Source organism: Ranitomeya imitator, chromosome 2 (genome assembly GCF_032444005.1).
Source record: "Ranitomeya imitator isolate aRanImi1 chromosome 2, aRanImi1.pri, whole genome shotgun sequence".
NCBI lineage: Eukaryota > Metazoa > Chordata > Amphibia > Anura > Dendrobatidae > Ranitomeya > Ranitomeya imitator.
Window position 1 is genome coordinate 282177783 of NC_091283.1, and position 72089 is coordinate 282249871.

The 72089-nt window shown below is 46.7% G+C and overlaps 1 protein-coding gene across 1 annotated transcript; it reads left to right on the forward strand.

Annotated features, from left to right (window-relative positions):
- Positions 1 to 11067: 11067 nt before the first annotated feature.
- LOC138663151 (oocyte zinc finger protein XlCOF6-like) lies at positions 11068 to 55896 on the forward strand. The gene is made up of 7 exons (XM_069749296.1): positions 11068 to 11287; positions 39666 to 39815; positions 39945 to 40124; positions 40936 to 41059; positions 41142 to 41239; positions 47491 to 47581; positions 54182 to 55896. Exons 2-7 carry the CDS (start codon positions 39738 to 39740, stop codon positions 55699 to 55701), a joined length of 2091 nt encoding a protein of 696 aa, XP_069605397.1. The 5' UTR covers positions 11068 to 11287; positions 39666 to 39737; the 3' UTR covers positions 55702 to 55896.
- The last annotated feature ends 16193 nt before the right edge of the window (positions 55897 to 72089 follow it).

Genomic DNA, 72089 nt, shown 5'->3' on the forward strand with positions numbered 1-72089 from the left:
CTTGCGCGAGCGTAAATCTGTGCACCATCTGGCGGTATTGTCTGAGAGTAAACCTGAGCCTATGCAGTGCGACAGGACTATGACTAAAGTAGAACGGCAAGAACACAGACGTCTGAACAGACTGTGTTTCTATTGTGGTGATTCTACTCATGCTATTTCTAATTGTCCTAAACGCACTAGGCGGTTCGATAGCTCTGCCGTTATTGGTACTGTACAGTCCAAATTCCTTTTGTCCATTACCTTAATGTGCTCTTTGTCATCGTATTCTGTCATGGCGTTTGTGGATTCAGGCGCTGCCCTGAATCTGATGGATTTGGATTATGCTAAACGTTGTGGATTTTTCTTGGAGCCTTTGCGGTGTCCTATTCCGTTGAGAGGAATTGATGCTACACCTTTGGCCAAGAATAAGCCTCAGTACTGGGCCCAGCTGACCATGTGCATGGCTCCTGCACATCAGGAAGTTATTCGCTTTCTGGTACTGCATAATTTGCATGATGTGGTCGTGTTGGGGTTGCCATGGCTACAAACCCATAATCCAGTATTGGATTGGAACTCTATGTCGGTAACCAGCTGGGGTTGTCAGGGAGTACATGGTGATGTTCCATTTTTGTCTATTTCGTCATCCATTCCTTCTGACATCCCAGAGTTCTTGTCTGACTTTCAGGATGTATTTGAAGAGTCCAAGTCTGATGCCCTACCTCCGCATAGGAATTGTGATTGTGCTATCGATTTGATTCCTGGTAGTAAATTCCCTAAGGGTCGTTTATTTAATTTGTCCGTACCTGAACACACCGTTATGCGCAGTTATGTGAAGGAGTCCCTGGAGAAGGGACATATTCGCCCATCGTCGTCACCATTGGGAGCAAGGTTCTTTTTTGTAGCCAAGAAGGATGGTTCGCTAAGACCGTGTATTGATTACCGCCTTCTTAATAAGATCACTGTTAAGTTTCAGTATCCCTTGCCATTGATTTCTGACTTGTTTGCTCGGATTAAGGGGGCTAGTTGGTTTACTAAGATTGATCTTCGTGGTGCGTATAATCTGGTGAGAATCAGGCAGGGAGATGAATGGAAAACGGCATTTAATACGCCCGAGGGTCATTTTGAGTATCTGGTGATGCCGTTCGGACTTGCCAATGCTCCATCTGTTTTTCAGTCTTTTATGCATGACATTTTCCGTGAGTATCTGGATAAATTCTTGATTGTTTACTTGGATGACATTTTGATCTTCTCAGATGATTGGGAGTCTCATGTGAAGCAAGTCAGAATGGTTTTCCAGGTACTGCGTGCTAATTCCTTGTTCGTGAAGGGATCAAAGTGTCTCTTCGGTGTGCAGAAAGTTTCATTTTTGGGGTTCATCTTTTCCCCTTCTACTATCGAGATGGATCCGGTTAAGGTTCAGGCCATCCAGGATTGGACTCAGCCGACATCTCTAAAAAGTCTGCAGAAATTCCTGGGCTTTGCTAATTTTTATCGTCGCTTCATCTGTAATTTTTCTAGCATTGCCAGACCATTGACCGATTTGACCAAGAAGGGTGCTGATTTGGTTAATTGGTCTTCTGCTGCCGTGGAAGCTTTTCAGGAGTTGAAGCGTCGTTTTTGCTGTGCCCCTGTGTTGTGTCAACCTGATGTTTCTCTTCCGTTCCAGGTCGAGGTTGATGCTTCTGAGATTGGTGCAGGGGCGGTTTTGTCACAGAGAGGTTCTGGTTGCTCAGTGTTCAAACCACGTGCTTTCTTTTCCAGGAAATTTTCTGCTGCTGAGCGTAATTATGATGTGGGCAACCGAGAGTTGCTGGCCATGAAGTGGGCATTCGAGGAGTGGCGTCATTGGCTTGAGGGTGCTAAGCATCGCGTGGTGGTATTGACTGATCATAAGAACCTTACTTATCTTGAGTCTGCCAAGCGCTTGAATCCTAGACAGGCCCGTTGGTCGTTATTTTTTGCTCGTTTTGATTTTGTGATTTCATACCTTCCGGGCTCTAAAAATGTGAAGGCGGATGCTCTGTCTAGGAGTTTTGTGCCCGACTCTCCGGGGTTATCTGAGCCGGCGAGTATCCTCAAGGAAGGAGTCATTGTGTCTGCCATCTCCCCTGATTTGCGGAGAGTGTTGCAGAAATTTCAGGCTAATAAACCTGATCGTTGTCCGGCCGAGAAACTGTTCGTCCCTGATAGGTGGACTAGTAAAGTTATCTCTGAACTTCATTGTTCGGTGCTGGCCGGTCATCCAGGAATCTTTGGTACCAGGGAGTTGGTTGCTAGATCCTTCTGGTGGCCATCTCTCACGGGATGTGCGTGCTTTTGTGCAGTCCTGTGGAATTTGTGCTAGGGCTAAGCCCTGCTGTTCACGTGCCAGTGGGTTGCTTTTGCCCTTGCCGGTCCCGAAGAGGCCTTGGACACATATTTCGATGGATTTCATTTCTGACCTTCCCGTTTCTCAAAAGATGTCAGTCATTTGGGTGGTCTGTGATCGCTTTTCTAAAATGGTCCATCTGGTGCCCTTGGTTAAATTGCCTTCCTCCTCTGATTTGGTGCCTTTGTTCTTCCAGCATGTGGTTCGTTTACATGGCATTCCTGAGAATATTGTTTCTGACAGAGGTTCCCAGTTTGTCTCGAGGTTCTGGCGAGCCTTTTGTGGTAGGATGGGCATTGACCTATCTTTCTCCTCGGCCTTCCATCCTCAGACTAATGGCCAGACCGAACGAACCAATCAGACCTTGGAAACATATCTGAGATGTTTTGTTTCCGCTGACCAGGATGATTGGGTGTCATTTTTGCCGTTGGCTGAGTTCGCCCTTAATAATCGGGCCAGCTCGGCTACCTTGGTCTCTCCATTTTTCTGCAATTCTGGGTTCCATCCTCGTTTCTCTTCAGGACAGGTTGAGTCTTCGGACTGTCCTGGTGTGGATTCTGTGGTGGACAGGTTGCAGCAGATCTGGACTCAGGTAGTGGACAATTTGACCTTGTCCCAGGAGAAGGCTCAGCTTTTCGCTAATCGCAGACGCCGTGTGGGACCCCGACTTCGTGTTGGGGATCTGGTTTGGTTATCTTCTCGTCATATTCCTATGAAGGTTTCCTCTCCTAAATTTAAACCTTGTTTTATTGGTCCGTATAGGATTTCTGAGATTCTCAATCCGGTGTCTTTTCGTCTGACCCTCCCAGACTCCTTTTCCATACATAATGTATTCCATAGGTCGTTGTTGAGGAGATACGTGGCACCTATGGTTCCATCTGTGGAGCCTCCTGCCCCTGTTTTGGTGGAGGGGGAATTGGAGTATATTGTGGAGAAGATTTTGGATTCTCGTGTCTCTAGACGGAAACTCCAGTATCTGGTCAAATGGAAGGGTTATGCTCAGGAAGATAATTCCTGGGTTTTTGCCTCTGATGTCCATGCCCCAGATCTTGTTCGTGCCTTTCATGTGGCTCATCCTGGTCGGCCTGGGGGTTCTGGTGAGGGTTCGGTGACCCCTCCTCAAGGGGGGGGTACTGTTGTGAATTCTGTGGCTGAGTTCACTTCTGTGGTCACAAGTGGTATTGCAGTCTCTGGGCTTCCTCCCTCAGGTGTTTTGGTGAGCTCGTTGGCTGCCTTGCTATTTAGCTCCACCTGAGTCTGTCTTCCTTGCTCCTTGTCAATGTTCCAGTGTTGGATCTGAGCTACTGCATCTTTCCTTGGGCCTGCTGCTCTGCTAGATAAGTGCTTCTAGTTTGTTTTCTGTTTTTTCTGTCCAGCTTGCTAATAACTTTTGCTGGAAGCTCTGAGAAGCAAAGGGGTGCACCGCCGTGCTGTTAGTTCGGCACGGTGGGTCTTTTTGCCCCTTTGCGTGGTTTTCGTTTTAGGGTTTTTTGTAGACTGCATAGTTCTCTTTGCTATCCTCGCTCTGTCTAGAATATCGGGCCTCACTTTGCTGAATCTATTTCATTCCTACGTTTGTCTTTTCATCTTGCTAACAGTCATTATATGTGGGGGGCTGCCTATTCCTTTGGGGTATTTCTCTGAGGTAAGTCAGGCTTGTATTTCTATCTTCAGGCTAGTCAGCTCCTCAGGCAGTGCCGAGTTGCATAGGTAGTGATAGGCGCAATCCACTGCTGCTTATAGTTGTGTGAGGATAGATCAGGTACTGCAGTCTACAGAGATTCCACGTCTCAGAGCTCGTCCTATTGTTTTTGGTTATTGCCAGATCTCTGTATGTGCGCTGATTACTGCACGCTGTGTTGCCTGATTGCCAGCCATAACAGGCACCTACCTCAACGGCTCTGCCAATGTGACATCACCCTCAAACCATTCCAGCAAAATCCGAACTCCCATATGGCACCTCTTCCCTTCTGAGCTGTGCACTGTGCCTCAAAAGTAGTATTCTCCCACATTTGGGGTATCAGCATACTCAGGAGAAATTGCAAAACAAATTGTATGGTGCAATTTCTCCTTTTACCCTTGTGAAAATAAAAATACATTGGGGCTAAAATCACATTTTTATGAGGAAAACGTAATTTTTTATATTCATGGCTCAACGTTATAAATTTCTGTGAATCACCAAGGTGCTCACCACACATCCAAATACATTTCTTGAGGGTTCTAGTTTCCAAAGTTGGGTCACTTGTGGGGGGTTTCCACAGTTCAGGCACAGCAGGGGCTCTCAAAATGGGACATAACGTCCACTAATGATTCCAGCAAATTCTACATTCAAAAATTAAAATGACGCTCCTTCCCTTCTGAGCCCTGCCGTGCGCCCAAATAGTAGTTCTCTCCCTCACGTGGGGGTATCAATGTACTCAGGAGAAATTACACAACAAATTGTATGGTGCAATTTCTCCTATTTCCCTTACAAAAATGCTAAATTTGAGGCTAGAATAATATTTTGTGGGGAAAATGTGATTTTTCGCAGCTCAACGTTATACACTTCTGTGAAGCCCTCAAGAGTTCAGTGTGCTCACCACACATCTAGATCCATTCCCTGAAGGGTCTAGTTTCCAAAATGGCATATCTTAAGGGGGATTTTAAGTGTTTAGACACATCAAGGGCTCTTCAAAAGCGACATGGAATCTGCTAATTCTTCCAGCAAATTTTGCATTCAGTTAGTCAAATGGCACTCCTTCCCTACCAAGCTCTGCTGTGCACCCAAATAGTGGTTTTCCTCCACATATGCCATATTGTAATGCTCAGTATAAATTGCACAACAAATTTTGTAGTCCATTTTCTTCTTGTAAACCTTGTGAAAATAAAAAAAAATGGGTCTAAAGTATTTTTTTTTGTGGGAAAAAAAGTTAAATGTTCATTTTTTGGTTCATTTTTTTCCACATTTAAAAAATTCCTATGAAGGACCTGAAGGGTTAATAAACATTTTGAATATGATTTGGAGCCGCTTGAGGGGTGCAGTTTTTAGAATGGTGTGACTTTTGGGTATTTTCTGTCATATGGGCACCTCAAAGTTACTTCAAATCTGATGTGAGGTGATCCCTAAAAAAAAATTGTTTAAATTATTTTTCAAATATTTTTTTGGAAAAAGGAGAAATCGCTGGTCAACTTTTAATCTTTATAATTTCCTAGCAAAAAAAATGTTTCAGAAAATTGTGTAAAGTAGACATGTGGGAAATGTTATTTTATTAACTATTTTATGTGAAATATCTCTGATTTTTAGGGCATAAAAATTTAAAGTTTGAAAATTGCTAAAAAATGTTTCACAATTAAACACAAGCTATATCAAATAGTTTTACTACTACTATGAATTACAATATGTCACGAAAAACCTCTTTTTTCCTTATACGATTTGTTTATTGTTTTGGAAAATTCAATAAAAATTATGTTTAGAAATAAAACCTGAAAGTTTCCACTTCATTTGTACCTCAGGTGTCTAATATTAAATCTAAATTTGATGGCCTGCAAACCTGAAATCAAGATTCGGTCACTGACAAAATATTTCTGGACCTAACTGCATTCATATATTTACACTATATGAGCAAATATTGCATCTTTTGTCCCCACCCCCAAAACAAAACCCAAAATATCTCCTGCCCCTTTTCCTAACTCCCAATCCCAAAATAGACAAGGACATTCCAAGTTGCCAATCCTCCCTCTTTTGTAAAATTCTCTAGATAAAGCATCTTCAGCCTTGTTCTTTACCTCTCCTACAGACAAAATAGGGGGGAAACAAAAAACTTTTATTAATCAGTTATTTTTTTTATTAGTTTTTTTTAAAAGGCAATTACGATAAAATGTCCCCAATCACATTTTCCCTTCTCCTTATCCAAAATGCTTGGGTCAGATTATGTCTCCAAAGACCCCTGTACAGGAATATTCAGGCCCCAGTGCCATGCTCCATTATACAGAAGAATAGCGCTATCTCCATAGTTCTTACACATTACACAGAGATCACACAAGGTCTCATATTCAGGCCCCAGTGCCATGCCTCATTATACAGAAGAATAGCGCGATCTCCATAGTTCTTACACAAGACACAGAGATCAGACAAGGTCTCATATTCAGGCCCCAGTGCCATGCCTCATTATACAGAAGAATAGCGCGATCTCCATAGTTCTTACACATTACACAGAGATCAGACAAGATCTCATATTCAGGCCCCAGAACCATGCCCCATTATACAGAAGAATAGCGCGATCTCCATAGTTCTTACACAGGACACAGAGATCAGACAAGGTCTCATATTCAGGCCCCAGCGCCATGCCCCATTATACAGAAGAATAGCGCTATGTCCATAGTTCTTACACAGGACATAGAGATCAGACAAGGTCTCATATTCAGGCCCCAGCGCCATGCCTCATTATACAGAAGGATAGCGCGATCCCCATAGTTCTTACACAGGACACAGAGATCAGACAAGGTCTCATATTCAGGCCCCAGCGCCATGCCCCATTATACAGAAGAATAGCGCGATCTCCATAGTTCTTACACAGGACACAGAGATCAGACAAGGTCTCATATTCAGGCCCCAGCACCATGTCCCATTATACAGAAGAATATCGCGATCTCCATAGTTCTTACACAAGACACAGAGATCAGACAAGGTCTCATGTTCAGGCCCCAGCACCATGCCCCATTATAAAGAATGGCGCGATCTCCATAGTTCTTACACAGGACACAGAGATCAGACAAGGTCTCATATTCAGGTCCCAGCGCCATGCCCCATTATACAGAAGAATAGCGCGATCTCCATAGTTCTTACACAGTACACAGATTAGACAAGGTGTCATTCAGAATTCATAAACAGAATTCATCATCTTTCCCCCATCTCATGTGACCCCCCCACCCAACGAACCTATCCATTACAGTAAATGGCTGCCCACTCTCCCCAGTCCCACAAGCTCGCTGCCTCCAGGGAATCCTTGACGCTGATCTCTCCTTCAAACCACATATCCAAGCCCTTTCCACTTCCTGCCGACTTCAACTCAAAAATATTTCACGAATCCGTTCATTCCTCAACCAAGAATCTGCAAAAACCCTAGTCCATGCCCTCATCATCTCTCGCCTTGACTACTGCAACCTCCTGCTCTGTAGCCTCCCCTCTAACACTCTCGCACCCCTCCAATCTATTCTAAACTCTGCTGCCCGACTAATCCACCTGTCCCCCCGCTATTCCCCAGCCTCTCCCCTCTGTCAATCCCTTCACTGGCTCCCCATTGCCCAAAGACTCCAGTACAAAACCCTAACCATGACATACAAAGCCATCCACAACCTGTCTCCTCCATACATCTGTGACCTCGTCTCCCGGTACTTACCTACACGCAACCTCCGATCCTCACAAGATCTCCTTCTCTACTCCCCTCTTATCTCCTCTTCCCACAATCGTATACAAGATTTCTCTCGCGTATCACCCCTACTCTGGAACCCTCTACCACAACACATCAGACTCTCGCCTACCATCAAAACCTTCAAAAAGAACCTGAAGACCCACCTCTTCAGACAAGCCTACAACCTGCAGTAACCACCGATTGACCAAACTGTTGCATGACCAGCTCTATCCTCACCTACTGTATTCTCACCCGTCCCTTGTAGATTGTGAGCCTTCGCGGGCAGGGTCCTCACTCCTCTTGTACCAGTTATGACTTGTATTGTTTAAGATTATTGTACTTTTTTACTATGTATACCCCTCCTCACATGTAAAGCGCCATGGAATAAATGGCGCTATAACAATAAATAATAATAAATAATAATAAATTCAGGCCCCAGCGCCATGCCCCATTATACAGAAGAATAAGGTTATCTCCATAGTTCTTACACAGGACACAGAGATCAGACAAGGTCTCATATTCAGGCCCCAGCGCCATGCCCCATTATACAGAAGAATAGCGCGATCTCCATAGTTCTTACACAGGACTATCATTTGTGGCCCCAGCATTTCTTGTAGAATAAATCCCTTTCTCATACAGTCTTGTACTAATGACTTTGTTCTCACATTTTGTAGGAGGGTTCGTCCGACTCCATCTTATGTTATCAGTGTATGTGCGAGAGACGAGAGGCCGATGGCCGCAGTGTTACCGTATGTGTCTGCGGTCATTTCTGCAGGGGGATAGAGACCCGGGGGTCTGTGAGTGAAGCTGGGGGTATACGGGTGTATACAGTGTTCACAGAGGGGTCTATGACCGAAGCTTGGGGTATACGGGTGTATACAGAGTGCACAGAGGGGTCTGCCACCAAAGCTGGGGGTATATGGATGTATACAGTGTACACAGAGGGGTCTGTGACCAAAAATGGGGGTGTATGGGTGTATACAGTGTACACAGAAGGGTCTGTGACCGAAGCTGGGGGGATACGGGTGTATACAGGTGTCTGTGACCGAAGCTGGGAGTACACAGCGAACACAATGGGGTGTGCGGCCGAAGCTGGGGGTATATGGGTGTATACAGTGAACACAGAGGGGTCTGCGACCGATGCTGAGGGTATACGGGTGTATACAGTGTACACAGAGGGGTCTGCGACCAAAGCTGGGGGTATACGGGTGTATACAGTGTACACAGATGTCTGCGACCGAAGCTGAGGGTATACGGGTGTATACAATGTACACAGGGGTGTGCGGCCGAAGCTGGGAGTATATTGGTGTATACAGTGTACACAGAGGGGTCTGCGACCGAAGCTGGGGGTATACGGGTGTATACAGCGTACACAGAGGGGTCTGCGACCAAAGCTGGGGGTATACAGGTGTATACAGCGTACACAGAGGGGTCTGCGGCCGAAGCTGGGGGTGTATGGGTGTATAGAGCGTACACAGAGGGGTCTGCGACCAAAGCTGGGGGTATGCAGGTGTATACAGTGTACACAGAGGGATCTGCGACCAAAGCTGGGGGTATGCAGGTGTATACAGTGTACACAGAAGGGTCTGCGACCAAAGCTGGGTGTATACAGTGTACACAGAGGGGTCTGTGACTGAAGCTGAGTGTATACGGATGTATACAGCGTACACAGGGGGGTCTGCGGCGGAAGCTGGGGGTATATGGGTGTATACAGCGTACACAGAGGGGTCTGTAACCAAAACTGGGAGTATAGGGGTGTATACAGCGTACACAGGGGGGTCTGTGACCAAAGCTGAGGGTATACGGGTGTATACAGTGTACACAGGGGGGTCTGTGACCGAAGCTGGGGGTATACGGGTGTATACAGCGTACACAGAGGGGTCTGTGACCGAAGCTGGGAGTACACGGGTGTATACAGCGTACACAGGGGGTTCTGCGGCGGAAGCTGGGGGTATATGGGTGTATACAGCGTACACAGAGGGGTCTGTAACCAAAACTGGGAGTATAGGGGTGTATACAGCGTACACAGGGGGGTCTGTGACCAAAGCTGAGGGTATACGGGTGTATACAGTGTACACAGGGGGGTCTGTATACAGTGTACACAGAGGGGTCTGCGACCGAAGCTGGGGGTATACGGGTGTATACAGCGTACACAGAGGGGTCTGCGACCAAAGCTGGGGGTATGCAGGTGTATACAGCTTACACAGAGGGGTCTGCGGCCGAAGCTGGGGGTGTATGGGTGTATAGAGCGTACACAGAGGGGTCTGCGACCAAAGCTGGGGGTATGCAGGTGTATACAGTGTACACAGAGGGATCTGCGACCAAAGCTGGGGGTATGCAGGTGTATACAGTGTACACAGAAGGGTCTGCGACCAAAGCTGGGTGTATACAGTGTACACAGAGGGGTCTGTGACTGAAGCTGAGGGTATACGGATGTATACAGCGTACACAGGGGGGTCTGCGGCGGAAGCTGGGGGTATATGGGTGTATACAGCGTACACAGAGGGGTCTGTAACCAAAACTGGGAGTATAGGGGTGTATACAGCGTACACAGGGGGGTCTGTGACCAAAGCTGAGGGTATACGGGTGTATACAGTGTACACAGGGGGGTCTGTGACCGAAGCTGGGGGTATACGGGTGTATACAGCGTACACAAAGGGGTCTGTGACCGAAGCTGGGAGTACACGGGTGTATACAGCGTACACAGGGGGGTCTGTAACCAAAACTGGGAGCATACAGGTGTATACAGCGTTCACAGGGAGGTCTGTGACCAAAGCTGAGAGTATATGGTTGGTCAGTACACAGGACCCCATACAAACAGGGCTCTGCTCCGTACACGCATGGCTCCGCTCCGTACACCTCGTACATGCATGGCTCCGCTCCGTACACCTTGTACACATGGCTCCGCTCCATCCACCTCATACACACTCGGCTCTGCTCCATATACCTAGTACACGCACAGCTCTGTGTACACACGGCTCTGCTCAAGCCACCTCGTAAACACGCGGCTCCACTCCGTACACCTCGTATACACATGGTTCTGCTCAGTACACCTACGGCTCTGCTCCATCCACCTCGTACACACGGAGCTCTGCTCCGTACACCTCGTATACACACGGCTCTGCTCCGTACACCTCGTACACACACGGCTCCGCTCCGTACACCTCGTACACACACGGCTCTGCTCCATCCACACTGTAAACCCCTCCTGACCCCACACATAAACTTCCCCTCATCCAGCACCATGACAACCAGCACAGCAGAGTCCTGCATACACTGAGGCCCCTGATCACGTGACCCTTGACTCCTCCCCTCATGTGACCTCATCATAGGTCCTGTGCGAACAGAGCAGCTGTAGAAATCTCAGGCCATTGTGGTCTCCCCCAACTTCTGCTCTTTCTCCTTCTTTTCTTGCAGGGGCCGCAGTGGATTTCATCCTGGATCCATAGATCCGAATAGAGGAGCGATGTTCCTTCAGTCTGAGGGTAATTGATGGTGATATTTGTCCAACGTCCACTTTACCGAGTAAATCCCACCAGGACTGTAACAGGTAAAGACCCCAATATCCACAGGTGTCCCTTCTAATGGGGGGGAAAGTACCAAAGAAAACCATCATATCCTGAGAAAAAGAAACCCAGTACATGGAGACTTTGGCCTCATATATCTCCTGTCTTACACAAAATCTATCTAATATATACAGTTAGGTCCATATATTTTTGGACAGAGACAACATTTTTCTAATTTTGGTTATAGACATTACCACAATGAATTTTAAACAAAACAATTCAGATGCAGTTGAAGTTCAGACTTTCAGCTTTCATTTGAGGGTATCCACATTAAAATTGGATGAAGGGTTTAGGAATTTCAGCTCTTTAACATGTACCACCCTGTTTTTAAATGGACCAAAAGTAATTGGACAGATTCAATAATTTTTTTTAAAAAGTTCATTTTTAGTACTTGATTGAAAACCCTTTTTTGGCAATGACTGCCTGAAGTCTTGAACTCCTGGACATCACCAGACGCTGTGTTTCCTCCTTTTTGATGCTCTGCCAGGCCTTCACTGCGGTGGTTTTCAGTTGCTGTTTGTTTGTGGGCCTTTCTGTCTGAAGTTTAGTCTTTAACAAGTGAAATGCATGCTCAATTGGGTTGAGATCAGGTGACTGACTTGGCCATTCAATAATATTCCACTTCTTTGCTTTATTAAACTCCTGGGTTGCTTTGGCATTATGTTTTGGGTCATTGGTCGTTGTTTCATACTACAGATGGACAATCAGTTTGGCTGCATTTGGCTGGATCTGAGCACACAGTATGGCTCTGAATACCTCAGAATTCATTCGGCTGCTTCTGTCCTGTGTCACATCATCAATAAATACTAGTGACCCACTGCCTCTGCCGTGTTTTACAGATGATGTGGTATGCTTTGGATCATGAGCTGTACCACGCCTTCGCCATACTTTTCTCTTTCCATCATTCTGGTAGAGGTTGAGCTTTGTTTCATCTGTCCAAAGAATGTTCTTCCAGAACTGTGCTGGCTTTTTTAGACGTTTTTTATCAAAGTCCAGTCTAGCCTTTTTATTCTTGATTCTTATGAGTGGCTTGCACCATGCAGTGAACCCTCTGTATTTATTTTCATGCAGTCTTCTCTTTATGGTAGATTTGGATATTGATACGCCTACCTCCTGGAGAGTGTTGTTCACTTGGTTGGCTGTTGTGAAGGGGTTTCTCTTAAACATGGAGATTATTCTGCGATCATCCACCACTGTTGTCTTCTGTGGGCGCCCAGGTCTTTTTGCATTGATGAGTTCACCAGTGCTTTCTTTCTTTCTCAGGATGTACCAAACTGTAGATTTTGCCACTCCTAATATTATAGCAATTTCTTGGATGGGTGTTTTCTGTTTTCTCAGCTTAGGGATGGCTTGTTTCTACCCGCATAGAGAGCTCCTTTGACCGCATGTTTACTTCACAGCAAAACCTTCCAAATGCAAGCACCACACCTCAAATCAACTCCAGGCCTTTTATCTGCTTAATTGAGAATGACAGAACGAAGGGATTGCCCACACCTGTCCATGAAATAGCATTGGAGTCAATTGTCCAATTACTTTTGGTCCTTTTAAAAACAGGGTGGCACATGTTAAGGAGCTGAAACTCCTAAACCCTTCATCCAATTTTAATGTGGATACCCTCAAATGAAAGCTGAAAGTCTGAACTTCAACTGCATCTGAATTGTTTTGTTTAAAATTCATTGTGGTAATGTCTATAACCAAAATTAGAAAAATGTTGTCTCTGTCCAAATATATATGGACCTAACTGTAAAGCTGAATGTGTGTGTGTGTGTATGTCCGGGATTGGCATCTGCACCGTCGCAGCTACAGCCACAAAATTTTGCACACTCACACGTCTGGACCCCGAGTGCTTCAAAGGCTATGTTGTGAGGCAAAATTTTAACCTTGCGCGTTCCAATTCACCAAACAATTTTGCCCCTATCTACATAAAGGGGGAAAAAGTGAAAGAAAAACTGTTGGAGGCAAATTGACAGCCAGGAGGAGATGCCATACAGGTATATACTATATACAGGGGAGATGACATACAGGTATATACTATATACAGGAAAGATGACTTACAGGTATATCTAATATATAAAGCTGAATGTGTGTGTGTATGTCCGGGATTGGCACCTGCACCGTCACAGCTACAGCCACAAAATTTTGCACAGTCACACGTCTGGACCCCGAGAGCGTCATAGATGTTGTGAGGCGAAATTTTTACCCCGCGTGATCCAATTCAGTCACATGACCTGTCTATTATGTGTATGTGTGAGCTAATATATACTGGCAGGGGGGAGGGCTTCCTGTTGGCTTGAGATTTTTCAGGCTGCCAATTTAGCTTACAAATACTGAGGTAAAAATACTGACCAAATAACGTGTGAACGCGGTCTAATACAGGAGGAGATGACATACCGATATATACTATATACAGAAGAGATGACACACAGGTATATACTATATACAGGGGAGATGACACACAGGTATATACTATATACAGGAGGAGATGACACACTGATATATACTATATACAGGGGAGATGACATACAGGTACATACTATATACAGGGGAGATGACACAGGTATATACTATACACAGGGGAGATGACACGCAGGTTTATACTATATACAGGGGAGATGACACGCAGGTTTATACTATATACAGGGGAGATGACACACAGGTATATACTATATACAGGAGGAGATGACACACATATATACTATATACAGGGGAGATGACACACGTATATACTATATACAGGAGGAGATGACACACTGGTATATACAGGGAAGATGACATACAGGTACATACTATATACAGGGGAGATGACACACAGCTATATACTACAGTCATGGCCAAAAGTATTGACACCCCTGCAATTCTGTCAGATAATACTCATTTTCTTCCTGAAAATGATTGAAAACACAAATTCTTTGTTATTATTATCTTCATTTAATTTGTCTTACATGAAAAAACACAAAAAGAATTGTCCTAAAGCCAAATTGGATATAATTCCACACCAAGCATAAAAAAGGGGTGGACAAAAGTATTGGCACTGTTCGAAAAATCATGTGATGCTTCTCTAATTTGTGTAATTAACAGCACCTGCAACTTACCTGTGGCACCTAACAGGTGTTGGCAATAACTAAATCACACTTGCAGCCAGTTGACACGGATTAAAGTTGATTCAACCTGTGTCCTTGTGTGTACCACATTGAGCATGGAGAAAAGAAAGAAGACCAAAGAACTGTCTAAGGACTTGAGAAACCAAATTGTGAGGAAGCATGAGCAATCTCAAGGCTACAAGTCCATCTCCAAAGACCTGAATGTTCCTGTGTCTACCGTGCGCAGTGTCATCAAGAACTGTGGCTAACCTCCCTAGATGTGGACGGAAAAGAAAAATTGACAAGCGATTTCAACACAAGATTGTGCGGATGTTGAATAAAGAACCTCGACTAACATCCAAACAAGTTCAAGCTGTCGTGCAGTCCAAGGGTACAACAGTGTCAACCCGGACTATCCATCGGCATCTGAATGAAAAGGTGGCCAGCAATGAGTCCAGACCTGAATCCCATAGAACACCAGTGGAGAGATCTAAATATGGCAGTTTGGATAAGGCACCCTTCAAATATCAAGGACCTGGAGCAGTTTGCCAAAGAAGAATGGTCTACAATTCCAGCAGAGCATTGTAAAAAACTCATTGATGGTTACCGGAAGCAGTTGGTCGCAGTTATTTTGGCTAAAGGTTGTGCAACCAAGTATTAGGCTGAGGGTGCCAATACTTTTGTCTGGCCCATTTTTGGAGTTTTGTGTGAAATGATCAATGTTTTGCTTTTTGCTTCATTCTCTTTTGTGTTTTTCATTTAAGACAAATTAAATGAAGATAATAATACCAAATAATTTGTGTTTGCAATCATTTTCAGGAAGAAAATGAGTATTATCTGACAGAATTGCAGGGGTGTCAATACTTTTGGCCATGACTGTATGTACAGGGGAGATGACACACAGGTATTTACTATATAAAAGAGGAGATGACATACAGGTACATACTATATACAGGAGGAGATGTGTTGTGAATTCTGCTCTTGGGCTCCCTCCGGTGGTTATGAGTGGTAGTGCTGCTGTCTGTGGATCGCAGCATCTATCAGGTGTGTTCACTTTTTGCAATTTGGACTCAGCTATTTAGTCCTGCTTGATCCTTTAGTCAGTGCCAGTTGTCCATTGTTTTTGGAGGATTCTCATCCCTTTCTGGTCTCTCCTGTTTGCTGTGCTTTTCTTCAAAGATAAGTCCTGGCTTTGTTTCTGCTGTCCACATGCTGTGGGCATTATAGTTCTGTGCATTTTCATGTATTGTCTTGTCCAGCTTGTCTGTGAAAGGATTTTTTGCAGCCAAGCGGTATCTCTGGAGATGCAGATATACCCTTCATGTCTTTAGTCAGATGTGGAGTTTTTGTATTTTCTGTGGTGGATATTTTCTAGTGTTTTTATACTGAACACATAGTACTCTGTCCTATACTTCCTATTTAGCTAGAATGGCCTCCTCTGCTAAATTCTGATTTCAGTCTGCGTATGTCTTTTTCCTCTCCTCTCACAGTCAATATTTGTGGGGGGCTGTCTTTCCTTTGGGGATTTTCTCTGAGGCAAGATAGTTTTCCGTTTCTATCTTTAGGGGTATTTAGTCCTCAGGCTGTGTCGAGGTGTCTAGGGAGCGTTAGGCACATCCCACGGCTACATCTAGTTGTGTTGTTAAGTTCAGGGTCTGCGTTCAGTACAGGTACTACCTTCTCCAGAGTACGTCTCATGCTGCTCCTAGGCCACCAGATCATAACAGTACAACTGGCCCACAATGAGTTAATTGCATCTCAGAAGAAGGGAGGAACGGTTTTGAGCCATTTTTTTTTCCTTAGCCTGTTTAGCCTTTTCCTCCCTCTTAATCTCTGGGTGGCTGCGGAACCTAGTAATAACATGAATGTTCAGGAGTTAGTTTCTCGTGTGGATCAGCTTGCTGCTAGGGTACAGGGTATTTCAGATTATATTGGTCAGACTCCTGCCTTAGAACCTAAGATTCCCACTCCTGATTTATTCTTTGGTGACAGATCCAAATTTTTGAGTTTCAAAAATAACTGTAAACTGTTTTTTGCATTGAAACCCCGGTCCTCTGGTGATCCCATTCAACAAGTTAAAATCATCATATCCCTGCTGCGTGGTGACCAACAGGATTGGGCATTTTCCCTGGAAACTGGCAATCCTGCTTTGCTTAATGTTGATTCTTTCTTTCAAGCATTGGAGTTATTGTATGATGAGCCTAATTCTGTGGATCAAGCTGAGAAGATCTTGTTGGCCCTGTGTCAGGGTCAAGAAGCGGCAGAATCGTATTGCTAGAAATTTAGAAAATTGTCTGTACTGACTAAATGGAATGAGGATGCCTTGGCGGTAATTTTCAGAAATGGTCTTTCTGAATCCGTTAAAGATGTTATGGTGGGGTTCCCCACGCCTGCTGGTCTCAGTGATTCTATGTCTCTGGCCATTCAGATTGATCGGCGCTTGCGCGAGCGCAGGGTTGTGCACACTGTGGCGTTGTCCTCTGAGCGGAGCCCTGAGCCTATGCAGTGTGATAGGATTTTGTCTAGAGCTGAACGACAAGTATTCAGGCGTCAGAATAGGTTGTGTTTTTACTGCGGCGATTCTGCTCATGTTATTTCTGATTGCCCTAAGCGTACTAAGAGAATCGCTAGTTCTGTTACCATCAGTACTGTACAACCTAAATTTCTGTTATCTGTGACCTTGATCTGCTCATTATCATCATTTTCTGTCATGGCATTTGAGGATTCAGGCGCCGCTCTGAACTTAATGAACTTAGAATTTGCCAGACGTTGTGGTTTCCCCTTGCAACCTTTGCAGAACCCTATTCCTTTAAGGGGTATTGATGCTACACCGTTGGCTATAAATAAACCTCAGTTTTGGACACAGCTGACCATGCGCATGGCGCCAGCCCATCGGGAAGATTGTCGTTTTCTGGTGTTGCATAATTTGCATGATGATATTCTGCTGGGTTTTCCATGGTTACAGGTACATAATCCGGTGTTAGATTGGAGATCTATGTCTGTGACTAGTTGGGGTTGTCAGGGGGTTCATGATCACGTTCCTTTGATGTCAATTTCCTCTTCCCCCTCTTCTGAAATTCCTGAGTTTTTGTCAGATTTCCAGGATGTATTCGATGAGCCCAAATCCAGTTCCCTTCCACCGCATAGGGACTGTGATTGTGCTATTGACTTGATTCCAGGTTGTAAGTTCCCTAAGGGCCGACTTTTCAACCTGTCTGTGCCAGAACATGCCGCTATGCGGAGCTATATTAAGGAGTCTTTGGAGAAGGGGCATATTCGGCCATCTTCTTCACCATTGGGAGCAGGTTTTTTTTTGTTGCCAAGAAGGATGGCTCCTTGAGACCCTGTATTGATTATCGCCTCTTGAATAAGATCACGGTCAAATTTCAATACCCTTTGCCTTTGCTTACTGATTTGTTTGCTAGGATTAAGGGGGCTAGCTGGTTTACTAAGATATACCTTCGAGGGGCATATAATCTCATTCGTATTAAGCAGAGTGACGAATGGAAAACTGCATTTAATACGCCCGAAGGCCATTTTGAATACCTTGTGATGCCATTCGGACTCTCTAATGCCCCATCTGTGTTCCAGTCCTTCATGCATGATATCTTTCGGAGTTATCTTGATAAATTCATGGTTGTATGTTTGGATGATATTTTGATTTTTTCCGATGATTGGGAGTCTCATGTGAAGCAGGTTAGGATGGTATTTCAGATCCTCTGTGATAATGCTTTATTTGTGAAGGGGTCGAAGTGCCTCTTTGGAGTGCAGAAGGTTTCTTTTTTGGGCTTCATTTTTTCTCCCTCATCTGTAGAAATGGATCCGGTTAAGGTTCAGGCCATTCATGATTGGATTCAGCCCACATCTGTGAAGAGCCTTCAGAAATTCTTGGGCTTTGCAAATTTTTATCGTCGTTTCATTGCCAACTTCTCCAGTGTGGTTAACCCTGCTGTTCTGTTAGGTCAAAAATGACCGTTTTTGAAATTCTATAATGTTATAAAAATTCAGCGTGTGATTCTGAGACTTGAGGCTCCCTGACTTTTCGTCATTAGGGGGGTACTCTCTGTGGGAATTTTTTTTTTTTTTAATTTTTGTTTACTTTATTTGGTACAATTTTTTTTACACTTGTACTGTTTGGTCAAAAATGACCGATAGGCCTTTATTCAGCTCTCCAGACAATTTTTGACAAAAATAAAGGTGCTATCACCTCATTTTGAACTATATATTGCATCTACTACTATTTATCAATGTATCTGACTACTTTTGGTCAGAAAAGATTTACACATACCAACATTTTCAAGTTGCGATACAGCCGATGGATTCGCTTCCAGTATAGCTATGCGCAATTTATTTCACTAGTTTTTATTTACCCTGCTGTTCATATAGATCTAGTTCCATTCAGTTGTCAACATTTCATATTGTAAATCATGATTTTCTGATTTTCCATGTGTTTGCTGGTTGTACAGTATTACACTGTGCAATGCTGTCCTAAGCAGAATTCACCTAAAGTGTTGTACTGTGAGCTTTTTCCTGCTGCAGGGTGGTGTCTGCTCTGATCTTATCTGTAGACAGATAACATAGCAGTGTAGAGTTTCAGTTCAGCTGGAGACAACACAGAGTGAGCAGAGGTTCAGACGTCAGAGCTCTGAAGTCCCATTTTTACAGGTATGTTACAGCTAAATTATTCTTTTATTCTAAAATTATTCAATATTCTCACTGCTGTGATAAAATGGATGATAGGGGGTTAGCATTAGGGTTGTGTAGACTCAATGTCTGCTTATGAGTACATATTCTCACTGCTGTGATAGAATGGATGATAGGGGGTTAGCATTAGGGTTGTGTAGACTCAATGTCTGCTTATGAGTACATACTCACTGCTGTGATAGAATGAGTGCATGCCTCATTTTTGTTTGCGACGCTCCAGCACCATAATCACAGGGCATATCTCAATGTGTGACGGGACGTTATTGTGTGTATTGTTGCGAAATTGTTTTGATTTTTTTTTTCATTCATTGTTTATGGATATATTTTATTTTTTCATTCAACAGTGATGCCTTACAGCATGAGAAGAAGACACTTCACCCAAGCTGAATTGGAGGAGTTTATAAACGACTCCGATACAGACGAGGATGTCCCACCTGAAAATGTCTCCGAAGAGGAGGACAACATTAGTGAGGATGAAGATATTGCCGAGAACTCGGATTCTGAGGGTGAATCTGATGTGGAAACCCCGACAACCGGTCTGACGCAAGAAATCAATTCAAAAAACAAAGATGTCGTTTGGAAATTGCAGCCTCCTGCTCCAACTGGTAGAAGGTCTTCATCAAATGTCATCACAGATACTCCAGGTCCCACTAGATATGCAATTGCTAGAATTGATGACATTCAATCGGCATTCCTATTATTCATAAATATAGCCATGCAAAATATACTTATCCAAATGACAAACATTGAGGGAAAAAAGGTTTATGGCGATAAATGGAAGAACTTCGATGTGACGGCTATGAATGCTTACATCGGGTTACTTCTATTAGCTGGAGTATACAAATCATATGGAGAGTCCACTAAAAGTTTGTGGAATTCGGAAACGGGGCGCCATATATTTAGGGCCACCATGTCTTTAGAAAGATTCCACGAAATTTCCAGAGTTCTACGGTTTGATAACAAAACGGATAGATCTGAAAGAAGAAGCACAGATAAACTTGCCCCAATTAGGGATTTGTGGAGTAAATGGGTCGAGATACTCCCAAAATGTTATAATACCGTAGAAAATGTCACTGTTGATGAGCAGCTGGTGTAATTTAGAGGCAGGTGCCCATTCAGGCAATACATTCCAAGTAAACCAGCAAAATACGGTATAAAAATCTGGACTCTGTGTGACAGTAAAACATCATATGCTGCAAATGTTCAAGTATATATTGGAAAAAACCCTCTAGAAAGACCTGAAAAAAACCAAGGCACGAGAGTAGTTTTGGACTTGACCCATGGACTCAAAGGGAGAAACGTTACATGTGACAATTTCTTCACATCCTACCAATTGGGGCAGATGTTACAAAAAAACAATATAACTATGCTGGGTACTGTACGAAAAAATAAACCTGAACTTCCACAGGGTATCCTCAATAAGAGAGACGTACACAGTTCAATGTTTTATTTTACAAAGGACACTACGGTAGTGTCGTACGTTCCCCAAAAAAATAAACAAGTTATCCTCATGAGCACCATGCACCATGATGCAAAAATAAGTGAGAGAGATGACAGAAAGCCAGACATGATTCTTCACTATAACGCCACTAAAGGTGCTGTTGACACATTAGACCAGCTTGTAGGCACGTATACATGTAAAAGAAAAACAAATAGGTGGCCTATGATTCTCTTTTACAACCTGATCGATGTATCTGCCTATAATGCCTTTGTATTGTGGCGGGAAATAAACCCCAAATGGCAAGAAAAAAAATTACACAAACGACGGCTTTTTATTGAGGAATTGGGGAAGTCTCTCACTAATCCATATGTAAAAACATGGCCACGAAATCCAAGAAATGAGAGTGCAGAAAAAGTGGCCCGACAAATTCGAGAGCATGGTGGAGACGGCGAGCCAACAGCTTCGACCACCACTGATACTGAAACGGCTTCCACCATCGCAACCAGCTGCAAGCGAAAAAGATGCTCATTCTGTCCAACGTCCAGTAACCATAAATCTAATATTATGTGTTGCAAATGTGCAAAATACTTGTGCAAGCGTCATGTAAATTATACATGTGATCAATGCAAGTAATACATTAATCGCATTTATCATTTGTTTTTGACAAAAAAACTTTTTTTTTTTGAAAAGTTTGTATATAGTTTAGAATAAAGAAAAGTTTTTATGTGCAATATGAAGCAAATATTGCAAAAAATGTTAATTTATTTGATTCAAAAAATAAAAGTTTTTGATTTAATTTTTCATCTGATTATTAAAAACCATGTTCACATACAGTAAAACAATGCAACAGGTAATCAAATAACACTTGAATTAGGTACAAATCACAACTTTGTTAGGTCCGGTCAAAAATGACCGGGAACAGTATAAGTGTATAAAAAACAACGTTTTTTGCCATTTTATAGAGAAAAAAGCTTTTTTTTTTTTTTTTTGCCTTTGAAAAAAGTATATCTACATAATGTTTGATATTATTACTTATAGTTAACATTTAGATCAAGATTTTTTTTTTATCTGCAAAAATAATCAATTTTTACAAAAATCGAAAAAATACCATGTTCCCTTTTGGATATAAAAAAAATATAAAACAAGCTTTGTATTTATTTTTTTTTCTGGTATTTGAACAACCATCTTCACAAGCAATATAATAGTGCAAAAACTGTTTAAAAAAACCACTTAGATTAGCTAAAAATGATTATTTTATAAGGACGGTCAAAAATGACCGGGAACAGTACAAGTGTATGTGAAATCTAAACAGAACAGCAGGGTTAAACCTCTGACCGATTTGACGAAGAAAGGCGCTGATGTGACGAATTGGTCCTCCGCGGCTGTTCCTGCCTTTCAGGAGCTTAAACGCCGATTTACTTCTGCTCCTGTGTTGCGTCAGCTGGATGTTTCTCTTCCATTTCAGGTTGAGGTTGACGCATCTGAGATTGGGGCACGGGCCGTTTTGTCTCAGAGGAATTCTGATGGTTCCTTGATGAAACCGTGTGCCTTCTTTTCTCGGAAGTTTTCGCCTGCGGAACGCAATTATGATGTCGGCAATCGGGAGTTGTTGGCTATGAAGTGGGCATTTGAGGAGTGGCGACATTGGCTTGAGGGGGCCAAGCACCGTATTGTGGTCCTGACCGATCATAAGAATCTGATTTACCTCGAGTCTGCCAAACGGCTGAATCCTAGACAGGCTCGATGGTCCCTGTTTTTCTCCCGTTTTGATTTTGTGGTCTCGTACATTCCTGGTACTAAGAATGTTAAGGCGGATGCCCTCTCTAGGAGTTTTTTTCCTGATTCCCCTGGGGTTCTTGAGCCGGTCGGCATTCTGAAGGAAGGGGTGATTCTTTCTGCCATCTCCCCTGAATTACGATGGGTTCTTCAGGAATTTCAGGCTAATAAACCTGACCGCTATCCAGTGGGGAAACTGTTTGTTCCTGATAGATGGACTAGTAAAGTGATTTCTGAGGTTCATTGTTCTGTGTTGGCTGGCCATCGTGGGATTTTTGGTACCAGAGATTTGGTTGGTAGGTCCTTTTGGTGGCCTTCTTTGTCGCGGGATGTGCGTTCTTTTGTGCAGTCCTGTGGGATTTGTGCGCGGACTAAGCCTTGCTGTTCCCGCGCTAGTGGGTTGCTTCTGCCTTTGCCGGTCCCTGAGAGACCTTGGACGCATATTTCTATGGATTTTATTTCAGAGCTTCCGGTTTCCCAGAGGATGTCTGTTATCTGGGTGGTTTGTGACCGGTTTTCTAAGATGGTTCATTTGGTACCTTTGCCTAAATTGCCTTCCTCTTCTGATTTGGTTCCGTTGTTTTTTCAGCATGTGGTTCGTTTGCATGGCATTCCGGAGAATATTGTGTCCGATAGAGGTTCCCAGTTTGTTTCTAGGTTTTGGCGGGCCTTTTGTGCTAAGCTGGGCATTGATTTGTCTTTTTCTTCCGCATTTCATCCCCAGAAAAATGGTCAAACCGAGCGAACTAATCAGACTTTGGAAACTTATTTGAGATGCTTTGTGTCTGCTGATCAGGATGATTGGGTGGCTTTCTTGCCATTGGCCGAGTTTGCCCTTAATAACCGGGCTAGTTCTGCTACCTTGGTTTCGCCTTTTTTTTGTAATTTTGGTTTTCATCCTCATTTTTCTTCAGGGCAGGTTGAGCCTTCTGATTGTCCTGGTGTGGATTCTGTGGTTGACAGGCTGCAGCAGATTTGGGCTCATGTGGTGGACAATTTGGTGTTGTCTCAGGAGGAGGCTCAGCATTTTGCTAACCGTCGTCGGTGTGTTGGTTCCCGGCTTCGTGTTGGGGATTTGGTCTGGTTGTCTTCCCGTCATGTTCCTATGAAGGTTTCTTCCCCTAAGTTCAAGCCTTGGTTTATTGGTCCTTGTAAGATTTCTGAGATTATCAATCCAGTGTCTTTTCGTTTGGCCCTTCCAGCCTCTCTTTCCATCCATAATGTTTTCCATAGATCTTTGTTGCGGAAGTATGTGGTGCCCGTTGTTCCCTCTGTTGATCCTCCGGCTCCGGTGTTGATTGATGGGGAGTTGGAGTATGTGGTTGAGAAGATTTTGGATTCTCGTTTTTCGAGGCGGAAGCTTCAGTATCTGGTCAAATGGAAGGGTTATGACCAGGAGGATAATTCTTTGGTTGTTGCCTCCGATGTTCATGCTGACAATTTGGTTCGTGCCTTTCATTTGGCTCGTCCTGATCGACCTGGGGGCTCTGGTGAGGGTTCGGTGACCCCTCCTCAGGGGGGGGGGGTACTGTTGTGAATTCTGCTCTTGGGCTCCCTCCGGTGGTTATGAGTGGTAGTGATGCTGTCTGTGGATCGCAGCATCTATCAGGTGTGTTCACTTTTTGCAATTTGGACTCAGCTATTTAGTCCTGCTTGATCCTTTAGTCAGTGCCAGTTGTCCATTGTGTTTGGAGGATTCTCATCCCTTTCTGGTCTCTCCTGTTTGCTGTGCTTTTCTTCAAAGAGAAGTCCTGGCTTTGTTTCTGCTGTCCACATGCTGTGGGCATTATAGTTCTGTGCATTTTCATGTATTGTCTTGTCCAGCTTGTCTGTGAAAGGATTTTTTGCAGCCAAGCGGTATCTCTGGAGATGCAGATATACCCTCCATGTCTTTAGTCAGATGTGGAGTTTTTGTATTTTCTGTGGTGGATATTTTCTAGTGTTTTTATACTGAACATATAGTACTCTGTCCTATACTTCCTATTTAGCTAGAATGGCCTCCTCTGCTAAATTCTGATTTCAGTCTGCGTATGTCTTTTCCCTCTCCTCTCACAGTCAATATTTGTGGGGGCTGTCTTTCCTTTGGGGATTTTCTCTGAGGCAAGATAGTTTTCCGTTTCTATCTTTAGGGGTATTTAGTCCTCAGGCTGTGTCGAGGTGTCTAGGGAGCGTTAGGTACATCCCACGGCTACATCTAGTTGTGTTGTTAAGTTCAGGGTCTGCGTTCAGTACAGGTACCACCTTCTCCAGAGTACGTCTCATGCTGCTCCTAGGCCACCAGATCATAACAGAGATGACACATAGATCTATACTATATACAGGAGGAGATGACACGTATATACTATATACAGGAGCAGATGACCCACAGGTATATACTATATACAGGAGGAGATGACATACAGGTATATACTATATAAAAGAGTAGATGACACGTAGGTATATAGAGGAGGAGATGACATACAGCAGGTATATACTATATACAGGGGAGATGACATACAGGTATATACTATATATAGGAGGAGATGACATACAGGATATAGTATATACAGAAGAGATGACATACAGGTATATACAGGAGGAGATGACATACAGCAGGTATATACTATTTACAGGGGAGATGACATACAGGTACAGTGGGGCAAAAAAGTATTTAGTCAGTCAGCAATAGTGCAAGTTCCACCACTTAAAAAGATGAGAGGCGTCTGTAATTTACATCATAGGTAGACCTCAACTATGGGAGACAAACTGAGAAAAAAAAATCCAGAAAATCACATTGTCTGTTTTTTTAACATTTTATTTGCATATTATGGTGGAAAATAAGTATTTGGTCAGAAACAAACAATCAAGATTTCTGGCTCTCACAGACCTGTAACTTCTTTAAGAGTCTCCTCTTTCCTCCACTCATTACCTGTAGTAATGGCACCTGTTTAAACTTGTTATCAGTATAAAAAGACACCTGTGCACACCCTCAAACAGTCTGACTCCAAACTCCACTATGGTGAAGACCAAAGAGCTGTCAAAGGACACCAGAAACAAAATTGTAGCCCTGCACCAGGCTGGGAAGACTGAATCTGCAATAGCCAACCAGCTTGGAGTGAAGAAATCAACAGTGGGAGCAATAATTAGAAAATGGAAGACATACAAGACTACTGATAATCTCCCTCGATCTGGGGCTCCATGCAAAATCCCACCCCGTGGGGTCAGAATGATCACAAGAACGGTGAGCAAAAATCCCAGAACCACACGGGGGGACCTAGTGAATGAACTGCAGAGAGCTGGGACCAATGTAACAAGGCCTACCATAAGTAACACACTACGCCACCATGGACTCAGATCCTGCAGTGCCAGACGTGTCCCACTGCTTAAGCCAGTACATGTCCGGGCCCATCTGAAGTTTGCTAGAGAGCATTTGGATGATCCAGAGGAGTTTTGGGAGAATGTCCTATGGTCTGATGAAACCAAACTGGAACTGTTTGGTAGAAACACAACTTGTCGTGTTTGGAGGAAAAAGAATACTGAGTTGCATCCATCAAACACCATACCTACTGTAAAGCATGGTGGTGGAAACATCATGCTTTGGGGCTGTTTCTCTGCAAAGGGGCCAGGACGACTGATCCGGGTACATGAAAGAATGAATGGGGCCATGTATCGTGAGATTTTGAGTGCAAACCTCCTTCCATGAGCAAGGGCATTGAAGATGAAATGTGGCTGGGTCTTTCAACATGACAATGATCCAAAGCACACCGCCAGGGCAACGAAGGAGTGGCTTCGTAAGAACCATTTCAAGGTCTTGGAGTGGCCTAGCCAGTCTCCAGATCTCAACCCTATAGAAAACCTTTGGAGGGAGTTGAAAGTCCGTGTTGCCAAGCGAAAAGCCAAAAACATCACTGCTCTAGAGGAGATCTGCATGGAGGAATGGGCCAACATACCAACAACAGTGTGTGGCAACCTTGTGAAGACTTACAGAAAACGTTTGACCTCTGTCATTGCCAACAAAGAATATATTACAAAGTATTGAGATGAAATTTTGTTTCTGACCAAATACTTATTTTCCACCATAATATGCAAATAAAATGTTAAAAAAACAGACAATGTGATTTTCTGGATTTTTTTTTTCTCAGTTTGTCTCCCATAGTTGAGGTCTACCTATGATGTAAATTACAGACGCCTCTCATCTTTTTAAGTGGTGGAACTTGCACTATTGCTGACTGACTAAATACTTTTTTGCCCCACTGTATATACTATATACAGGAGATGACATACAGGTGTATACTATATATAAGGGAGATGACAATCATGTATATACTGAGGGGAAAATGAGAGATGTGAGGTGAAAATGAAAAGGTGTGAGTTCAAAATGAGGAGTGAGGGGAAATAGTGGAGTGATCGGAAAATGACAGATGTGAGGACGAAATGACAAGTGTTAGGGGGGAATGAGAGGAGTAAGGGGGAAATGAGAGGTGTAAGGGAGAAAATGAGAGATGTGAGGGGGAAAATGAGAGGCGTGATGGGAAAATAAGAGAAGTGAGGTGCTATAACTAACCACAGATATTTACTATGCCCAGGCAACGTCGGGCTCTTCAGCCAGTATATTTATATAATTGTCTAAGGTCCACTTCCATCTGTTTGTCTGTAACGGAAATCCCGCGTCGCTGATTGGTCACGGCCGGCTGGGCAAGACCAATCAACCACAGGCACAGTCTGGCCGCGAATTGGCCCCTCCATACTCCCCTCCATTCAGCGCCCACATAGCGTTTCAGAAGTCCGTTAAATGGACTGCGTTACACCGCGGCATAACGCGGTGTAACGCAGTCAGTTAACGCTGCCATTAACCCTGTAAGTGTGACCAACGTTCTACTGTTGATGCTGCTTATGCAGCATCAATAGTAAAAACATATGTTAAAAATAATAATAATATAAAAAAAAAATCATTATATTCTAATTTTCCGTCATCCGCGCCAGCCTTTCCTGCTCCTCGTGATGCTCCAGTCCCATGAATGCATTGCGGCAACGACCCGTGATGACGTAGCGGTCTTGCGAGACCACTACATCATCACGGGTTATTGCCGTAAGGCATTACTGGGAACGGAATGTTGCGACGAGCATCGCTTAAAGGGACTCTGTCACCTGAATTTGGCGGGACTGGTTTTGGGTCATATGGGCGGAGTTTTCGGGTGTTTGATTTACCCTTTCCTTACCCGCTGGCTGTATGCTGGCTGAAATATTGGATTGAAGTTCATTCTCTGTCCTCCATAGTACACACCTGCACAAAGCAATCTTGCCTTGTGCAGGCGTGTACTATGGAGGACAGAGAATGAACTTCAATCCAATATTGCAGCCAGCATGCAGCCAGCGGGTAAGGAAAGGGTGAATCAAACACCTGAAATCTCCGCCCATATGACCCAAAACCAGTCCCGCCAAATTCAGGTGACAGGTTCCCTTTAAGTCCTGGGCTGGATCCGGGGGCCGCCGGAAGGTGAGTATATAACTAATTTTTATTTTAATTCTTTTTTAACAGGGATATGGTGCCCACATTGCTATATACTACATGGGCTGTGTTATAAACTGCGTGGCCTGTGCTATTTACTGCATGGCCTGTGTTATATACTGCGTGGTCTGTGCTATATACTACATGAATTGTGCTATATACTACATGGCTGTGTTATATACAGTTGTGGCCAAAAGTATTGACACCCCTGCAATTCTGTCAGATAATACTCAGTTTCTTCCTGAAAATGATTGAAAACACAAATTTTTTGTTATTATTATCTTCTTTTAATTTGTCTTAAATGAAAAAACAAAAAAAGAATTGTCCTAAAGCCAAATTAGATATAATTCCACACCAAACATAAAAAAGGGGGTGGACAAAAGTATTGGCACAGTTCGAAAAATCATGTGATGCTTCTCTAATTTGTGTAATTAACAGCACCTGCAACTTACCTGTGGCACCTAACAGGTGTTGGCAATAACTAAATCACACTTGCAGCCAGTTGACATGGATTAAAGTTGACTCAACCTCTGTCCTGTGTCCTTGTGTGTACCACATTGAGCATGGAGAAAAGAAAGAAGACCAAAGAACTGTCTGAGGACTTGAGAAACCAAATTGTGAGGAAGCATGAGCAATCTCAAGGCTACAAGTCCTTCTCCAAAGACCTGAATGTTCCTGTGTCATCAAGAAGTTTAAAGCCCATGGCTCTGTGGCTAACCTCCCTAGATGTGGACGGAAAAGAAAAATTGACAAGAGATTTCAACGCAAGATTGTGCGGATGTTGGATGAAGAACCTCGACTAACATCCAAACAAGTTCAACTGCCCTGCAGTCCGAGGTTACAACAGTGTCAACCGGTACTATCTGTCAGCGTCTGAATGAAAAGAGACTGTATGGTAGGAAACCCAGGAAGACCCCCACTTCTTACTCCGAGATATAAAAAAGCCAGGCTGGAGTTTGCCAAAACTTACCTGAAAAAGCCTAAAACGATTTGGAAGAATGTTCTCTGGTCAGATGAGACAAAAGTAGAGCCTTTTGGGCATCAACATAGAGTTTACAGTAGAAAAAAAGAGGCATTCAAAGAAAAGAACACGGTCCCTACAGTCAAACATGGTGGAGGTTCCCTGATGTTCTGGGGTTGCTTTGCTGCCTCTGGCACTGGACTGCTTGACCGTGTGCATGGCATTATGAAGTCTGAAGACTACCAACAAATTTTGCAGCATAATGTAGGGCCCAGTGTGAGAAATCTGGGTCTCCCTCAGAGGTCATGGGTCTTCCAGCAGGACAATGCCCCAAAACAGACTTCAAACAGCACTAGAAAATGGTTTGAGAGAAAGCACTGGAGACTTCTAAGGTGGCCAGCAATGAGTCCAGATCTGAATCCCATAGAAAACCTGTGGAGAGATCTAAAAATGGCAGTTTGGAGAAGGCACCCTTCAAATATCAGGGACCTGGAGCAGTTTGCCAAAGAAGAATGGTCTAAAATTCCAGCAGAGCATTGTAAGAAACTCATTGATGGTTACAGGAAGTGGCTGGTCGCAGTTATTTTGGCTAAAGGTTGTGCAACCAAGTATTAGGCTGAGGGTGCCAATACTTTTGTCTGGCCCATTTTTCGAGTTTTGTGTGAAATGATCAATGTTTTGCTTCATTCTCTTTTGTGTTTTTTTCATTTAAGACAAATTAAATGAAGATAATAATACCAAAGAATTTGTGATTGCAATCATTTTCAGAAAGAAACTGAGTATTATCTGACAGAACTGCAGGGGTGTCAATACTTTTGGCCACAACTATACTATGTGGCTGTGTTATATACTACGTAGCTGTGTTTTATACTATGTGGGCTGTGTTATATACGCGTGGTCTGTGCTATATACTACGTGGACTGTGCTCTATACTACATGGGCTGTGTAATATACTGCATGGGCTGTGCTATATACTACGTAGCTGTGCTATACTACATGGCCGGCCACGAACAATCAGCGACAGGCGCAGTCCGGCCGCGATTTGCCGTGGGATTTGAGCCACGCTTCGCTAATTGTCCGCGCCCGTCCGGCCGAATCCTGTGTATTCATTGCATTATTCTGAAATCTTCATAAATAAACTACATACATATTCTAGAATACCCGATGCGTTAGAATCGTGCCACCACCTAGTCTACTATATAATCGTCTAATTTATTCAGTCGCCATGACAGCACAACGAGAGAGGGGATCCGCCCTTCAGGGACAGGAAACCTCAGACATAAAAAGGGCGGCACCTCACTCCCCCGCCAGTTGGTTTCCTGTCCCTGACAGTGGAACCTCTTCAGGCAGACCTTTTTTGAAGAAGGTTGAAGAAAGAAGTCTTCCCACTCCTGACAGGCCGGATCAGGTAGCGGGGGTCCCCTGCCTCGGCCTAGTCAGGAGGCCGGTAGCACCACACGGCAGGGGGACTGTTAGTGTCGGTGAGAGCAGGAGGAAGCAACCCCAAGGGGTTAGCTTCTAGGTGTCACATTACCTTGTGAGTATACGCCGCCGTGTCTACGTGGCCTCTGGGGTCTGTCCACTCCTGCCTTGGGGGTCCGTCTTGGCCGGAGGACGCTGCCGTCCTCTGTTCGGCGCGTCTGCCCTCGGCGCCGCAGCTGTGACCGGAAGGGGCGTGTCCGGATGACGCAGCGAGCGGCGCCGGGCGGTGGCGCGGCCGCGCATGCGCGGTAGTGTTCTTTCGCCGGCTAATGGCGGCGCCCAGGGGCAGGGGGAGGATACTGGCCGCAGGGAGTTCGGCGCTCAGCGTGGGGCACGGCGTGCAGTGGCCAGAGCCTATCGGTAGTTAATACCGATCGTTGACACCTGGAGGAAGCCCTGCTGACCCCCATCCGGGGGTGGTACCCAGGGGGATGTATTTAAGAGCCGCACAGATGCCCATCCTGGTTCCTGTCCATTTCCTAATGGAGTCACCGGAGGGAACTCCGCAGCTGTGCGGTGAACAGCAGCAGCCTTTGGAGCAGCCACAAACAGGAAAGTCTCAGAGAAGCTCCCAGCGGCGTTCCAGTGGCAGTAGTCATGCTGGTGGAGCTAAAGCTGCTCAGAGGTCCACCAAATCCTCGGGCCGTAGGAATTCTCCGGCCAAAGAGGACCCCCCGATCACGGTACCGTTTACTTCAAGGATGGGTAAGTGAGCTACGTGAAAGTACGCTTTCTGATTGGTGTCCCTCCTTGTATTCCCTCTCTCCTTATTTAGGGGAAAAAATGTGCTTCCAAAGCTAAACATAGGGAGTGTGCCGTTTGTACAGAGCCTCTCCCAGATGGGCATAAAAAGAAGCTGTGCAGATCCTGCATACAGCACTTAATCGAAGAGGAGGCCCCTGACCTGACGTCTACCCTTAGGGACATGGTCAGACAGGAGATCAGGGACTCCTTAAAATCCAGTTCTCATAAGAAACAATCCAAGAAGAGAATACTAGGTTCATCCCCTGTATCAGAGATGGATTCCGATAGTGTGAGCTCGGATTCTCATCCATCATCTTCATCTTCAGAGGACGTAGAGTCTAGCCGAACATGTCTATCATTAGATAGGATTAATCATCTGGTGAAAGCTGTCAACAACACCATGGGGATTGAAGAGACTCAGCCAGAATGCTCCATTCAGGACATTATGTTCAGGGGCATAGACCGTAAATCCCGAAGGGTTTTTCCTGTGGTGGAGAAAATCAAGTCTCTGATTATGAAGGAGTGGAAGAAGCCCGAAAGAAAGGGGTCACTTCCGCCAGCATTTAAGAGAAGATACCCGTTCGAGGAAGAAGCTTCAGCTTCTTGGGACAAAGTCCCGAAGTTAGACGCAGCAGTGGCCAAAGCATGCAAAAACTCTTCTCTTCCATTTGAAGATTTAGGTAACTTAAAGGACCCGCTCGATAGAAAGGCTGATGTGTTCCTTAAAGGAGCTTGGGAGACTTCTGCGGGATCCCTGAGACCGGCAGTGGCGGCTACTTGCACAGCTCGGTCCTTGATGGTGTGGCTAGGCCACCTGGAAGATCAACTTAAGGATAAAGTTCCTAGAAGTGAAATCCTATCATCTATGCCCATGATCCAAGATGCTGCAGCCTTCCTTTCGGATGCATCAGCGGATTCGGTCAGGCTGGCCGCAAGATCTTCAGCCTTATCCAACGCAGCCCGCAGAGCACTTTGGATTAAATGTTGGCCAGGTGATTTACAAGCTAGGTCAAGGCTATGCGGCATCCCCTGTGAAGGAGTTCATCTGTTCGGTCCGGTACTTGATGAGCTGCTTGAGAAGGCGGGCGACTCTAAGAAGCGGTTCCCTCTATTAAGAAAACCTTTTTATAGGCGTGACTACAGCAGGGGATGGTCTTATCGCCGCAGATCTGATAGAGAACCAAATAGAGATTCATCCAAATATTACAGCAGCAGCAGAAGAAGAGGTAGGGGGTATATGTTTAACACCCCTCGGGACTCGAAGAAAACTCAATGACTAGCGGTCCAGGTGGGCGGTAGGCTTTTAGCTTTCTACCCAGCCTGGTTGAGGATCACCAACAGTCCATGGATACTCAGTATCATTAAAGAGGGATTAAAGTTCCAGTTTCATCAGATCCCTCAGGACAAATTTAAACTAACTCCTATCCGTTCTTCTCCTGCAGAACAGTTGGCGTTGGAGTCAGAAGTTCAGGATCTCAGACAAAAGGGGGTTCTTATTCGGGTACCCACGGAAGAGCGAGGTAGGGGGTTCTATTCCCCGTTATTCTTGGTAAAGAAGCCAGATGGGTCATACCGTACCATTATTAATCTGAGAGGCCTGAATGAATTCTTGCTAATCCCATCCTTCAAAATGGAATCTGTGAAAACGGCAATAAAGCTTCTTTTTCACAAGTGCTTCATGGTGGTCTTAGATCTAAAAGACGCCTATTACCATGTTCCGATACATGCAGATCACCAGCGTTTTCTCAGGGTGGCGATTTCTCTTGCCGGCACAGTGGAGCACTTCCAATATCAGGCACTCCCCTTTGGTGTTGCAGTCGCACCCCGGGTCTTTACTAAGGTTATGGTAGAGGTTATGGCACACCTTCATGAGCAAAACATACTGATAATTCCTTACTTGGATGACTTACTGATCGTGGGGCATTCAGAGTTACACTGTAAAGAGCAGTTAGAGAAAGTGATGGTAGCACTTCGTAACTTAGGTTGGATTGTCAATCTTAAAAAATCGCGTCTTCAACCCTCCACATCACAGCAGTTTTTGGGTCTTATTGTAGATTCAGCTCAGCAGGAATGTCGCCTGCCAGACTCAAAAGTTGATGCTATCCACCGGCTGGCCTCTAGAGCAATTAAAAATCCCGTAGTCTCCTTAAGAAGTGCTATGTCTCTTTTGGGGTCACTTACTTCTTGTTTTCCGGCGGTGATGTGGGCACAGTTTCACTCTAGGTCTCTTCAGTGGGATGTTCTACGTAATTTTCGGCGACTAGGCGCCAACCTAGATAAGAAATTCTCTCTATCCGTAGAGGCCACGGTTTCACTAAGGTGGTGGACGCACATCCCTAATCTGCGTAAAGGGGTACCTTGGACATATCATATATCACGAGTAATAACAACTGATGCTAGTCCCACGGAGTGGGGAGCACATTGGGAAAATAATTACGTTCAGGGTCTATGGTCCCGATCTGAGCAGGACTCGTCTTCCAATCTGAAAGAATTGATGGCGGTGGAACGCGCCTTGGATAGGTTTCTTGTACCTCTACAGGGTAGACATGTTAGAATACTCTCTGACAACCAGGTGACAGTTGCTTATGTGAACCGCCAAGGAGGCACACGGTCTACGTCATTAATGAACGTTACAAATCGTATTTTTCAGATGGCCGAAAATCACCTACTCTCCCTTACGGCCCTTCATATAAAGGGGAAACTAAATACCATGGCCGATTACTTAAGCCGCAACGAGCTCAAACAAGGGGATTGGTCTCTAAAACCGGCTGTCTTCAATCAGATCGTACGGTTGTGGGGATGTCCAGAAATAGATCTGTTTGCCAGTCGAGGAAACAAGAAGCTCCATCAATTCTGTTCCCTAGACCCAAGAGACAGCCCGTACGCAATCGACGCTCTTCTGATCTCCTGGAACTTCAGTCTCGCCTATGCGTTTCCCCCTCTGAATCTAATTCCTTTAGTTCTGAGGAAGATTCGGGAAGACAAAGCCCGAGTTATATTAATAGCTCCATTCTGGCCCAGAAGGTCTTGGTTCCCATGGTTAAGAAGCATGTCCATTTCCCAACCATGGATTCTCCCAGAAATTCCAGACCTCCTCTCCCAGGGTCCAGTTTTGCATCCACGAGTAGCCAACTTACATCTGACAGCGTGGAACTTGAGAGGTCACTTCTGAAAAAGAAGGGATTCTCTCAGAACCTTGTAAATACGCTGCTTAAGAGTAGGAAAGCCTCCACGACTAGCATTTATGTTAGGATATGGAGGAAGTTCCTATCAAGCTCAGGAGCACAGATCGATCAGAAACCTGATATTGCTCAGATCCTAGAATTTCTACAGAAGGGCCTAGATTTAGGCTTAGCCACCAGCACCCTTAGAGTTCAGGTTTCGGCTCTAGGGGCACTATATAATTCCAACATAGCTAGTAATCACTGGATAACAAGGTTTTTCAAAGCGGTCACCAGATCCAGGCCGGTTATTAAACAGAGAATAGTTCCATGGGACCTAAATCTTGTGCTCTCGGCTCTAACACAAGCTCCGTTCGAGCCCATTGACTCTGTCCCGATCAAGATCCTGTCTGTCAAAACAGCCCTCTTAGTTGCCCTCACATCGGCAAGAAGGGTTAGTGATCTGCAAGCATTGTCCAGGCAGCGTCCGTATATGCAAATTACGGAAGATAGAGTGGTGATGAGGCCTGACCCTCTTTATCTTCCAAAGGTCGCGTCAAAATTTCATAGGTCCCAGGAGGTAATCTTGCCTTCATTTTGTCCTAATCCCTCTAACAATAAAGAACAGAGATTTCATTGTTTGGACGTGCGTAGATGCCTTCTCAGATATATTGCAGTAACAGACGCCTGGAAAAAAGATCATTCCTTATTTTTATCCTACCAGGGAGTTGGGAAGGGGCTTAGGGTATCAAAGAATACGCTAGCCAGATGGATTAGGGAGGCCATATTTCTTGCTTATACCGCAGGTGGCGTGGAAATTCCAGAAGGCATAAAGGCACACTCCACTCGTGCGGTAGCCACATCTTGGGCTGAGAGGGCAGAAGTGTCGATTGAAGACATCTGTAAGGCGGCCACATGGTCTTCTCCATCCACCTTTCTTAGACACTATAGGTTAGATCTAGGTGGCTCCTCAGACCTCACGTTTGGGAGAAGGGTGCTGGAGGCGGTTATCCCTCCCTAGACACTTTTTTCACTTCTCTGAAAGTCTCTCGTTGTGCTGTCATGGCGACTGAATAAATACGTACGCTACTCACCTGGTAGCAGTGTTTTTTCAGGAGCCATGACAGCACCCTTATATTCCCTACCCTCTTTGTTTATGGGTTCAACACTTCCTTTAGTTAATTCCTAAGTTTAGTCACTGGGTGAATTGTACCATATATTAATATTGTCTATGTGCTACTAACCTAGAAGGTCCTTTCATACTCTGTAAACCAACTGGCGGGGGAGTGAGGTGCCGCCCTTTTTATGTCTGAGGTTTCCTGTCCCTGAAGGGCGGATCCCCTCTCTCGTTGTGCTGTCATGGCTCCTGAAAAAACACTGCTACCAGGTGAGTAGCGTACGTATTTTGTCTGTTTGTCTGTAACTGAAATCCTGCGTCGCTTATTGGTCGCCACATAGTTCACTGACGTTTACTGAACAAGTTATGTCAGTCACAGTGCCACGCAGTTCAGTCACGTTTACTGAACAAGTTCTGTCAGTCACAGTGCAACGTAGTTCACTCACGTTTACTGAACAAGTTCTGTCAGTCACAGTGTGACGTAGTTCTCTTAATTTACTGAACACGTTCAGTCAGTCAATGTGTACAAAAATATTTTGGGTTGATATTGTTAACAAATATATTATAGTATCGATGTACTTCTTTCGTCCGATGATTTATTTAAATACAGTTAGATATTCATGTAATGGTTTATATATTTTGATGATCTGTTTAATATATTAATTTCATTCAGTTGTATTAAGTTCTATGAGCAATAAAATTTAATGATAGTGTATATGCAGCACGCAGGTGACCGGTTGCTGCAGTGATGTTGCTTTTTCTTTGGGGAAGGTGATATCATGCTCAGAGGCAGGGCCGTATTTGCCACTAGGCACTTGAGGGCACGTGTGTAGGGCGGGACGATGCGGGGGGCGGCACCTGAGCATGAGCAAGTTTTTTTTAAGTCCTGGGTCACCTCCGACCACCCGCCCGCCCGCCCACTTGCCTGCCTCCCACCCTCCCTCCTTGAAGACGTCATACTCACCCTGGCCTGCTCCAGCGATGCCTGGTCTCAGCGCTTGCAGCTCCTCCTGAGTGAGCAGTCACGTGGTATCGCTCATTAAGGTCATGAATATGGGCATATTCATGACCTTAATGAGTGGTACCACATGACCGCTCACGCAGGAAGAAAGTGCGGCGCCGGGAGTCGGGACAGAGCTAGAGGGATGTTAGGTGTGGCCGTACGGTGTGGGAAAGAAAGGTGAGTATGAGGGACAGGGGACGGGAGGATGAAGGAGGACGGGGAGCCGTGCCATGCAAGATGGGAGCGGGGGGGTTGAGAAATGAGCCATGCATACAGGAGGGGGGGAATATGAGCCATGCATACAGGAGGGGGGGGAATATGAGCCATGCATACAGAAGGGGGGGGGAATATGAGCCATGCATACAGGAGGGGGGGAATATGAGCCATGCATACAGGAGGGGGGGGAAGGAATATGAGCCATGCATACAGGTGGGGGGGGAATATGAGCCATGCATACAGGAGGGGGGGATATGAGCCATGCATACGGGATGGGAGGGAGATGAGCCATGCATACAGGAGGGGGGATATGAGCCATGCATACAGGAGGGGGGGATATGAGCCATGCATACAGGAGGGGGGGATATGAGCCATGTATACAGGAGAGGGGGGATATGAGCCATGCATATGGGATGGGAGGGAGATGAGCCATGCATACAGGGGGGGGGGAATATGAACCATGCATACAGGAGGGGGGGGATATGAGCCATGCATACGGGATGGGAGGGACATGAGCCGTGCATACGGGATGGGGGAGATGAGCCATGCACACAGGAGGGGGGATATGAGCCATGCATACAGGAGGAGGGATATGAGCCATGCATACAGGAGGGGGGATATGAGCCATGCATACAGGATGGGGGAGATGAGCCATGCATACAAGGGAGGGGGGCATTCTACAGTATTGAACATCATGTGGGGTCATTAAACACTATGGAGCATCATGTGTGGCCATTATTCAGTATTGAGCATCATGTGTGGCCATTCTACAGTATTGAGCATCATGTAAGGCCATTATACAGTATGTGGAGCACTGCGTGGCCATTATACAGTATGGAGCATCATGTGTGGCCATTATACAGTATGGAGCATCATGTGTGGCCATTATACAGTATGGAGCATCATGTGTGGCCATTATACAGTATGGAGCATCATGGGTGGCCATTATACAGTATGGAGCATCATGTGTGGCCATTATACAGTATGGAGCATCATGTGTGGCCATTATACAGTATTGAACATAATGTGTGGCCATTATACAGTATTGAGCATCATGTAGGGCCATTATACAGTATGTGGAGCACTGCGTAGCCATTATACAGTATAGAGCATCATGTGTGGCCATTATACAGTATGGAGCACTGTGTGGCCATATTTTATAGTTTATGAAACAGTGTGATCAGCAGTGCTAAATGGGTGTGGTTGGGACGTGGATATGGGTGTGACTAGTTGTGAAAAGGGTGTGGTCAGAGGCATGGCCTAAAATTTGCCACGGCGCGCACTTTCCCTTCTTCAAAAGTTGGGAGGTATGGTACCGCATTTGCCAGATCACGGCAAGTTCCGCAAATCCCATAGGGAATGAATGAGGTCAAACGCAATGTTGCTGTAAGTGATCTGTTACGCAGAAGATGCAGAAAAACTGCTCCCATCTGCTGCAAAAGGCTACTTTCACATCAGCGATTCTTGCCAAAAGTCACTGCCGAACCAAAGGCGGAGTCAGCACTAAAAGTGCCTAGGGCAGCAGAAACTCTAAATACGGCCCTGCTCAGAGGCAAAGGAGTTCTCTTCACCAGGTAAGGCACCCACATGCAACACATTCTGAATCCAGGCGAGGAGGGGGAGCTCAAGACCCGGATTCAGGGGAGCTTCCCTAGGCTTTATGTTTCCTGACCTGGAGGAGGAGGGAGTTCAGATGTTCAGAGACACAGAAGGAGTAGGACGTCTGGAGCAGACGTAAGAGGCCTGGCAGCCACAAGGGAGCTGCAGCCTCTGGGAATGAGTAACCTGTTGGGTTGTATGTGGAGCAGCCGGAAGGGAAGGAGCACAGGAGAGAGTGCTCAGAGGGGAACTATGGCAGGGCACCCTCAGAGCTAAAGCGCAGAATCCAGGAACCGGGAGCCTGGGGCTTTCGTGGACTCTAGGACACGGAGCAGAACCAGAGGGCATAAAACTACACATCACCTGCCCGTATCACACCTGAGACACAGCAGCACCTGTGGAGCCCAGTGTATCTGAGAGTCCCTGTAAAAAGGCTCAAGCTGCCCATCGTGCAGGTACCTGTCCCAGGACGGGGAAATTGGAGGACCCTGTAGAAAGCTTAAAGCAGCAGGGACCTCACTTAGAAAGGCGCTAGTTGGAAAGGCTCACGGACCTCTACTGGTACAGGAGAACTCTCACTTGCCTCTGAGCCAGCCGGACCACCATCACCCGTGCCGGTGCCCTGGACTGTGGTCTGCCACCCACAAGTAAACCAGGTAAAGACTTATCACTAGCCTCCTCCATTTATTCACCTGCTACACCATCTATGCCACACACCATAGGACCCCTGGGGACCCCGCTTCACCTGTGGGAAGTGTAACATTTGGGCTGCTGCAACATCCCCCAGGGGACCCCTTTAATGCAGCGTCGGTCCACTACTGCCCGAACCCCACAGGTGGCGTCACAACGAACTTTGAACATTTAACCCCCTTTAACGTTGATGCCCAGGGCCACGGACCGGGTTGCAGCCACCGTGACGTCCCCCTTTGCGACCGGACCCGGTGGCGAGTACCCCTCCGCCCTGTGGGTGCGTCATATATATTTTACCCGGAAAATCCTGTGTACTTATTGCATTATTCTTAAATCTTCATAAATAAACTACATACATATTCTAGAATAACCGATGCGTTAGAATCGGGCCACCATCTATTCTTTTATAAAAGCCTCAAACTTCTGTGTGTGAATCAGAAATGAGATTTAACGTGATAGAAGATTACAGTGCGGGGAAGACGGGAAACCTTCATATAGACGGCCGGTGGGGATGGAGTCAGTGACCGACTCTGGACAAATATGTTTCTAGAGCCGTAGTAGAAGATGAAGATGTCGTCCTCATCATGAAGTAGTTATTTCTCCTGTCACGTGTAATGAATATCTCCTGCAGTATTGCTAATGCCGATTCCAGGGTCGGTAAATGAGACGAGAATTAGCGTTATGGAAGATGAGTCTATGAGGAACGTATTCAGCTGCCGACTCCGAGGAGGAAACTGCTTGTTGTCTGTGGCCTAAATATATAGGTTTTATTAGTAGATGTAAAGAAGAAAACAATACTGTAAAATATAAAATTTCCTCATATGTTTCCCTTATTATCTCCAGTAATTGTATTATTACACAGGATTTTATGATGTTACATCAGCTCATCTTCTCATTCAGGTCTCTACAATATCGGATCCTCTCAGTGAAGATCTTCTATATAAGAGAATTTTCCTGAATTGCCCATTAAGGATGGATATGGACAGATACAAGATGGCGGAGAGGATATTACACCTCACCCTAGAGATCCTCTTCCGGCTTACTGGAGAGGTGAGAGATTCTGATGACGTCACATTACATCATTCTTATCTATGGCAATAACAGATGGACAGAACTGGAGAGGTGAGGACTCTGGAAATGTCTGTAGTGAGATTTATTAATTTGTCTCTCCATTACCAGGATTACACAGTAGTGAAGAAGACCTCTAGTGATCGCTGTCAGGACCCTGTGTCTGAGGGATGGGGAAGACCCCTGAGCCCAATCATGTGGTCTCCACCTCACCCCCTGATACATGAAGACATCAATGACCAGAAAATCCTAGAACTCACCTACAAGATGGTTGAGCTGCTGACTGGAGAGGTGACACTGCTGAGAATGCTGGGACATTATACAGTAAAGGTACCTTCACACATAACGATATTGTTAACGATATCATTGCTAATTGTGACGTAGCAACGATATCGTTAATGAAATCGTTATGTGTGACAGCGACCAACGATCAGGCCCCTGCTGGGAGATCGTTGGTCGCTGAATAAAGTCCAGAACTTTATTTCGTCGCTGGATCTCCCGTGGACATCGCTGGATCGGCGTGTGTGACACCGATCCAGCGATGTCTTCACTGGTAACCAGGGTAAACATCGGGTAACTAAGCGCAGGGCCGTGCTTAGTAACCCAATGTTTACCCTGGTTACCATGCTAAAAGTAAAAAAAAACAAACACTAGATACTTACCTACCGCTGTCTGTCCTCCAGCGCTGCGCTCTGCACTCCTCCTGTACTGGCTGTGAGCCAGAAAGCAGAGCGGTGACGTCACCGCTCTGCTTTCCGGCTCCCAGACAGTACAGGAGGAGAGCAGAGAAGCAGAGCGCAGCGCTGGAGGACAGACGGCTGTAGGTAAGTACCTAGTGTTTGTTTTTTTTTACTTTTAGCATGGTAACCAGGGTAAACATTGGGTTACTAAGCGCGGCCCTGCGCTTAGTTACCCGATGTTTACCCTGGTTACCGGCATCGTTGGTCGCTGGAGAGCGGTCTGTGTGACAGCTCTCCAGCGACCAAACAGCGACGCTGCAGCGATTCGGATCGTTGTCGGTATCGCTGCAGCGTCGCTAAATGTGAAGGGGCCTTAACGCTATAAAGGGATCAGGGGATGACGGTATCATTGTATGTGTCAGGTTCCTATAAGGTGTCAGGATGTCGCCGTCTATTTCTCCATGGAGGAGTGGGAGTATTTAGAAGGGCATAAAGATGTGTACAAGGACGTCATGATGGAGGTTCCCCAGCCCCTCACATCACCAGGTAATAGACAGGACTAAATACACACGGCCTATAATTATCTGTATGTAAAGAATGAATTCAGTCCCTGTATGTGTTTCTTCAGATTTATCCAGTAAGAGGACAACACCAGAGAGATGTCCCCGTCCTCTTCTTCCACAGGACTGTAAACAAGAAGATCCCAATGTTCCTCAGGATCATCAGGTAGATGGACAGAAGGTGTCATGATATCTTCCTTAGGCCGGTTTCACACGTCCATTTATTCCGGTACAGTAGATATCCGTGTCCGTGTGCGTAATACTTGTGGCACACGTGTGGCAACCGTGTACAATCCAGATGGCCACCAGGGAACAAGCGCTGTTCCCTGGTGGCGGGTGCTGAAGACAGCTCTCATAGTTCTCCACTTCTCTGCCGCCGATCGGCGCGAGCAGAAAAGAATGATGAGAGTTATATTAAAGTCAGAATGGTGACAGCAGGTGGGGGCTTTTGGGACTATTACTCCCATCATCCGACACTTGCTGCCCCTAATAACTGTCACAGCAGGATTGCTGTATTCCTCAGCCTGCGATATAACAAAACAAATGAATGAAAAACCCAATGTTAGTTCCCCCCTATTTTCTTGAACCAACCAGGCAAAACTCACAGCTGGTGGCTGCTACCCTCAGCTGTCAGCTTCATCAAAGTTGGTTATCAAGAATAGAGGGTGTGAAGATCTGAGGTTGTGGGTTATAAATATCACCTAGGCAGGTTAACGATGGAACTAATTTTTTATTCCATACATCCATGGTTGTACAACAAATCCAGGTAGATGGCCAACATACAATGTCCTCAGTCCACAAGATCCCAATCTGACAACTGGCTCCATACCAGGCAATGCCCACTGTCTCCCAACTTTGGGTTGGGCCACAGATTTTGTATCTCCAGCTGGTATAGTGTGCAGTCACAGCCTATGTTCCTCCAGACGATGGATATCCTGACCGTAGCTCATGGATACCCCTCCAGCCAACAACCTCCAAAGCTCCATAGATCATCCATCCATTCCAGCTTGGATCCTCTTCCATCGAAATCCCTCCATCAACTGCCTGATTCAACCCTATGTCTTTTTCTCCCGCCCCCTTAAACATTTTCCTTTAGCTCACAGAACAAGGCATATTCCATCAGCTGGGACTGTATGTGAGACCTCCCATGGTGATGGCTTTCCTGAGTCTACTATCCCCAACCACACAATGGGCCTAGGTTTGGGAGTACAATGGGAGCGGAGACCATCATACAAATGAGATTTATAATTAGATCAAATTATCCCTGAGGGCCGAATCGTTTATCAAAGGTCATTACTTCTCAAAATATAGAACAACCACATATAACCCATTCTATTAATTAAACACCAGGTCAGAGGTCAGAGTTTTTTGTTTTTTTTAATCTTACAAAATTTATTAATCAAACTGGTAAAATAGGAATCAGATTAGTGATACTAATAGCAGGAATATATTAATTTTATAATAATAATTTTATATATAATAATATTATATAATTATACTCTTAGGTCACCCGAGCGTGCTCAGGAAAACCCGCTCCAGCCTAAAAACAGCAGCCCACAGCTGCCCACAAAAGGCGCATCTATTGCTTTGCCCGGGTCTTCCCAATTGCCCTGTAGTGGTAGCAATTGGGGGTTAATATTTGTGGTGTTTATTTCACCTTTGTCACAGCTGACACCTGGCACTAGGTGCCAGAAGCGGTCACGGACCGCTCCCGCCACTTTAACCACCGAAACACTGCGATCAAACAAGATCGCAGCGTTCAGGTGGCATAGGGAAGCATCGCACAGGGAGGGGGCTCCCTGCATGCTTCCCTGAGACCCTCAGAACAATGCTATATGATCGCTTTGTTCTGAGCGTCTCCTCCCTGCAGACCCCCAGATCCAAGATGGCCGTGGGGTCCTTCCTGGTCCTGCAGGGAGGTGGCTTGTCAGTGCCTGCTGAGAGCAGGACCTGAGAAGCCTCTTACACTGCCTGTCAGATCGCTGATCTGACACAGTGATCTGCAAAGTGTCATATCAGCGCCACGTCCATAACGACCCGACCTATAAAACTGTCCCACTAGTTAACCCCTTCAGTGAACACTGTAAAAAGATAAATAAAAAATTAGGCAAAAAACAATGCTTTATCATCATACTGCAGTACAAAAAGTGGAATAACACGCAATCAAAAAGACAGATATAAATAATAATGGTACTGCTGAAAACGTCATCTTGTCCCGCAAAAAACGAGCCACCATACTGCGCCATCAGCGAAAAAATTAAAAAGTTATAGCCCTCAGAATAAAGCGATGCAAAAATAATTATTTTTTATAGAAAATAGTTTCTGTGTAAAAGTGCCAAAACATAAAAAATGATATAAGTGAGGTATCGCTGTAATTGTACTGACCCGAAGAATAAAACTGCTTTATCAATTTTGCCACACGCAGAACAGTATAAATGCCCCCCCAAAAGAAATTCATGAATTGCTGGTTTTTGTTCATTCTGCCCCCCAAAACTTGTAATAAAAAAGATCAAAAAATGTCATGTGCCCGAAAATGGTACCAATAAAAACGTCAACTCATCCCACAAAAAACAAGACCTCACAATGACTCTGTGGACCAAAATATGGAAAAAATTATAGCTCTCAAAATGTGGAGACGCAAAAACAATCTTTTGCAATAAAAAGCGTCTTTAAGGGCTCATACTCACTTTTGCGAAACTCGGATGAGTCTCGCATGTTAATACGCGGCGCTGCTGTCGGCACTCAGATCGGAGCGTGCGGCCGCATAGGAATACATGCAGCTGCACGCTCCGCTCCACTGAACCAGGTGCAGTACCGGGTATTGCCGTGCGAGACTCATCCGAGTTTCGCGCAAGTGAGTATGATCCCTTAGTGTGTGACAGCTGCCAAACAAAAACCCGCTATAAAAACCCACTATAAATAGTAAATCAAACCCCCCTTTATCACCGCCTTAGTTAGGGAAAAGTAATAAAATAAAAAAATGCATTTATTTCCCTTTTTGTGATAGGGTTGGGGCTAGAGATGGGGTTAGGGTTTGGATTACGTCTACGGTTGGAATTAGTCTGAGGCGTAGGGTTAGAGGTGTGTTGGGGTTAGGGGTGTGGTTAGGGTTACAGTTGGCATTAGGGTTTGGGGCGTGTTTGGGTTAGGGTTGGAGTTAGAATTGGGGTGTTTCCACTGTTTAGACACATCAGGGCTCTCCAAACGTGACATGGCATCCTATCTCAATTCCAGCCAATTTTGCTCTGAAAAGTCAAACGGTGCTCCTTCCCTTCCGATCTCTGCCATGCGCCCAAACAGTGGTTTACCCCCACATATTGGGTGTCCCCATACACAGGACAAATTGGACAGCAACTTTTGCTGTCCAATTTCTCCTGTTAAACATTGGAAAATATAAATTTAGGGGCTAAAAAATCATTTTTGTGGGAAAAATGATTTTTTTTATTTTCACTGCTCTGAAATATATAAACTTTAGTCAAACACTTGGGGGTTCAAAGTTCTCACAACACATCTACACAAGTTCCTTGGGGGGTCTAGTTTCCAAAATGGGGTCAGTTATTGGGGGTTTCTACTGGCATTTTTGTGGAAAAAAATATGATTTTTTTAATTTTACGCCTCTATATTATAAACTTCTGTGAAGCACTTGGGGGTTCAAAGTGCTCACCACACATCTAGATAAGTTCTTTAGGGGGTCTACTTTCCAAAATGGTATCACTTGTGGGGGGTTTCCACTGTTTAGGCACATCAGTGGCTCTCCAAACGTTCCAGCCAATTTAGCATTGAATAGTCAAACGGTGCTCCTTCCCTTCCGAGCTCTGCCATGCACCCAAACAGTGGTTTACCCCCTCATATGGGGTATCAGCGTACTCAGGACAAATTGTGCAACACCTTTTGGGGTCCAAATTCTCCTGTTACCCTTGGTAAAATAAAACAAATTGGATCTGAATTTAATTTTTTGTGAAAAAAAGTTAAATGTTCATTTTTTTTTTTAAACATTCCAAAAATTCCTGTGAGGCAGTGAGAAATCTTACTTACGAATTATTTTGTGTGATATATCTTTGTGATTTAAGGGCAGAAAAATTGAAAGTTGGAAAATTGCGAAATTTTCTAAATTTTCGTCAAATTTCAGTTTTTTTCACAACTAAACGCAAGTCATATCAAAGAAATTTTACCACTCATGAAGTACAATATGTCACGAGAAAACATTGTCAGAATCACCGGGATCCATGCAAGTGTTCCAGAGTTATTACCTCATAAAGGGACAGTGGTCAGAATTGCAAAAATTGGCCCGGTTATTAGCATGGAAACCACCCTTGGGGGGTTAAGGGGTTAAATAATTAAGAAAACAGCATGGGTGCCCCCTGCTGTGAGTGTTGCCTGGTTGGTTCAAGAGAATAGGGGGAACCCAAGTCGGGTTTTTCATTCATTTATTTCGTTATATTGCAGGTGGCGGGTGAGGAATACCCGATCATCTGCTCCTGCTGTCACTGTTATTAGTGACAGCAGGTGTCAAATGATGGGAGTAATAGTCCCAAAAGCCTCCACCTGCTTTCATCGTTCTGACTTTAATATAACTGTCATCATTCTCCTCTGTTCCGCCGGCAGAGCAGGGGAGAATGATGAGAGCCGTCTTCAGCACCTGCCGCCGGGGAACAGCGATTACAGTAGCACTTCTTCCCCGTTGCCGATGCGTGTCACACGGAGGACATCAATGTGTGTTCTCCATGTGTACGTGTGCAGTACGTTTTGCGATCTGTATTGATGGTAAAAAACGGACATGTCTACGTGTAGGACACACAGACACATGGTCCATGGAAACACACTGACGTGCACAGACCCATTCATTTGAATGGGTCTACGTGTGTATGTGTCTCCGGTACGTGTGAAAATTGTCACCTAATGTACTGGAGACACGGGCATGTGATAATGGCTTTATGATGTTGTGGTAGTTCACTAACGTGGCGGCACACAGAGGTAGGAAAAATGGGAACACAGCTTCTTTAAGGCACCATAAACCAACTTGTGGGGAAAACAAACTCAGCCTTTTTAGCTAAAAGAGGAACAAAACGATAAAGGAATACAAAAGTGCTGCAGCACAGTCCGTATGTTGTGGGTGGCACCCCGCTCTGGAGCAGGACAGGTTCAGTCTGTACTCGACGAGCCACAAAGCCTCTGGAGTCCTCTCTCCTGGCTAGCTGAGCCCAGACTGCCTGTAGAGCTCGGTTATTTGACCCCAAGCCTGTAACTTCCCCATCGTGATTGATCACATGATCATGACCTCATGTGGGTCCTGGCAGTTCTGCCATGGGAGATAAAGTGGACCTTCTCCCACCCAATCTGTGAAGGTCCACATAAAACAAGCCCTGTTTATGCAACTTAACCCTCACAACACGTAGTGTGCTGGAGAAAAATGCTCTGGTTTCACATCACTGACGCTGTTAAGAGCAGTGAAACATATCTCCCCTCTATCAGCTTACCAGTGACTCTGTCACAATGTGTAGACGGCTGTGAAAGTCTTGGGCAGGGCCGGACTGGGACTAAAATTCAGTCCCCATAGAATGTAATGCAGTCAGCCCCCATAGAATGTAATGTAGCACAGCCCCATAGAATGTAATGCAGTACAGCCCCATAGAATGTAATGCAGCACAGCCCCATAGAATGTAATGCAGCACAGCCTCATAGAATGTAATGCAGCACAGCCCCCATAGAATGTAATACAGCACAGCCCCTATAGAATATAATGCAGCACCCCCCATATCCCCACAATCCAGTTATCACTCATTGATGTATATATAAGAAGAAAAAAACACTTTACTCACCTTTCCTCTTGCCCCGCGCTGCTCCAAGCTTCGGTCTCAGCAGCTGCAGTCTGCCCGCCCGACACACAGCAGGTGCGCGATGATATGACGTCATCGCGCACCCGCAGTGTCAGAGGCAGAGTGGGGAATGATGGGAGAGAGAGCGACAGCAGACGCTCTCTCTCCTCCATCATTGCATTCAACTGTACCAGCGTCATAGACACCGGTATAGTTGAATGCGGGGGGAGTGTGCCGAGAGCGGGGGGAGTGTGCCGAGAGCGGGGGGAGTGTGCCGAGAGCGGGGGGAGTGTGCCGAGAGCGGAGGGAGTGTGCCGAGAGCGGGGAGAGTGTGCCGACAGGGGGGAAAGTGTTCCGACAGTGGGGGGAGTGTGCCGACAGCGGCATACTCGAGCTGCCCAATACTGCCACCGGCCCTTCTGGCATTTGCCAGAACTGCCCGATGGCCAGTCCGGCCCTGGTCTTGGGTTCTGTGTTGCTTTATCCACCAGTATTCTGTGTTTTATACTTGTGTAATGAGAACGGTGGAGATGGCAGGATTAGAGCTGATCATAGATGTGACTTCTCCATCTGTCTGTGACTTTTACAATATTTGTTTCAGAGTGAAGATCTGACCCATATTAATACTACAGAGACATATGTGATGGGTGATGAGCGGTGTAAAGAGGATATTCCCACATATGACTACCCAGGTGAGTAGTAACTACTAAATACAGAGAAGTCACAGATTCTTCTCAGTCACCGGCTGTGGCTGCTTTATCGGTGGTGTAGTCCGGCCGTGTTACCATGATCGCCATTTTGCCTCTAGACCACAACATTCTCCTCCACCCAAAACTGTCCAAGTGACTTTGGGCATTTAAAGCCATTTTCTATAGAACTTACCACCTGGAGGATCCACCTACCCCCTGAGATTAGAAGACTGACTGTTTCCTGCTTAGGTCTGTAAACTACAAAGCCAAATGACAGCGTACGTACAATGTGGTGACAAGTTAGAAAAATATTATGATGAACCTTTTAGAGAAAATGGAGGGTAATGATGTTGTTGGCTTCCAAAATCCCTGATGTGGGAAGAAAGAAAAAATCAGGGCTTTGAAAAGCGCTGCCAAGTGCTGAGCCATAAGGTTGGGTATCAAAACAAATGAACGTTAAAAACAACAACAAACTTTTCATTTTAATATTCTACTCATCGATGTGAACCAGCTCCTTCCTCAGGCATATACAAATGATACATTGTGGATGTTTTATATCCTCCAGAACGGTGTCACTGATCCAATTGCTTAATTCATTAATTAAACCGCGCCCATGGTGCAGTTTTTTGTATAGAAACCTTTCTTCATATACAAAACAATACAAATAGATGTAAAATGCTTATTGATGCACAATACAATACATATAAAGAAAAATATATGTACATGGAAAATCCTCCGGTTTGAGTGTGGATAGTTTAAAAAGCCAATAGGATTTTCTATTCACAAGTCTTTGGGACCTATTAGACACACGTTCTGATATTTGTTCTAATATATTGAGTCTTAAACTGGTGGGATCTCCTTTATATTCTAAAGCGAAATGCCTAAACAGACAGATTACACCTTTCCTAATATTATGTCTCTGGCTGTTCATCCTATTATGGATCGCTTGGGTCGTTTTTAGATCCCTGATATTGGATGAATCTATCTTCTCCCCCTTCTGTGCTGCTGAATGTGCTCAAATGGTCCCTGCAAGACCAGGTCCAGTCTTTCTGGTCAAACTTCACTTTTATAATTGACAACATTGAATGTGCAGTGAGGCCAAGTGTGAATTTCTGTACAATAACAGCAGAGTTTCCCTTTATCCTGACTGTTTTCAATTTCTTTAAAAACCAACTAACTTCATACAAGATTGTGATAAACTACATAATAAACAGTACACCTGCGCCATGATGTATCTCTAAGTTGTGCGTGGCTGATGGCTGTACAGTGGGTATGGAAAGTATTCAGACACCTTTACATTTTTAACTCTTTGTTTCTTTGCAGCCTTTTGGTAAATTCAAAAAAGTTCATTTTTTCTCATTAATGTACACTCTGCACCCCATCTTGACTGAAAAAAACAAATGTAGTAATTTTTGCAAATTTATTAAAAAAGAAAAACTGAAATATCACATGGTCATAAGTATTCTGACCCTCTGCTCAGTATTGAGTAGAAGCACCTTTTGAGCTAGTACGACCATGAGTCTTCTTGGAAATGATGCAACAAGTTTTTCACACCTGGATTTGGGGATCCTTTGCCATTCTTCCTTGCAGATCCTCTCCAGTTCCGTCAGGTTGGATGGTGAGTGTTGGTGGACAGCCATTTTCAGGTCTCTCCAGAGATGCTCAATTGGGTCTAGGTCAGGGCTCTGGCTGGGCCAGTCAAGAATGGTCACATAATTGTTCTGAAGCCACTCCTTTGTGTGCTTAGGGTCATTGTCTTGTTGGAAGGTGACCCTTCGGCCAAGTCTGAGGTCCAGAGCACTCTGGAAGGGGTTTTCATCAAGAATATCTGTGTACTTGGCCGCGTTCATGTTTCCTTCAATGACAACCAGTCGTCCTGTCCCTGCAGCTGAGAAACACCCCCATAGCATGATGCTGCCACCGCCATGTTTCACTGTTGGGATTGTATTGAGCAGGTGATGAGCAGTGCCTGGTTTTCTCCACACATACCACTTAGAATTATCACCAAAAAGGTCCATCTTCGTCTCATTAGAACAGAGAATCTTATTTCTCATAGAATGGGAGTCCTTCATGTGTTTTTTAGCAAACTCTATGTGTGCTTTCATATGTTTTGCACTGAGGAGATGCTTCTGTCGGGCCACTCTGCCATAAAGGCCCGACTGGTGGAGGGCTGCATTGATAGTTGACTTTCTCCCATCTGCCTACTGCATCTGTGCAGCTCAGCCACACTGATCTTGGGGTTCTTCTTTAACTCTCTCACCAAGGCTCTTCTATCATTATTGCTCAGTTTGACTGGACGGCCAGGTCTAGGAAGACTTCCGGTGGTCACAAACTTCTTCCATTTAAGGATTATGGAGGCCACTGTGCTCTTAGGAACCTTGAGTACTGCAGAAATTCTGAAGATCTGTGACTTGCCACAATTCTGTCTCTGAGCTCCTTGGCTAGTTCCTTTGACCTCATGATTCTCATTTGGTCTGAGATGCACTGTGAGGTCTTATATAGACAGGTGTGTGCCTTTCCAAATCAAGTCCTATCAGTTTAACCCCTTACTGACATCGGGCGTAATAGTACGCTGATGTCAGATTTCTTCCTTTTGATGTGGGCTCTGACGGTGAGCCCACATCTTTCCGGGGACATGTTAGCTGTTTTGAACAGCTGACATGTGCCCGCAATAACTGCGGGTGGAATCGAGATCCACCCACGACTATTAACCAGTTAAATGCCGCTGTCAAACTCTGAAATTGCATTTAAATTTCGCTTCTGGAAATCACAAAGGAAATGCGTACACCGGTGACCCCTGTCACATGATCGTGAGTCACCGGTGTGTTGGCATGACAACCTGACGTCTCCTGGAGCCCTCTGTGGCTGTCAGTGCCAGCTTCCTGTGAGCGCCACCCAATGGTCGGCGCTCATATCAAGTGAGTAAATCTACATAGAGATGATCTGAACATCGCCTCTATGTAGCTGAGCCGATCGGGTTGTGGCAGCTTCTAGTCTCCTATGGAGACTATTGAAGCATGCCAAAAGTAAAACAAAAAAAGTTTAAAAAAAATGGAAAAAGAAAAAAATATAAAATTCATATCACCCCCCCCTTTTGCCCATTCAAAATAAAACTATAAAAATCAAATCAAACATACACATATTTGTCATTGCTGTGTTCAGAATCGCCCGATCTATCAATAAAAAAAAGGATTAACCTGATTGCTAAACGGCATAGCAAGAAAAAAATTAAAAACGCCAGAATTATGTTTTTTGGTTGCCGCGACATTGCATTAAAATGCAATAACTGCCGATCAAAAGAACGTATCTGCACCAGCATGGTATCATTAAAAACGTCAGCTCGGCGCGCAAAAAATAAGCCCTCACCCAATCTGAGATCACAAAAAATGAGACCCTACGGGTATCGGAAAATGGCACAAATTTTCTTTTTTAACAAAGTTTGTCTCTTTGGTTTTTTTTCACTACATAGAACCTCGACATGTTTGGTTTCTATGAACTTGTAATGACCTGGATAATCATAATGGCCGGTCAAGTTTCAGCATTTAGTGAACGTAGCAAAAAAGCCAATCAAATAACAAGTGTACAGATTGCACTTTTATTTTTTAAATTTCACCCCACTTGTACACGACATGGTAACGTCAATGGTGTCATTCAAAAGTACAACTCGTCACGCAAAAAACAAGCCCTCACATGGGTATACTAACAGAAAAAATAAAAAAGTTATGGATCTGAGAAGGAGAGCGAAAAACTAAAATGCAAAACTGACAAAGGCTCCGGGGGTTAATTAAACACAGCTGGCCTCCAATGAAGGCATAGAACCATCTCTAGGAGGATCACAAGGAAATGGACAGCATGTGACTGATATATGAGTGTCTGAGCAAAGAGTCTGAATACTTATGACCATGTGGTATTTCAGTTTTTCTTTTTTAATAAATTTGCAAAAATTACTACATTTCAGTTTTTTTCAGTCAAGATGGGTGCAGAGTGTACATTAATGAGAAAAAAATGAACATTTTTGAATTTACCAAATGGCTGCAAAGAAACAAAGAGTGAAAAATTTAAAGGGGTCTCTGCAGGAGATGTGTTGGCTCGAGCTCTGGTTTCATGGATTCACTCCACGTCATAAATTACATTATGTTTTCAATCCTAAGGAGTTGTGCAATAATCTCTCCTGAAATGGGGGCGCTAATACTTTCTCTACTCTTCTGGTCTGGACTCATAGTAGCTCCAGTGGTCCACCATAAATGAGTGCAACTCCAGTTTAGTGTTGGAGCTCTCCCCTCATACATATGTTGTTGTTGAGGATGTAATTTTTTTTATTTTTTGTTACATGTTCATTTTGTATGATAGTTTGATTGTGGTGGAATCGGCCTGCCTCACTTACCTGAGTCTGTAACTCCCTGGTGGTGTTTAGAAAAAGGTTTCAATTACCAAATGGCCGAGATCTAAATTTAAGATCGCTCAGCTCTGCACTATTATAAAAAGTTCTATTAAATTTCTAATATTTCTTCTTGACATTCATCTGACAGAAAATATTAGTCCTTACGATAGTTTATATTGCTTAGAGCCACCGAGTCCCATACTCCAATTGAGGATGATTGTTCAGCTTGATCATTTCAGTAGATTGTGTTATTGTCTATAGTCACAGTTGTGCCCATTACCCTTTAACTTCTCTATATGGATTTGGACTTACACAGAGACCCCTAGACTTGGGGCACAGTGTTACGTGCTGTTCTGTGGAGTAAGATGGGAAGAAGAATAGACAGATAACCGTGTCAGAACCAGGAGGCCAGAGAAAATACTAACTCAGGAGACATAAGAGTAGTCCGTAAACAGGTCGGGGTCACAACAGGAAACAAATACACAAGCCGGGAGCTGAGCACAGAGGACGGAACTAGAGGAGATCAAGGCTGTATCTGGCAGTTTCCGGCAATATGCTTCAAGCTTTTGTAAGGTGTGGTGCTTTTGAAGTTTAAATCTGATTGCCCAAGGTGTTCTCAATCTCAGGCAGCATATTGCATAGGCTTTGACATTGTCCCAGATTGTCCTCCTATTGGATTGATCATTGTGGCGTTGAACTGCAAAGGAGTGGTGTACAGGTGCGTTATCCCTAGGGATCCGTTGATATGTATGTTAGGATTGTATGTATGTTAAGATTATTTATTGCAAGGAAACTGATTGCAAAATATTGGATTAGAGAGGAGCCTCCGTCCAGACGTGAATTCATTGCTCAAACGAACCACATAATTCAACTTGAGAAAAGTATTTACACCAGACCAGACAAGCTGGATTTCTTTCATAAGTTATGGCAGCCTTGGTTGAATAGGATTAAAGGGAACCTGTCACCTGAATTTGGCGGGACTGGTTTTGGGTCATATGGGCGGAGTTTTCAGGTGTTTGATTCACCCTTTCCTTACCTGCTGGCTGCATGCTAGCTGCAATATTGGATTGAAGTTCATTCTCTGTCCTCCATAGTACACGACTGCACAAGGCAATCTTGCTTTGCGCAGGCGTGTACTATGGAGGACAGAGAATGAACTTCAATCCAATATTGCAGCCAGCATGCAGCCAGCGGGTAAGGAAAGGGTGAATCAAACACCTGAAAACTCCGCCCATATGACCCAAAACCAGTCCCGCCAAATTCAGGTGACAGAGTCCCTTTAATGAATGTTATACCAGTATATAGTATTATAGAATACAACTTATGGTAAACTGGAACTCTGTTTGATATTGTCAACTACGGATGAATTATTGTTTGTTCTGGATATGGTCTCCATGGGGGGTTAATTTACTGTAAAACATAAAATTAGTATGAACATGTGATCTGTTGTAAATCTTGTTATGGTTAATAAAAATGTATCTGATTAAAAAAAATGTGTGCTGCTTTCCAGTTGGCTAAAACAGGGAGCAGAATACTGCAGCTGACAGCACACACACTCATACTGCCAGACACGATGGTACTACAAATGCCAGGCACCCTAATCTTAGTGGCTGGGCAGAGCCTGCACCGCCAAAAGCTTCTGGTTCCAACACCACCTCTGTTACCAGCATCGCCTGCAGAATGAGTAAGGCCGCGTCTGGTGTCCGAAGCAGACATTGCAGGAGCAGATACCAGAGGAGATGGGACAAACCATTTGCAGAATCCCTAATATGATAAAATTGCAGAAAACCAGAGCAGAGGAAATTCCTATAAAGTGTCTGTATTTTGTAAATTATAGCCCTCAATGAATTAATCTATAGGAATAGTGACTATTTTGACTGCACTGGCAGTTTCCAGATATTAGCACGTGCAGTGTTTGTGGGAGAGTGAAAAATGCAAATATCCCAAGATATGACCCAACACATCGTGCCCAGATTGTGCTCCAGTAGATACACATGCCGTAAAATAAGTGGTTTCTTCTCACTATAGTAATTCCAAAAGCATGGATGCTTAGTGTGGTTTAAGCACAGTCTAGTAAACAGTAAACTGTCATTGTCGTGGTGAATAATTCAATAATTTAGCATAACTTGCCATTTTTACAGACCGCTTAAGTAGAATTGTTCAAAAATATAGAATTCAAGGATATTTTATTCTAAAATAATATTTGGTTTTATTATTGGCAGATTACCGTACCAGGAGATCAGCAGGACAGCTGACATCTTCAATGTTTAAATCAGATGATCTTGAGATCCCACAGGATACAATTGAAGTGAATGCCATTACTCCAGATATACCATCATCCCTTCACAGCAAAGATCTGTCATTTGATCCTTTAAAACAGGTCCTGTTTTCTTATTCATTACCGACTACTAAGAAAAATCAGAGTCACAAAATAACCATACAAAAACAAACTGCTCCTAAAGCAATAAAGACATTTTCAGAATATGGAAATAGTTTTCCTCTAGAAAAGTCCTTCCTTAAACCACAAAACCTTCACAAAGCAGACAATAGATTTTTTTGTTCCAAGTGTGGGAGATGGTTTAGCCAGAAATCATGCCTTCTTAGTCACCAGAGAATTCACACAAGGGAGAAGCCTTTTTCATGTTCAGAATGTGGAAAATGTTTTATTCGGAAAGTGCATCTTGTTACCCACCAAAGAACTCACACGGGAGAGAAGCCTTTTTCCTGTTCAGAATGTGGGAAATGTTTTGTAGATAAATCAGTTCTTGTCAGACATCATAGATCTCACACAGGGGAGAAGCCTTTTTCCTGTTCAGAATGTGGGAAATGTTTTAACCAGAAAGCGCATCTTGTTACCCACCAAAGAACTCACACAGGAGAGATGCCCTTTTCCTGTTCAGAATGTGGGAAATGTTTTCTAGATAAATCAGGTCTTGTCAGACATCATAGATCTCACACAGGGGAGAAGCCTTTTTCCTGTTCAGAATGTGGGAAATGTTTTACAGATAGCAAAGTTCTTATCAGACATCATAGATCTCACACAGGGGAGAAGCCTTTTGCCTGTTCAGAATGTGGGAAATGTTTTAACCACAAAGCTAATCTTGTTACCCACCAAAGAACTCACACAGGAGAGATGCCTTTTTCCTGTTCAGAATGTGGGAAATGTTTTAACCACAAAGCGCCTCTTGTTACCCACCAAAGAACTCACACAGGAGAGATGCCTTTTTCTTGTTCAGAATGTGGGAAATGTTTTAACCAAAAAGCGAATCTTGTTAGCCACCAGAAAACCCACACAAAGGAGAAGCCTTTTTCCTGTTCAGAATGTGGGAAATGTTTTAACCGCAAAACGAATCTTGTTAGCCACCACAAAACCCACACAGGGGAGAAACCTTATTCATGTTCAGAATGTGGGAAATGTTTTAACCAGAAAGCACATCTTGTTACCCACCAAAGAACTCACACAGGAGAGAAGCCTTTTTCCTGTCCAGAATGTGGGAAATGTTTTCTAGATAAATCAGGTCTTGTCAGACATCATAGATCTCACACAGAGGAGAAACCTTATTCATGTTCAGAATGTGGGAAATGTTTTAACCAGAAAGCACACCTTGTTACCCACCAAAGAACTCACACAGGAGAGATGCCTTTTTGCTGTTCAGTATGTGGGAAATGTTTTAACCACAAAGTGAATCTTGATAGCCACCAGAAAATCCACACAGGGGAGAAGCCATTTTCATGTTCATAATGTGGAAAAATGTTTGGTGAAGAAACAATCTCTTTCTACCAAAGAATTCACACATAGCAGAACTTTTTTATGTTCTTAATTGTTTTACATAGTCACATACAAGTGCTTCTCACTAAATTAGAATATCATCAAAAGTTAATTTATTTCTGTTCTTCAATGCAAAAAGTGAAACTCATATAGAGTCATTACAGAGTGATCTATCTCAAGTGTTTATTTCTGTTCAGGACAATATCTAAAGCCAATGAAAACCCAAAATCATTATGTCAGTAAATTAGAATAAAAACACCTGCAATGGCTTCCTAAGCATTTAAAAAAGGTCCCTAAAGGTACCTTCACACTGAGCGACGCTGCAGCGATACCGACAACGATGTCGATCGCTGCTGCGTCGCTGTTTGGTCGCTGGAGAGCTGTCACACAGACAGCTCTCCAGCGACCAACGATCCCGAGGTCCCCGGTAACCAGAGTAAACAGCTTTCCGGCTGACCGGCGCTGACACAGGATGCAGGAGGAGTGCATGAAGCAGAGCGCCGGGGACAGACAGCTGAAGGTAAGTATGTAGTGTTTGTTTTTTTACGTTTACGCTGGTAACCAGGGTAAACATCGGGTTACTAAGCGCGGCCCTGCTCTTAGTAGCCCGATATTTACCCTGGTTACCAGTGAAGACATCGCTGGATCGGCGTCACACACACCGATCCAGCGATGTCAGCGGGAGATCCAGCGACGAAATAAAGTTCTGGACTTTCCTCAGCGAAACAACGATCTCCCAGCAGGGGCCTGATCGTTGGTCGAGGTCACACATAACGATATCCTTAACGATATCGTTGCTACGTCACAAAAAGCAACGATATCGTTAACGATATCGTTATGTGTGACGTTACCTTTAGTCTGCTTCAGTAGGCTACACAATTATGAGGAAGACTGCTGACTGGACAGATGTCTAGAAGGCAGTCATTGTCACACACACTAAAGTAGCTGGCTGTTCAGACTGCTGTGTCCAAGCATATTAATGGAAACTTGAGTGGAAGGAAAAAATGTGCTAGAAGCAATCAGGATAGCCACAGCCTTGAAAGGATTGTTAACAAAAGGCCATTCAAAAATTTCGGTGAGATTCACAAGGAGTGGACTGCTGCTGGAGTCATTGCTTCAAGAACCACCACACACAGTCATATCATGGACATGGGCAACAAGTGTCGCCATTCCTTGTATCAAGCCACTCATGACCAATAGACTACCCCAGAAGCGTCTAAGCTGGGCCAAGGAGAAAAAGAACTGGACTGAGCTCAGTGGTCCAAGATGTTGTTTTCAGAAGAAAGTAAATTTTGCATTTCATTTGGAAATCAAGGCCCCAGAGTCTGAAGAAGAGCGGAGAGGCACACAATCTAAGCTGTTTGAGGTCTAGTGTAAAGTTTCCACAATCAGTGATGGTTTGGGGAGCCATGTCATCTGCTCGTGTACGTGCACTGTGTTTTCTCAAGACCAAAGTCAGCGCAGCCATCTATCAGGAAATTTTAGAGCACTTCATGCTTCCCTCTGCCGACAAGCTTTTTGGAGATGGAAATTTCATCTTGCAGCAGAACTTGGCACCTGTCCACACTGCCAAAAGTACGAATACCTGGTTTAAAAACATTATCACTGTGCTCCTTGTGAGCCGAGTACTGACGTCATCGTGACTCCCTGTCAGTGTCTGCGTCGCTGACATCAGACACTGACAGGGGGATGAAAGGAGAAGGAGCTTAACGCTCCCCTTCTCATCAATGCGGTCAGCTGTATCGGCATCCAGCCAATACAGCTGACCCTGCAATGACCGGCAGGGGGCCCACTGTTGGCACAGGGCCCCCCACTGCCTCCTTAGGGGCCACATAGTGGCCAGGAGGCAGAGCAGGGAGATCCTGTCTCCCTGCTCTGCCGCAGAATGTAACTATCGGCGCACTGTGCACGCCAATACTGTTACATAACATAGCTCCGGGTGGGCCCCCTCAAATCACGGGGTCCTGGGCCACCACCCCCTCTGCTCCCCCCCGTAGTTACGCTACTGTGATTAAGGGAACAGCCCTAAGGGTACCGTCACACTATACGATTTACCAACGATCACGACCAGCGATACGACCTGGCCGTGATTGTTGGTAAGTCGTTGTGTGGTCGCTGGAGAGCTGTCACACAGACAGCTCTCCAACGACCAACGATGCCGAGGTCCCCAGGTAACCAGGGTAAACATCGGGTTACTAAGCGCAGGGCCGCGCTTAGTAACCCGATGTTTACCCTGGTTACCAGCGTAAAAAAAACCAAACACTACATACTTACATTCGGGTGTCCGTCAGGTCCCTTGCCGTCTGCTTCCCTGCACTCACTGACTGCCGGCCGTAAAGTGAAAGCACAGCACAGCGGTGACTCACCGCTGTGCTCTGCTTTCACTTTACGGCCGGCAGTCAGTGAGTGCGGGAAGCAGACGGCAAGGGACCTGACGGACACCGGAATGTAAGTATGTACTGTTTTTTTTTTTTTTTACGCTGGTAACCATCGGGTTACTAAGCGCGGCCCTGCGCTTAGTAACCCGATGTTTACCCTGGTTACCAGCGAACGCATCGCTGGATCGGTGTCACACACGCCGATCCAGCGATGACAGCGGGAGATCCAGCGACGAAAGAAAGTTCCAAACGATGTGCTACGACGTACGATTCTCAGAAGGATCCCTGATCGCTGCTGCGTTTCAGACACACGGATCGTACCGTCGTAGCGACAAAAGTGGCATAGTGTGACGGTACCCTTACAGTTATAACAGTCGGATGAGGTAAAAGTTTTGGCTCCACTCATTCTTTAAATGATGGTGCGAAGATTTGGGTAAAACAACCTGGGGATAAAGGTCCCCCAGAGCCTGCAGAGGTGATTCTTAGAAGGGCATACAATGTGTTGATATCAGGACAAGAAAAGTGCACAGACACGTAGTATATAGCACAGACATGTAGTATATTGCCCAGCCAGGTAGTATATTGTTCAGCCACGTAGTATATTGCCCAGCCACGTAGTATATTGCCCAGCCCACGTAGTAGTATATTGCCCAGCCACGTAGTATATTGCCCAGCCACATAGTATATTGCCCAGCCAGGTAGTATATTGCTCAGCCACGTATATTGCACAGCCACGTAGTATATTGCACAGCCACGTAGTATATTGCACAGCCACGTAATATATTGCACAACCACGTAGTATATAACACAGAGACGTAGTGTATAACACTGCCCATGCAGTATATAACACAGGCCACGTAGTATAGAGCACAGCTATGTAGTATATTTCCCAGCCACGTAATATATACCACAGCCATGTAGTATATAGCACAGCCCACATAGTATATAGCACAGAGATGTAGTATATAACACAGACCACGCAGTATCTGACACAGCCCACGTAGTATATAGCAATGTGGGCACCATATCCCTGTTAAAAAAAAATTATTAAAATAAAAAATAGTTATATACTCACCCCGGATCCAGCCCAGGCGTTTAGCGATGCTCCTTGCGACGCTCCGGTCCCAAGAGTGCATTGCGGTCTCGTGAGATGACGACGTAGCGGTCTCGCGAGACCGCTACGTCATCATCTCGCGAGACCGCAATGTATGGACCGGTCACAGGAGCATCGCGAGGAGCAGGAAAGGCCTGGGCTGGATCCGGAAGGTGAGTATATAATAGGTTTTTATTTTTTTTAATTATTTTTAACATTAGATCTTTTTACTATTGATGCTGCATAGGCAGCATCAATAGTAAAAAGTTGGTCACACAGGGTTAATAGAAGCGTTAGCGGACTGCGTTACACCGCGGCCTTATGCGGTCCGTTAACGCTGCCATTAACCCTGTGTGAGCGCTGACTGGAGGGGAGTATGGAGCGGGCACTGACTGCAGGGGAATAGGGAGCGGCCATTTTGCCGCCGGACTGTGCCCGTCGCTGATTGGTCATGGCCATTTTGCAGCGACCAATCAGCGACTTGGGATTTCCGTGACAGACAGAAAGAAAGACGGAAGTGACCCTTAGACAATTACATAGTAGATGGAGGACTATGGGGATTGCATTATACTGTATGTAGGACTATGAGGAGTGTATTTTAATAGATGGAGGACTATAGGGAGTGTAATATACTATATGGAGGACTATGGGTTGTGTTGTATTATGTTATATGGAGCACTATGGGGGGCGCATTATACTATGTGGAGCACTATGGCATGTATTATACTATATGAAGGACTATGGGGTGTGTATTATACTATGTGGAGGACTATGAGGTGTATTATACTAGACTAGATGGCAGCCCGATTCTAAAGAATCGGGAGTCTAGAATCCATATATACTTGAAATTCGGCAGGAGCTTGAAGAGCAACGTCACTGGGCCCGCCTCCACGCAGTAGAAACTTGCTGTGAGGTAAAAATTCAAAAATCACACCAAAATGGCGGGCGGAGTGTGTCACAGTACGGCACGTTTCTGATTGGTCGCTCGCAGCAGGCGGCAACCAATCAGACACTGGACACTGTTGACGTCACTTATCTCCGGACATTATCTCCGGACATTAGCTCCGGACAGGAAGTTGGCACAAATATCAGGAAGTAGTATTCTAGGCAATTATATATTAGATAAGCAACATACTGCATATTCATCGAGTGATTGGATTGTTTATGCCGGAACAGAAGTAATTGTTCTCGGTAGCACATTGCCGATGTAAACTGTAGATGTGCTGCTGATAACATGATACTGTACGGGCACAGATTGATCTAATAGTGATTGTTCTGATCCCATCATTGTTCTCAGCCAATGTAAAGAGGCCGGGAAACAAGAGATGAACTACTGCAGAGCCGCACTCCACATAGAGAATAATGGAGCCTCCAGCACCGACCTCCACCCGCAGACCCGCACTCCACATAGAGAATAATGGGGCCTCCAGCACCAACCTCCACCTGCAGAGCCGCACTCCACATACAGAATAATGGAGCCTCCAGCACTGACCTCCACCCGCAGACCCGCACTCCACATAGAGAATAATGGGGCCTCCAACACCGACCTCCACCTGCAGAGCCGCACTCCACATAGAGAATAATGGAGCCTCCAGCACCGACCTCCACCCGCAGACCCGCACTCCACATAGAGAATAATGGGGCCTCCAGCACCGACCTCCACCTGCAGAGCCGCACTCCACATAGAGAAGAATGGAGCCTCCAGCACCGACCTCCACCCGCAGAGCCGCACTCCACATAGAGAATAATGGAGCCTCCAGCACCGACCTCCACCCACAGAGCCGCACTCCAAATAGAGAATAATGGAGCCTCCAGCACCGACCTCCACCCGCAGAGCCGCGCTCCACATAGAGAATAATGGGGCCTCCAGCACCGACCTCCACCCGCAGAGCCGCACTCCACATAGAGAATAATGGAGCCTCCAACACCAACCTCCACCCGCAGAGCCGCACTCCACAGAGGATAATGGAGCCTCCAGCACCGACCTCCACCCGCAGAGCCGCACTCCACATATAGAATAATGGAGCCTCCAAAACCAACCTCCACCCGCAGAGCCACACTCGACATAGAGAATAATGGAGCCTCCAGCACCGACCTCCACCCGCAGAGCCACACTCCACATAGAGAATAATGGAGCCTCCAGCACCAACCTCCAACCGCAGAGCCGCACTCCACAAATGAATTTTGGAGCCCCCAGCACCGACCTCCACCCACAGAGCCGCACTCCACATAGAGAATAATGGAGCCTCCAGCACCTACCTCCACCCGCAGAGCCGCAGTCCACATAGAGAATAATGGAGCCTCCAGCACCTACCTCCACCCGCAGAGCCGCAGTCCACATAGAGAATAATGGAGCCTCCAGCACCGACCTCCACCCTCAGAGCCGCACTCCACATAGAGAATAATGGAGCCTCCAGCACCGACCTCCACCCGCAGAGCCGCACTCCACATATAGAATAATGGAGCCTCCAACACCGACCTCCACCAGCAGAGCCACACTCGACATAGAGAATAATGGAGCCTCCAGCACCGACCTCCACCCACAGAGCCGCACTCCACAGAGAATAATGGAGCTTCCAGCACCGACCTCCACCCGCAGAGCCGCACTCCACATAGAGAATAATGGAGCCTCCAGCACTGACCTCCACCCGCAGAGCCGCACTCCACATAGAGAATAATGGAGCCTCCATCACCGACATCCACCCACACAGCCGCACTCCACATAGAGAATAATGGAGCCTCCAGCACCGACCTCTACCTGCAGAGCCGCACTCCAGAGAATAATGGGGCCTCCAGCACCGAAATCCACCCGCAGAGCAGCACTCCACATAGAGAATAATGGAGGCTCCAGCACCGACCTCCACCTGCAGAGCCGCACTCCACATAGAGAATAATGGGGCCTCCAGCACTGACCTCCACCCGCAGAGCCGCACTCCACATAGAGAATAATGGAGCCTCCAGCACCGACCTCCACCCGCAGACCCGCACTCCACATAGAGAATAATGGGGCCTCCAGCACCGACCTCCACCTGCAGAGCCGCACTCCACATAGAGAAGAATGGAGCCTCCAGCACCGACCTCCACCTGCAGAGCCGCGCTCCACATAGAGAATAATGGGGCCTCCAGCACCGACCTCCACCCGCAGAGCCGCACTCCACATAGAGAATAATGGAGCCTCCAACACCAACCTCCACCCGCAGAGCCGCACTCCACAGAGGATAATGGAGCCTCCAGCACCGACCTACACCCGCAGAGCCGCACTCCACAGAGGATAATGGAGCCTCCAGCACCGACCTCCACCCGCAGAGCCGCACTCCACATATAGAATAATGGAGCCTCCAAAACCAACCTCCACCCGCAGAGCCACACTCGACATAGAGAATAATGGAGCCTCCAGCACCGACCTCCACCCGCAGAGCCACACTCCACATAGAGAATAATGGAGCCTCCAGCACCAACCTCCAACCGCAGAGCCGCACTCCACAAATGAATTTTGGAGCCCCCAGCACCGACCTCCACCCACAGAGCCGCACTCCACATAGAGAATAATGGAGCCTCCAGCACCTACCTCCACCCGCAGAGCCGCAGTCCACATAGAGAATAATGGAGCCTCCAGCACCTACCTCCACCCGCAGAGCCGCAGTCCACATAGAGAATAATGGAGCCTCCAGCACCGACCTCCACCCTCAGAGCCGCACTCCACATAGAGAATAATGGAGCCTCCAGCACCGACCTCCACCCTCAGAGCCGCACTCCACATAGAGAATAATGGAGCCTCCAGCACCGACCTCCACCCGCAGAGCCGCACTCCACATATAGAATAATGGAGCCTCCAACACCGACCTCCACCAGCAGAGCCACACTCGACATAGAGAATAATGGAGCCTCCAGCACCGACCTCCACCCACAGAGCCGCACTCCACAGAGAATAATGGAGCTTCCAGCACCGACCTCCACCCGCAGAGCCGCACTCCACATAGAGAATAATGGAGCCTCCAGCACTGACCTCCACCCGCAGAGCCGCACTCCACATAGAGAATAATGGAGCCTCCATCACCGACATCCACCCACACAGCCGCACTCCACATAGAGAATAATGGAGCCTCCAGCACCGACCTCCACCTGCAGAGCCGCACTCCAGAGAATAATGGGGCCTCCAGCACCGAAATCCACCCGCAGAGCAGCACTCCACATAGAGAATAATGGAGGCTCCAGCACCGACCTCCACCTGCAGAGCCGCACTCCACATAGAGAATAATGGGGCCTCCAGCACTGACCTCCACCCGCAGAGCAGCACTCCACATAGAGAATAATGGAGCCTCCAGCACCGACCTCCACCCGCAAAGCCGCACTCCACATAGAGAATAATGGAGCCTCCAGCACTGACCTCCACCCGCAGAGCCGCACTCCACATGGGGAATAATGGAGCCTCCAGCACCGACCTCGAGCCGCACTCCACATAAAGAATAATGGAGCCTCCAGCACCGACCTCCATCCGCAGAGCCGCACTCCACATAGAGAATAATGGAGCCTCCACCCGCAAAGCCGCACTCCACATAGAGAATAATGGAGCCTCCAGCACCGACCTCCACCCGCAAAGCCGCACTCCACATAGAGAATAATGGAGCCTCCAGCACCGACCTCCACCCGCAGAGCCACACTCCACATAGAGAATAATGGAGCCTCCAGCACCTACCTCCACCCGCAGAGCCACACTCCACATAGAGAATAATGGAGCCTCCAGCACCGACCTCCACCTGCAGAGCCACACTTCACATAGAAAATGATGGAGCCTCCAGCACCTACCTCCACCCGCAGAGCCGCACTCCACATAGAGAATAATGGAGCCTCCAGCACCGACCTCCACCCGCAAAGCCGCACTCCACATAGAGAATAATGGAGGCTCCACCACCGACCTCCACCTGCAGAGCCACACTCCACATAGAGAATAATGGAGCCTCCAGCACCTACCTCCACCCGCAGAGCCGCACTCCACATAGAGAATAATGGGGCCTCCAGCACTGATCTCCACCCGCAGTGCCGCACTCCACATAGAGAATAATGGAGCCTCCAGCACCGACCTCCACCCGCAAAGCTGCACTCCACATAGAGAATAATGGAGTCTCCAGCTCCTACCTCCACCCGCAGAGCCGCACTCCACATAGAGAATAATGGAGCCTCCATCACCGACCTCCACCCGCAAAGCCGCACTCCACATAGAGAATAATGGAGCCTCCAGCACCTACCTCCACCCGCAGAGCCGCACTCTACATAGAGAATAATGGGGCCTCCTGCACCTACCTCCACCTGCAGAACCGCACTCCACATAGAGAATAATGGAGCCTCCAGCACCTGCCTCCACCTGCAGAGCCGCACTCCACATAGAGAATAATGGAGCCTCCAGCACCGACCTCCACCCGCAGAGATGCACTCCACATAGAGAATAATGGGGCCTCCAGCACCGACCTCCACCCGCAGAGCCGCACTCCACATAGAGAATAATGGAGCCTCCAGCACCGACCTCCACCCGCAGAGCCGCACTCCACATAGAGAATAATGGAGCCTCCAGCACCGACCTCCACCCGCAGAGCCGCACTCCACATAGAGAATAATGGAACTTCCAGCACTGACCTCCACCCGCAGAGCCGCACTCCACATAGAGAATAATGGAGCCTCCAGCACCGACCTCCACCCACAAAACCGCACTCCACATAGAGAATAATGGAGTCTCCAGCACCTACCTCCACCCGCAGAGCCGCACTCCAGAGAATAATGGGGCCTCCAGCACCGAAATCCACCCGCAGAGCAGCACTCCACATAGAGAATAATGGAGGCTCCAGCACCGACCTCCACCTGCAGAGCCGCACTCCACATAGAGAATAATGGGGCCTCCAGCAGTGACCTCCACCCGCAGAGCCGCACTCCACATAGAGAATAATGGAGCCTCCAGCACCGACCTCCACCCGCAAAGCCGCACTCCACATAGAGAATAATGGAGCCTCCAGCACCGACCTCCACCTGCAGAGCCGCACCCCAGAGAATAATGGGGCCTCCAGCACCGAAATCCACCCGCAGAGCAGCACTCCACATAGAGAATAATGGAGGATCCAGCACCGACCTCCACCTGCAGAGCCGCACTCCACATAGAGAATAATGGAGCCTCCAGCACCGACCTCCACCCGCAGAGCCGCACTCCACATAGAGAATAACGGAGCCTCCAGCACCTACCTCCACCCGCAGAGCCGCAGTCCACATAGAGAATAATGGAGCCTCCAGCACCGACCTCCACCCGCAGAGCCGCACTCCACATAGAGAATAATGGAGCCTCCAGCACCGACCTCCACCCTCAGAGCCGCATTCCACATAGAGAATAATGGAGCCTCCAGCACCGACCTCCACCCGCAGAGCCGCACTCCACATATAGAATAATGGAGCCTCCAACACCGACCTCCACCAGCAGAGCCACACTCGACATAGAGAATAATGGAGCCTCCAGCACCGACCTCCACCCACAGAGCCGCACTCCAAAGAGAATAATGGAGCCTCCAGCACCGACCTCCACCCGCAGAGCCGCACTCCACATAGAGAATAATGGAGCCTCCAGCACCGACCTCCACCAGCAAAGCCGCATTCCACATAGAGAATAATGGAGGCTCCAGCACCGACCTCCACCTGCAGAGCCACACTCCACATAGAGAATGATGGAGCCTCCAGCACCTACCTCCACCCGCAGAGCCGCACTCCACATAGAGAATAATGGAGGCTCCACCACCGACCTCCACCTGCAGAGCCACACTCCACATAGAGAATAATGGAGCCTCCAGCACCTACCTCCACCCGCAGAGCCGCACTCCACATAGAGAATAATGGGGCCTCCAGCACTGACCTCCACCCGCAGAGCCGCACTCCACATAGAGAATAATGGAGCCTCCAGCACCGACCTCCACTTGCAAAGCCGCACTCCACATAGAGAATAATGGAGTCTCCAGCACCTACCTCCACCCGCAGAGCCGCACTCCAGAGAATAATGGGGCCTCCAGCACCGAAATCCACCCGCAGAGCAGCACTCCACATAGAGAATAATGGAGGCTCCAGCACCGACCTCCACCTGCAGAGCCGCACTCCACATAGAGAATAATGGGGCCTCCAGCACTGACCTCCACCCGCAGAGCCGCACTCCACATAGAGAATAATGGAGCCTCCAGCACCGACCTCCACCCGCAAAGCCGCACTCCACATAGAGAATAATGGAGCCTCCAGCACCGACCTCCACCTGCAGAGCCGCACTCCAGAGAATAATGGGGCCTCCAGCACCGAAATCCACCCGCAGAGCAGCACTCCACATAGAGAATAATGGAGGCTCCAGCACCGACCTCCACCTGCAGAGCCGCACTCCACATAGAGAATAATGGGGCCTCCAGCACTGACCTCCACCCGCAGAGCAGCACTCCACATAGAGAATAATGGAGCCTCCAGCACCTACCTCCACCCGCAGAGCCGCAGTCCACATAGAGAATAATGGAGCCTCCAGCACCGACCTCCACCCTCAGAGCCGCACTCCACATAGAGAATAATGGAGCCTCCAGCACCGACCTCCACCCTCAGAGCCGCACTCCACATAGAGAATAATGGAGCCTCCAGCACCGACCTCCACCCGCAGAGCCGCACTCCACATAGAGAATAATGGAGCCTCCAGCACCGACCTCCACCCGCAGAGCCGCACTCCACATAGAGAATAATGGAGCCTCCAGCACCGACCTCCACCCGCAAAGCCGCACTCCACATAGAGAATAATGGAGCCTCCAGCACCGACCTCCACCCGCAAAGCCGCACTCCACATAGAGAATAATGGAGCCTCCAGCACCGAAATCCACCCGCAGAGCAGCACTCCACATAGAGAATAATGGAGGCTCCAGCACCGACCTCCACCTGCAGAGCCGCACTCCACATAGAGAATAATGGGGCCTCCAGCACTGACCTCCACCCGCAGAGCAGCACTCCACATAGAGAATAATGGAGCCTCCAGCACCGACCTCCACCCGCAAAGCCGCACTCCACATAGAGAATAATGGAGCCTCCAGCACTGACCTCCACCCGCAGAGCCGCACTCCACATAGAGAATAATGCAGCCTCCAGCACCGACCTCGAGCCGCACTCCACATTGAGAATAATGGAGCCTCCAGCACCGACCTCCAACCGCAAAGCCGCACTCCACATAGAGAATAATGGAGCCTCCAGCACCGACCTCCACCCACAGAGCCGCACTCCACATAGAGAATAATGGAGCCTCCAGCACCGACCTCCACCCGCAAAGCCGCACTCCACATAGAGAATAATGGAGCCTCCAGCACCGACCTCCACCCGCAGAGCCACACTCCACATAGAGAATAATGGAGCCTCCAGCACCTACCTCCACCCGCAGAGCCACACTCCACATAGAGAATAATGGAGCCTCCAGCACCAACCTCCACCCGCAGAGCCACACTCCACATAGAGAATAATGGAGCCTCCAGCACCGACCTCCACCCGCAGAGCGATACTCCACATAGAGAATAATGGAGCCTCTAGCACCGACCTCCACCCGCAGAGCCACACTCCACATAGAGAATAATGGAGCCTCCAGCACCTACCTCCACCCGCAGAGCCACACTCCACATAGAGAATAATGGAGCCTCCAGCACCGACCTCCACCAGCAAAGCCGCACTCCACATAGAAAATAATGGAGGCTCCAGCACCGACCTCCACCTGCAGAGCCACACTCCACATAGAGAATGATGGAGCCTCTAGCACCTACCTCCACCCGCAGAGCCGCACTCCACATAGAGAATAATGGAGCCTCCAGCACCGACCTCCACCCGCAAAGCCGCACTCCACATAGAGAATAATGGAGGCTCCACCACCGACCTCCACCTGCAGAGCCACACTCCACATAGAGAATAATGGAGCCTCCAGCACCGACCTCCACCCGCAGAGCCGCACTCCACATAGAGAATAATGGAGCCTCCAGCACCGACCTCCACCCGCAAAGCCGCACTCCACATAGAGAATAATGGAGGCTCCACCACCGACCTCCACCTGCAGAGCCACACTCCACATAGAGAATAATGGAGCCTCCAGCACCTACCTCCACCCGCAGAGCCGCACTCCACATAGAGAATAATGGGGCCTCCAGCACTGACCTCCACCCGCAGAGCCGCACTCCACATAGAGAATAATGGAGCCTCCAGCACCGACCTCCACCCGCAAAGCCGCACTCCACATAGAGAATAATGGAGTCTCCAGCACCTACCTCCACCCGCAGAGCCGCACTCCACATAGAGAATAATGGAGCCTCCATCACCGACCTCCACCCGCAGAGCCGCACTCTACATAGAGAATAATGGGGCCTCCTGCACCTACCTCCACCTGCAGAACCGCACTCCACATAGAGAATAATGGAGCCTCCAGCACCTGCCTCCACCTGCAGAGCCGCACTCCACATAGAGAATAATGGAGCCTCCAGCACCGACCTCCACCCGCAGAGCCGCACTCCACATAGAGAATAATGGGGCCTCCAGCACCGACCTCCACCCGCAGAGCCGCACTCCACATAGAGAATAATGGAGCCTCCAGCACCTACCTCCACCCGCAGAGCCATAATCCACATAGAGAATAATGGGGTCTCCAGCACCGACCTCCACCCACAGAGCCGCACTCCACATAGAGAATAATGGAGCCTCCAGCACCGACCTCCACCTGCAGAGCCGCACTCCAGAGAATAATGGGGCCTCCAGCACCGAAATCCACCCGCAGAGCAGCACTCCACATAGAGAATAATGGAGGCTCCAGCACCGACCTCCACCTGCAGAGCCGCACTCCACATAGAGAATAATGGGGCCTCCAGCACTGACCTCCACCCGCAGAGCAGCACTCCACATAGAGAATAATGGAGCCTCCAGCACCGACCTCCACCCGCAAAGCCGCACTCCACATAGAGAATAATGGAGCCTCCAGCACTGACCTCCACCCGCAGAGCCGCACTCCACATAGAGAACAATGGAGCCTCCAGCACTGACCTCGAGCCGCACTCCACATAAAGAATAATGGAGCCTCCAGCACCGACCTCCACCCGCAGAGCCGCACTCCACATAGAGAATAATGGAGCCTCCAGCACCGACCTCCACCCGCAAAGCCGCACTCCACATAGAGAATAATGGAGCCTCCAGCACCGACCTCCACCCGCAAAGCTGCACTCCATAGAGAATAATGGAGCCTCCAGCACCGACCTCCACCCGCAAAGCCGCACTCCACATAGAGAATAATGGAGCCTCCAGCACCGACCTCCACCCGCAGAGCCACACTCCACATAGAGAATAATGGAGCCTCCAGCACCTACCTCCACCCGCAGAGCCACACTCCACATAGAGAATAATGGAGCCTCCAGCACCGACCTCCACCCGCAGAGCGATACTCCACATAGAGAATAATGGAGCCTCTAGCACCGATCTCCACCCGCAGAGCCACACTCCACATAGAGAATAATGGAGCTTCCAGCACCTACCTCCACCCGCAGAGCCACACTCCACATAGAGAATAATGGAGCCTACAGCACCGACCTCCACCAGCAAAGCCGCACTCCACATAGAGAATAATGGAGGCTCCAGCACCGACCTCCACCCGCAGAGCGATACTCCACATAGAGAATAATGGAGCCTCTAGCACCGATCTCCACCCGCAGAGCCACACTCCACATAGAGAATAATGGAGCTTCCAGCACCTACCTCCACCCGCAGAGCCACACTCCACATAGAGAATAATGGGGCCTCCAGCACCGACCTCCACCAGCAATGCCGCACTCCACATAGAGAATAATGGAGGCTCCAGCACCGACCTCCACCTGCAGAGCCACACTCCACATAGAGAATGATGGAGCCTCCAGCACCTACCTCCACCCGCAGAGCCGCACTCCACATAGAGAATAATGGAGCCTCCAGCACCGACCTCCACCCGCAAAGCCGCACTCCACATAGAGAATAATGGAGGCTCCACCACCGACCTCCACCTGCAGAGCCACACTCCACATAGAGAATAATGGAGCCTCCAGCACCGACCTCCACCCGCAAAGCCGCACTCCACATAGAGAATAATGGAGTCTCCAGCACCTACCTCCACCCGCAGAGCCGCACTCCACATAGAGAATAATGGAGCCTCCAGCACCGACCTCCACCCGCAAAGCCGCACTCCACATAGAGAATAATGGAGCCTCCAGCACCGACCTCCACCTGCAGAGCCACACTCCACATAGAGAATGATGGAGCCTCCAGCACCGACCTCCACCAGCAAAGCCGCACTCCACATAGAGAATAATGGAGGCTCCAGCACCGACCTCCACCTGCAGAGCCACACTCCACATAGAGAATGATGGAGCCTCCAGCACCTACCTCCACCCGCAGAGCCGCACTCCACATAGAGAATAATGGAGCCTCCAGCACCGACCTCCACCCGCAAAGCCGCACTCTACATAGAGAATAATGGGGCCTCCTGCACCTACCTCCACCCGCAGAGCCGCACTCCACATAGAGAATAATGGAGCCTCCAGCACCGACCTCCACCAGCAAAGCCGCACTCCACATAGAGAATAATGGAGGCTCCAGCACCGACCTCCACCTGCAGAGCCACACTCCACATAGAGAATGATGGAGCCTCCAGCACCTACCTCCACCCGCAGAGCCGCACTCCACATAGAGAATAATGGAGCCTCCATCACCGACCTCCACCCGCAGAGCCACACTCTACATAGAGAATAATGGGGCCTCCTGCACCTACCTCCACCTGCAGAACCGCACTCCACATAGAGAATAATGGAGCCTCCAGCACCTGCCTCCACCTGCAGAGCCGCACTCCACATAGAGAATAATGGAGCCTCCAGCACCGACCTCCACCCGCAGAGCCGCACTCCACATAGAGAATAATGGGGCCTTCAGCACCGACCTCCACCCGCAGAGCCGCACTCCACATAGAGAATAATGGAGCCTCCAGCACCGACCTCCACCCGCAGAGCCGCACTCCACATAGAGAATAATGGAGCCTCCAGCACCGACATCCACCCGCAGAGCCGCACTCCTCATAGAGAATAATGGAGCCTTCAGCACCGACCTCCACCCGCAGAGCCGCACTCCACATAGAGAATAATGGAGCCTCCAGCACCGACCTCCACCCGCAGAGCTGCACTCCACATAGAGAATAATGGGGCCTCCAGCACCGACCTCCACCCGCAGAGCCGCACTCCACATAGAGAATAATGGAGCCTCCAGCACCGACCTCCACCCGCAGAGCCGCACTCCACATAGAGAATAATGGAGCCTCCAGCACCGACCTCCACCCGCAGAGCCACACTCCACATAGAGAATAATGGAGCCTCCAGCACCGACCTCCACCCGCAGAGCCACACTCCACATATGTTTGTGGCTAAATCCAAGTCTGCTATAGGCCCTGGTCCTTCTGTGCACTGGGATTTAGCTTTCTCACACAATCTGATCCGCGTCCCGTTTTATTTTCTGGTGATCATTTTTGTAGATCAGACAACCACAGATTTTTTTCCATGCATGCACCTAGGAGTGTTTTAACCCTCGGGCGATTTTCCGTTTTTTAAAAAAAATTTTCCTTCCCATAACTTATTTTTCCATCCACATCGCCGTTGGGATTTTTTTTTTATTTTGGCGGGACGTTCTTATTGATACCATTTTGGTGCGGATACCATGTTTTGATCACCTCTTATTTCATTTTATTGCAATGTTGCGGCGACCAAAAAAAAACGCAATTATGGCGTTTCGAGTTTTTTTCTCGTTATGCCGTTTACCGATCAGATAATTTTATATTTTGACTGGTCAGACCTTTCTGAACACGTCAA

What these genes read in the sequence shown, in the direction of transcription:
- LOC138663151 (XM_069749296.1), top strand. Translation starts at nt 39,738, where the DNA reads ATGGATATGGACAGATACAAGATGGCGGAGAGGATATTACACCTCACC. An exon ending in TCTTCCGGCTTACTGGAGAG is followed by an intron (nt 39,816 to 39,944) that starts GTGAGAGATTCT and finishes CTCCATTACCAG; the next exon opens with GATTACACAGTAGTGAAGAA. An exon ending in TCCCACATATGACTACCCAG is followed by an intron (nt 47,582 to 54,181) that starts GTGAGTAGTAAC and finishes TATTATTGGCAG; the next exon opens with ATTACCGTACCAGGAGATCA.